Source organism: Heptranchias perlo, chromosome 9 (assembly GCF_035084215.1).
Source record: "Heptranchias perlo isolate sHepPer1 chromosome 9, sHepPer1.hap1, whole genome shotgun sequence".
Classification (NCBI taxonomy): domain Eukaryota; kingdom Metazoa; phylum Chordata; class Chondrichthyes; order Hexanchiformes; family Hexanchidae; genus Heptranchias; species Heptranchias perlo.
The window spans coordinates 6819977-6892065 of record NC_090333.1 but is presented as its reverse complement, the minus strand read 5'-3'; the positions used below and the strand labels follow the sequence as shown (position 1 = coordinate 6892065).

Below are 72089 nucleotides of genomic sequence, written 5' to 3'. Positions count from 1 at the left end.
AAACATGCTCTATAATTGGAAGTTGTTTCTTCACCCTTCACCAGGAGTTTTTATACTATGGAACATTGTATACAGACAACGCCGAGCAAATTGGATCGATGAGCAATTGCAGTTGGCAAAAAGGCAATTTATGGATGGAATCAATTTGGATGTGAACATTGCTGCTGGAAATGCATCTGTCGGCTATTTCTTCATGCCTCAACTGGTTTCCGAAACCATGGGTGTGTTCCACCGTGAAATACCTGGGTCTCAGGTGAAGGAGCCATTTTTTTCATTGAATGGGGATAAGCAATTTACTTTCTACTTAATTATGAAGGAAGATTGATATTTTTCTGGATAAGTGAATTGAAATCATGATTTTTCGCTGCTGTTTATCAGTGCATCATCTTGTTACAAAGCTGCTTTGACAATTGCTGAGGTTAGAAATTTGAGATTGAATCAGTTTAAGCTGGATATGCAGCAAACTTGATGCTGCATCACTTGTAGCCCAGAATTATACAAGTGACTTGAGTTCCAGCTTCCATGCATGGGATGGTTCGAACTGTAATTTTCACATAGGTTCTCAGAAGGTTACAGCACAGTAGGAGGCCATTTGGCCCAGCGTGCCTGTTCTGGCTCTTTGAAAGAGCTAACTAATTAATCCCACTCCCCTGTTCTTTCCCAACGGCCCTGGAATTTTTTCCCCTTCAATTATTTATCCAATTCCGTTTTGAAAGTTACTATTGAATCTGCTTCCACCACCCTTTCTGGTTTTGCATTCCAGATCATAACAACTCTCTGTGTAAAAAAAATTCTCCACATCTCCCCTCTCATTCTTTTGCCAATCTCCTTAAACCTGTGTCCTCTGGCTATCAACCCTCCTGCCACTGGGAGCATTTTCTCCTTATTTACTCCATCAAAACCCTTCTTCAAAGGAAGAAAAACTTGTCTTAATGGAGATCCCTTTGACATCCTTCAGAAATGTCCCACAGTTCATATCCAATGAGTTACTTTGAAATAAAGGGACTATTAAGGAGGCAAAAAAAGAAATCACTCGCTGCATTTTTATTGGGTAAAGTTTGAAGCAGACTTTTACTGCTGAGAAGATTGCACATAACGGACTTTGATAACTCAGATTACAGTGATATAATTCTTGACCTGAGGCTCCCGAATGCCTTCTTGTTCAGGCAGTGACTACATGAGCCATGCAAATCCTGGTTCGTGCTGAGTTATCTGATTTCAGCTGGGATGTTGGAGGGCACAATTTACGCCTAGTGCCACTGGGTCGGGGAAGGTCAAATGAACCATCTGATCATTATCTGGAAACCTCCCACTGGAAGTGTGACCGTGCAGATGGCCACCAATTGGGTTATACCCCCACCCATGTTAAAATAGCCTGCCAGCACTCAATGTCTGGCCTCACATAAAAGAACTTTGGCCAATTTGACTCGGTATTGGAGTGTGGCTGGCCCTTTTGGGACTACAATTTGGTCACAACTTCATGCCTTTTGGAGAGGAGGAGAGAAAATTGATGGAAAATTGGAGGAAGAAGGTGAGTGAGCAGTGGGGAATTGAACCTGATTAATATTTGATAACCGAGGATCCTATTAATTCTAGCTCACAATTTGCCCCAACTTTATCCTGTTCCTTTTTATACAGTCATGAACACTGTCGAACTCCTAACCTGTTAAATTTACAGTTCCCATGGACCATGTGCGAGTGCATATAAATACCATATAACTACTAGTGATATCCAACATAAGGTATGAGATGAAACTAACTTCTTCTTGTTACTCTTTGGCCCTTAGGTCACATTTAACGTGCCTTGGTCTCCAGACTGCATTGATGGCCGATGCTATGACTTTTTGAGAATTGCAAATTCCTGTGACTTTTTATTTGTGATGTCCTATGATATGCAGAGTCAAATGTGGGACAATTGCTTTGCAAAGGCAAATGCTCCCTATTACCAGACTTTATCAGGTATGTACAATAAGACCATCTGGTTCAGGGTCTACCTGCCCGATATCAATGTGAATCTAAGACCCTCATTATTATTTTCCCCATTTAGGTTACTCCGCTTATATCAATCTGGGAATTGATTCCAGAAAGCTCGTGTTGGGAGTTCCATGGTATGGTTATGACTATCCTTGCACACAGTTTTTTGAGGTAAGGTTTTGTCATTATCTGGCTTTCAGTAATCCGAATTATTTAGAATAGACTATTGTAAACCATTACAAAAGAGCCAGAGGTGATCTGGGGAAACATTTTTTTTACGCAGCGAGTTGTTATGATCTGGAATGCACTGCCTGAAAGGGTGGTGGAAGCAGATTTAATATTCACTTTCAAAAGGGAATTGGATAAATACTTGAGGGGAAAAATTTACAGGGCGATGGGGAAAGAGCAGAGGAATGGGACTAATTGGATAGTTCTTGTGACGAGCCAGCACAGGCATGATGGGCCGAATGACCTCCTCCCTTGCTGTACTTACTATGATACTATGATGTTATGATTGTCTTGTTGCTGTGCAAAATATCCCATTGATTCACTGTTCTGGAGAAATTATTTGTTTGCAGTGCTTGCTCTCTGGGCTTACCTTATCTGTGCTATTTAACATTTTATTCCACTGAGGCCTCCCCTTAACTGCATTCTTCTCGGCTGTAAATCTTAAGCTTCTCTAATCTTTTCTCAAAGCTCATCCCTTTAACACAAGGGATCATAAGAACATAGGAACAGGAGGAGGCCATTCAGCCTCTCAAGCTGTTCCACCATTCAATTAGATCATGTCTGATCTGTATCTTCATTCCATCTACACACGTTGGTTCCATAACCCTTAATACCCTTCCCGAACAAAAATCTATCAATTTCAGTTTTGAAGTTTTCAATTGACCGAGCCTCAACAGCTTTTTGGGGGAGAGAATTCCAGATTTCCACGGCCCTTTTTGTGAAGAAGTGCTTCCTGACATCACCCCTGAACAGCCTTGCTCTAATTTTCAGGTTATGTCCCCTTGTTCTGGACTCTCACACCAGAGGAAATACTTTCTCTCTATCTACCCTTTCAACTGCTTTGATCATCTCAAACACATCAATTACATCACTCCGTAATCTTCTATATTCAGTCTTGTTGCTGTCTATTTGAAATTAGAACCTTGTCCTTGTCTATAAATGTACTATTTAATTTTATATATTTCAGTGAGAGACCCTCCTGTCTAAATTGTAAAACTTATGTTTCTCTAATTGTTCCTCTTTACACTTAGAGATCAGTCATGTTGTTACTGCATTTTTGAAGTTCCCAAAGTAACTATATTTTCATCCTTTTGTATTTTCAGACTGGTAGGTGTGTATTGGAAAAGATTCCTTTCCGAGGTGCCCCTTGCAGTAATGCAGCTGGACGTCAGGTCCCATACAAAGAGATCGTACAGCATGTGCACAAATCAATTACTGGCAGATATTGGGATGATGAGCAGAAAGTCCCGTCTTATATCTACATGGTAAGACTGTCAATCAAAACACAATGGAGAGTTGTGCATTGTCCATTCTTTGCAGAATGCAAACCTTGCAGTATTTCATGATTCAATATTCCCTGTGTGCAGGATTCAGCACAGTTCAGAATGTACAGTTTATACAGTAGAAAATGTGTGTCGTTGGAGAATAGCCAAGAAAATGGGAGTTGACAGACAAAGCACCAAACCCAGTTCCGTTTGTTCAGACATTGTGTATGACCAGTTGCAAAAAATGAGATGAGCTGTGGTCTTTTCAAATCGATCACTTTACACAACCCATATTGACCCTCCTGTGAAAATTAGCGATTGTTTCGTTTGTGAAATGTGTGCCCCTGTCTCCCATTTGATGATCAATTGAGCACAAAAGATTGACGGTAGCGTACCCTGTACATAAGAAAACTGCACAGTAGCAAATACCACACACTCTCGACCTACTGTATTCTAATGTCCTTCAGGGAAGGAAACCTGCCGTCCTTACCCGGTCTGGCCTATATGTGACTCCAGACCCACAGCAATGTGGTTGATTCTTAATTGCCCTCTGAAATGGCCTAGCAAACCACTCAGTTGTAAAATCCAGATACGAAAAGTCATAATAAGAATAAAACCGGATGGACCACCCGGCATCGGACCACTAGGCACCGGACACGACAACGGCAAACCAAGCCCAGTCGACCCTGCAAAGTCCTCCTCACTCACATCTGGGGACTTGTGCCAAAATTGGGAGCGCTGTCCCACAGACTAGTCAAGCAACAGCCTGACACAGCCATACGCACATATCTTTCAACCAACTTCCCAGACTCTTCCATCACCATCCCTGGGTATGTCCTGTCTTCATCAATGACCTTCCCTCCATCATAAGGTCAGAAATGGGGATGTTCGCTGATGATTGCACAGTGTTCAGTTCCATTCGCAACCCCTCAAATAATGAAGCAGTCTGATCCCGCACGCAGCAAGACCTGGACAACATCCAGGCTTGGGCTCATAAGTGGCAAGTAACATTCGCGCCAGATAAGTGACAGGCAATGCCCATCTCCAACAAGAGAGGGTCCAACCACCTCCCCTTGACATTCAACGGCATTACCATCACCAAATCCCCCACCATCAACATCCTGGGGGTCACCATTGACTAGAAACTTAACTGGACCAGCCATATAAATACTGTGGCTACGAGAGCAGGTCAGAGGCTGGGTATTCTGTGGCGAGTGACTCACCTCCTGACTCTCCAAAGCCTTTCCACCAACTACAAGTCACAAGTCAGGAGTGTGATGGAAGACTCTCCACTTGCTTGGATGAGTGCAGCTCCAACAACACTCAGGAAGCTCGACACCATCCAAGATAAAGCAGCCGCTTGATTGGTTCCACCACCCTAAACATTCACTCCCTTCACCACCGGCGCACAGTGGCTGCAGTGCGTACTATCCACAGGATGCACTGCAGCCACTCGCCAAGGCTTCTTCGACAGCACCTCCCAGACCCGCGACCTCTACCATCTCGAAGGACAAGAGCAGCAGGCACATGGAAACAACACCACCTGTATGTTCCCTTCCAAGTCACATACCATCCCGACTTGGAAATATATCGCCGTTCCTTCATCGTCACTGGGTCAAAATCCTGGAACTCCCTTCCTAACAACAGTGTGGGAGAACCGTCACCACACGGACTGCAGCAGTTCAAGAAGGCGGCTCACCACCACCTTCTCAAGGGCAATGAGGGATGGGCAATAAATGCCGGCCTCGCCAGCGACGCCCACATCCCATGAACGAATATAAAAAAATACCTAGTCACATGTCGAATTGACGTTGGCCAAGTTTGCTGAGATACTTGATGCACTGCAGTCAAAGGCTGTGATGCTTGAGCTTTCAGCAGTAACATTGAAATCATGTTTTCCACCTTTCGATTGCAATATTTTGTTCCTTTGAGCAATTTGAAAAGATTATTTTGAAATGATAGAATGTTCCACATTGAGTTAAATCAGACCTTGGATAATTCGATTTATTTTTTTAAATCATTTTCTCTGGAGGCCCATGCTAACTCTGACTTGCAAGTCATCTATCTCTTTCTATTTCCCCCAAATCATTTTTTTCCCAATCAAACACCATAATCTTTTGACTTGTTGCATCTGAATTGACATCTGGGCTGTTCATGTGGATTTTTCGAAGTTGCTGTACTGAGGGAGTGCTGCACTGTCGGAGGTGCCGTCCTTCAGATGACACGTTAAACTGAGGTCCCGTCTGTGCTTTCAATGTGTGCCTTATGTTCATATGTTGCACAGCATCCAGATGAGTTAATTGGTTTGGGTGTTAAAAAAGATAGACTTGGAGCTGCTCCTGCTCCGTTCCCGTTACTTGTGTGGACGTGCAGCGGAAAACCGCGTTTGTGCACGGAAATGGAGTTTCTGCCGACGGTCAGGGGACGGAGTGGGAGAAGCCCTGAGGAAATTGCCGGCCGTAGCCGTAAGTCCCTAATTTTTGAGTTTGTTTTGCTCATTTGTCATTGTGCATTTTCTCATCGTACATTTCAGTCCATTCTGTCTTCTGCTGATGAAGATTTTCAGCATAGTGTCTCGAACTGAGCATTGACACAAACCCCTCGCTCCTATCTGTGTAACTCTTTATTTTCTTATGGCAGGTTAATAATACATTTCATGAGGTCTGGTATGACGATCCACAGAGCATTTCAATTAAGTCAGCGATCATGAAGAAATTGAGACTCCGTGGCATAGGCATGTGGAATGGAAATATGCTGAACTACAGTGATGATCATTTCATAGTAAAGCAAACTGAAGACATGTGGAATGCTCTTTGCCCTTTGTGAGGAAAATAGCGACCTTGAACCATCTAATCTTAACAGAATGTAATCATTTAATTTTGCAAGTAAACTCAGCAAAAAGTGAGCAAGCTTCCAACATTAGAAATTAAAGATAACGCAGATCTTGGAAACAGATGTAACATTTTGTCAAGCTAACGAATTTCTATTCAATGAAAAGAAAATGTACGAATACAATTTGTACTCCAAGATCTGGTCACTTCAGGCATCTCAAGTTGTTTACAAAATGCATCAAATCTGTATTGACTTTCATAATGCTTAATGATAGTGCAGGTTAAAACATCTCGCCGCTAATTATTTACAATTCAGGAAACAAGTCAGCTTTCCCGTTGGGTAATAATCCAATTCTGATATGCACACGCGTGTTGTCTGTTTTATGCACATCTTAATTCTTGACAATGATTTTGATGATTTTATTTTGCTTAGTTATCATTTTGAACCTCGATAACTTTAATTTTCATCTTTCCTCCATTAAGGGGGGGTGAACGGACCAGATAATAGTATCCTGTGTACTGCTAGTATTTTTATTTAATTGTAATATTACAAGACAATGTAACTATTTGAATTTTATTCCACCTGAGTGCTTCACAATTGTCTATTCTTGAAAAGCAATTTAAATTTTTACGGGAACACGTATTTCACAAAATAAAATGTGATGTTTCCAAAGTAAGTGTTTTAGTTGTGTTGCTCCAGGAAAGTGGGGATTGTGTAAATATAAAACAATTGTGGTACCGGTTAAAAAAATTCCCCTCAAGTCTAATCTTGGCACATATATTTAGTAGTCCTTAGTTAATCACTTGCCCTCCCCGTTGCCAACATGTGAAACTCAGTGTTGGGGGGAGGGAGGTCTGTGTCTCATTTTATCTTTATTTACTTTGTAATATTACCAGCAAGAATTGTCCTGGTCTTTATTCCTGAAACAGTTTTCTTCTTTCACAATATTGTTTGACGAATATAGTTCAGAATTTGTTAATATGTGACAGTGGAATACCCTAATATAGAATCATAGAAATTTACAGTACAGAAGGAGGCCATTCGGCCCATCATGTCTGTGCCGACCAATAAAGAGCCATCTCGCCTGATCCCACTTTCCAGTTCCTGGTCCATAGCCCTGTAGGTTGTGGCATTTCAAGTGCATATCCAAGTACCCTTTAAATGCAATGAGGGTTTCTGCCTCTACCAGCCTTTCAGGCAGTGAGTTCCAGACCCTCACCACCCTCTGGATGAAAACATTTTTCTTCAACTCCCCTCTACCAATTACTTTCAATCTATGCCACCTGGTCATTGATCCCTCTGCTGAGGGAACGAGGTCCTTCCTATCCACTCTCGCTCGGCCCCTCATGATTTTATACACCTCATTTAAATCTTCCCTCAGCCTCCTCTGTTCCAAAGAAAACAACCCCAGCCTAACTAATTTTTCCTCTTAGCTAAAATTCTCCTGTCCTGGCAACATCCTCATAAATCTCCTCTGTACCCTCTCGAGTGCAATTACATCTTTCCTGTAATGTGATGAACAGAAATGTATGCAATACTCCAGCTGTGGCCTAACTTGTGTTTTATACAGTTCAAGCATAACCACCTTGCTCTTAAATTCTATGCCTCGGCCAATAAAGGAAAGTATCCCATTTGCCTTCTTTGCGAGAACCAGGCTGAATATAGAAAGTTCAGAGGGAAAGTGAGAAAGGAAATAAGAGGGGCAAAGAGAGAATATGAGAATAGATGGGCGGCCAACATAAATGGGAATGCAAAAGTCTTCCATAGGCATGTGAACAGTAAAGGGGTAGTAAGAGGAGGGGTGGGGCCATTAAGGACCATGAAGGAGAACCACTCATGGAGGTAGGTACCTACATGGCTGAGGTACTAAATGAATACTTTGCATCTGCCTTTACCGAGGAAGAAGATGCTGCCAGGGTCTCAGTAATGGAAGACATAGTTGAGATACCAGATGGATTAAAAATTGATGAAGAAGAGGTACCAGAGAGTCTAGTGAAACTTAAAGTAAATAAGTCACCCGGTCTGGATGGGATGCACCCTACGTTGCTGAGGGAAGTAAGGGTGGAAATTGCGGAGGTACTGGCCATAATCTTCCAAACATCGTTAGATACGGTGGTGTTGCCAGAGGACTGGAGAATTGTAAATGTTCACCCTTGTTCAAAAAAGGGTGGAAGGATAAACCCAGCAACTATAGGCCAGTCAGTTTAACCTCGGTGGTGGGGAAACTTTTAGAAACGATAATCTGGGACAGAATTAGCAGTCATTTGGACAAGTGTGGATTGATGAGGGGAAGCCAGCACAGATTTGTTAAAGGCAAATCGTGTTTAACTAACTTGATCGAGTTTTTTGATGAGGTAACAGAGAGGGTAGATGAGGGCAATGCAGTTGATGTGGTGTATATGGACTTTCAAAAGGCGTTTGATAAAGTGCCACATAACAGGCTCGTCATCAAAACTGAAGCCCATGGAATAAAAGGGGCAGTAGCAGCATGGATACAGAATTGGCTAAGTGACAGGAAACAGAGGATAGTGGTGAACGTTTATTTTTCGGATGGGAGGGAGGTATACAGTGGTGTTCCCCAGGGGTTGGTACGAGGACCACTGCTTTTCTTGATTATATTAATGACTTGGACTTGGGTATGGAGGGCACAGTTAAAACATTTGCAGATGATACAAAACTTAGAAACGTAGTGAACAGTGAGGAGGATAGTTATAGACATCAAGAGGATATAGACAGGCTGGTGGAATGGGCGGACACGTGGCAGATGAAATTTAATGCAGAAAAATGCAAGGTGATACATTTTGGTAAGAAGAACGAGGAGCGGCAATATAAACCAAAGGACACAATTGTAAAAGGGGTGCATGAACAGAGAGATCTGGGGGAGTGTGCACACAAATCTTTGAAGGTGGCAGGGCAGGTTGAGAAAATGGTTAAAAACCATATGGAGTCCTGGGCTTTATAAATAGAGGCATGGAGTACAAAAGCAAGGAAGTCATGATGAACCTTTATAAAACCCTGGTTCGGCCACAGCTGGAGTATTGTGTCCAGTTCTGGGCACCGCACTTTTGGAAAGATGTGAAAGCCTTCGAGAGGGAGCAGAAGAGATTTACTGGAATGATTCCAGGGATGAGGGACTTTAGTTACGTGGATAGACTGGAGAAGCTGGGGTTGTTCTCTTTGGAACAAAGAAGGTTGAGAGGAGATTTGATGGAGGTATTCAAAATCATGAAGGGTCTCGACAGAGTAAATAGGGTTGGCAGAAGGGTCAAGAACCAGAGGACATATATTTAAGGTGATTGGAAAAGAACCAAAGGTGACATGAGGAAAAGCTTTTTCACACAGCGAGTGGTTAGGATCGGGAATGCACTGCCCGAGGGGGTGGTGGAGGCAGATTCAATTATGGTCTTCGAAAGGGAATTGGAAAAGTACTTGAAAGGAAAATGTTTGCAGGGCTACGGGGATAAGGCGTGGGAGAGGGACGAACTGGATTGTTCTGATGCAGAGCCGGCACGGACTCAATGGGCTGAATGGCATCTTCCATGCTATAACCTTTCTATGATGCTGTGATTCTCTGATTCTAACCACCTTATCTACCTGACCTACCTTCAGGGATCTGTAGACATACACTCCAAGGCCCCTCTGTTCCTCTACACTTCTCAGTATCCTCCCATTTATTGTGTATTCCCTTGCCTTGTTTGCCCTCCACAAATGCATTACCTCACACTTCTCCGGATTGAATGCCATTTGACACTTTTTTGTCCACCTGACTGGTCCATTGATATCTTCCTGCAGTCTACAGCTTTCTTCCTCACCATCAACCACACGGCCAACGTTTGTGTCATCTGCAAACTTCTCAATCATACCCCCTACATTTCAGTCAAAATCATTGATATATACCAGAAAAAGCAATGGTCCTAGTGCTGAGTCCTACGGAACCCCACTGGAAACAGCCTTCCAGTCATAAAAACACCCGTCGACCATTACCCTTTGCTTCGATGCACTGCAGCAACTCACCAAGGCTTCTTCGACAGCACCTCCCAAACCCGCGATCTCTACTACCTAGAAGGACAAGGGCAGCAGGCACATGGGAACAACACCACCTGCACGTTCCCTTCCAAGTCACACACCATCTCGGCTTGGAAATATATCGCCGTTCCATCATCGTCGCTGGGTCAAAATCCTGGAACTCCCGACCTAACACCACTGTGGGAGAAACTTCACCCCTCGGACTGCAGCGGTTAAAGAAGGTGGCTCACCACCACCTTCTCAAGGGCAATTAGGGATGGGCAATAAATGCTGGCTTTGCCAGCGATGCCCACATCCCATGAACGAATAAAAAAAAAGCCAATTCTGGATCCAACTTGCCACTGTCCCTTGGATCCCATGGGCTTTTACTTTTCTGACCAGTTTGCCATGTGAGATCTTGTCAAAAGCCTTGATAAAATCCATGTAGACGATATCAAACATGCTACCCTCATAGACCCTCCTTGTTACCTCCTCAAAAAATTCGATCAAGTTGGTCTGACACGACCTTCCCTGAACAAATCCATGCTGACTGTCCTCGATTAATCCGTGCCTTTCTAAATGAGGTTAGGCTGACTGGCCTGTAATTACTCGGTCTATCCCTTTCTCCCGTTTTAAACAATGTTACAACGTTAGCAGTCCTCCAATCCTCCAGCACCAGGCCTGGAACCAGACAGGATTGGAAAATGATGGTCAGAGTCTCCGCTATTTCCTCCCTTGCTTCACGTAACAGCCTGGGATACATTTCATGCTGGCCTTGTGATTTATCTACTTTCAAGGATGCTAAACCCCTTAATATTTCCTCTCTCACTATGCTTATCCCGTCCAATATTTCACACTCCTCCTCAACTACAATGTCTGCATCGTCCCCCTCTTTTGTGAAGACAGACGCAAAGCATTCAGGAAGAGCCATGGCAGATGTCTTTGAGCCTCTCTCCTTGCATTTCTTTCAAGTCAATGCCAAAGTAAACAACTGTCCACTTTGACTGTGGAAAGTTTTCTGAACAAACATTTTTTTAAAAGCACAGCATAATAGACAGTCATCACCTGCTGACACATCACTGCAATCTGTGAGTCTGAGTTTTTTCCTCCATACATCACTCAATGTACAGATCTGTCCAGATACTTTTGAGGTTACAATCATAACAATGGTATTGAAATGCAGAGGGGAAAATCATCACTTTTAAAAATATCTCCATTTTCTATCGTGGTTCTGTCATTAATCCCATATTTTTCTATTTACAGATTTCACCGTGCCTGACGTTACGATCTTCAATAAGAATTCTGTGGACCTCAGTCGCTCAGTAGATTCCCAGAGTGATTGTTTGTGCAGGTGTACTGAAGCAGAAAGACACACGGCTACCTTGTCTTGAAGGAGGATGCAGAGTGTACACATTAACTTGATATTCATTTGTGAATTTAGAATAATATGAAAATTCTGAACTACAGTGTTCATAACAAGATGGACTAACTGTCCAGGAAATTCAACATTCTGAAATGTTCTTTCAAATCGGCCAACAAGTTTTTATTTCTTAGCAACAAATTGTTTGTGAATCATTTATGTCGATAGGAATAAACAATTACTGAAAGTATTCTGTCAGCAACTGAATATGACCCCGGATCTTTTTCTAGTTTCTCCCTTGTCTTCCCTCAAGCCCTTTCTGAGCCCATCTTGTCAACGAGACCTACCTCCTGCTCCATTTACCCCTAAACTGCTGACCACCCAATTTTCCTTCATGGCCCCCATGCTAGCTGACATTGGAAATGGTTCCCTCTCCTCAGGTTACTGCCCCCACCCCGCTCCCTATCAAAACCAACATCATCACTCCTCCTTCTCAAAAACTCACCCTCGACCCCTCCGTCCTTGCAAACTACCACCCCATCTCCAACCCCTGTTTGATCTCCAAACTCCTTGAGCGTGTTGTTGCCTCTCAAATCTCAATTCACCTTTCACGCAACTCCATGGTTTAATCCCTTCAATCAGGTTTCCACTCCTGCCACAGCACAGAATCTGCTCTAATCAAAGTCACAAATAACACATAAATGCCGTGGCTACAAGAGCAGGTCAGATGGTGGGTAATTCAATTGAGGGATCTGTGCATTCTACTTTTTAAACTCTAGAAATGACCAGATGGTCCAAAATAGGCTTTTTCTCTCCTGTACATTCCTGTGTTCCTACAAGTAGAGACCCACAAAGGTTGAATCCCTGTGTCCTGCCTCTGTACCATAATTGGTGAGCTTCTTACAGTCTGTTGTGTCAGTGTGAGTAGAGCACTGTTCTTTATTGGTGGTTGTCATGGAACTTTCTGGGAGTCCTGCAGGGAAAGGAGAGGGTGGATCTGATCGGGTAGTCCCTGACCAGATGGTCGATACCATTTGGCAGAACCCCTTGTCACCAGAACTGACCAACATGCACCAAGATGTAGCCTGGATGGTGGTGAGAAGGGGCCTCCGAGTGCGGTCCTTCCAACACGCACGAAATCTCAGTGCCACCGCGAGCTGCCCTCGAGGATGCAGCGGGGACAAGACCGTCGTCAACCTCCTGATGGACTGCCCCTTCGCGCAGAAGGTTTGGAGAGAGATGCGTTGGTATCTGTCCCGATTCATCCCCAACAGCTGGGTAATATAGGACGCTGTGCTCTATGGCCTGTTCCCAGGGACACACACCGAGACAGATATCAACTGCTGCTGGAAAACGAGCAACTCGGTGAAGGAGGCCCTTTGGTTGGCCCGAAATCTGTTGGTCTTCCAGCTGAAGGAGCTGTCCACGACCGAGTGTTTCTGACAGGCACATTCCAAGGTCCAGGAGTAGATGCTGCGGGATGCACTGAAGCAAGTGCAGCCCAAGCAAAGGCTCTATGGGGAAAGGCCACCGAGTAAGGCCATCCCACTTTGTATTGTACAAAATGTATTCGATGCTATGTACTGTGTTTTGAATTGTAATAATGAGATCATAGTGTGTACGATCTGCATTGTATTGGTTCGAACTATATTGATTGAAATTGTGTCTTTTTACGTTGAACTGTGTGTATCTTTAAATATGATGAAATAAAGTGTATTTTGAAATAAAAAAAAAATTATCAAGTTTCTTAAAGTCTGTTGTGTCAGTGTGAGTGGAGCACTGTTCTTTATTGGTTTGATGGTTGATGAGGTCACTAAGGGAGTGAAGCTCTTCTCTGCTGCCGTCATTGGAGTTTTTCACAAACATTTCATTCATTATGCTCGATACAAAATTTCCCCATAAACGATGGATTCAGTATCTGTTGCCATTTTGTAACAATGTGAACCACTTTCAGTTGCATATCAACAAGGTTTTACATAGAATTACACACACAGAATGGACAGCACCAAAACAGGCCATTCAGCCCAAATGATCGATGCCTCCTCCCACCCCTCTTCATCTAACCCTATAAGTACATCCTTCTAGCGCTTTACCCCATGCGTTTATCCAGCTTCCCATTAAATGCATCTATGCTATTTGAACATAAGAACATAAGAAATAGGAGCAGGACTAGGCCATGCAGCCCCTCGATCCTGCTCCGCCATTCAATAAGATCATGGCTGATCTTCGACCTCAACTCCACTTTCCGGCCCGATCCCCATATCCCTTGATTCCCCTCGATTCAAAAATCTATCCATCTCAGCCTTGAATGTACTCAACGACTGAGCATCCACAGTCCTCTGGGGTAGAGAATTCCAAAGATTCACAACCCTCAGAGTGAAGAAATTGCTCCTCATCTCAGTCCGAAATGGCCGACCCCTTATCCCGATATTGTGCCCTCGAGCTCTTGACTCGTCAGCCAGGGGAAGCAGCCTCTTAACATCTAACTTGTCAAGCCCTCTCAGCATCTTATATGTTTCAATGAGATCATCTCTCATTCCTCTAAACTCCAGAGAGTATAGGCCCATTGTACTCAATCTCTCATCATAGGACAACCCTCTCATCCCAGGAATCAATGGAGTGAACTTTCGCTGCACCGTCCCCAGGGGTCAAGTATATCCTTCCTTAGGTAAGGAGTCCAAAACTGCACACAGTATTCCAGGTGTGGTCTCCATAAGCCCCTGTACAATTTGTAGGGGGTGGTGGTGTGTGTCAGCTTCGCCTCTGACTTCTGAGCAGTTCGAATCGCTCCCACTCCCTGCGTTCTCAACCTTGGACTTAGTTGTGACAAAGTGCAGCAGACAACTGGTTTTGGTGCAAGAAACTTTGACCTTTATTCAAGAGAGAAAATACAACACAACAATCTTAACACTCTAATAAAATGGGGAACACTTCGGTACACACGAGGGAAATTACAGTAGAATGATACCTCACCCCTCCAAATCCCACTATACGAGCTAAGTTGGACTCTAAAGGGCCAGAGTTAATGGTTAGTGGCAATATTCGGTTGGTTGTTTCGTAAGGCCCTTGTTGCCGCGAGGTATCTGATGGTCACTGGGGCTGTTGCTCTGGTTTCTTCTTGTGTGTCAGCCTGCTTCTGGAGCTACTGACCTTCCCTGTCGAACTGCTTTCCTGTTGCCCCCTCGCCTTGTTGTTCGCTGAAGCTGCTCTTCCTTCCAGAGACAGCCAGAACAAGACAAGCAGCACACAAGCGCCAGCAAGAACCAGAGAGAGAGAGAGAGGTTTCGATTTTCCACTTCTATATCCCTCTCTTACAACGGCCTTCGTCACTTTGAAAAAAACACTTCATGCCTGTTTAAACAGTTCTGACAAAGTCCTTAAGAATCTTTGATGGCTTTTTGATGCTCCCTCATCATGTTGCAATTGCTTCTCCCAATTGGTCATTGTTAATTCCTATTTTTCGAGCTTGTCACTCAAGGCTTCCTTTTGTATCCAACGTCCTAGGTGTTGATCGGTTTTGCTTTAAAACAAAGATGTGGCCCCATCATGTCTGGAGCAGTAGCCTCTTTCAATGGCAGTGAGTGTTGACCACCTGCTGTAGGTTTTGCATTAAAACAGAGACATGTCTGAAGCAGTCATTCTCCCACATTCCACAGTGTGTGTTGTGGATTCGTCTGGTGACCTCTCACCTATCCTTCCATCTTAGGATTTTAGTCAATGGTCAAAGTTTTCCATACTCAGGGAAAAGGTAAATTCCAAAGTCCTTTTCTTTAGGGTTTTTCTCTGAGTTTTGGGAGATCTGTGAATTTTGAGAATCTTACAATTGTAGCAAGACTTCCTTACTCTTGGACTCCAACCCCCTTGCAAGAAAGGCCAACATACCAATTGCTTTCTGTACCTGCATGTTAACTTCCTGTGTTTTGTGTACCAGGACACCTAATTCCCTCTGAACACCAACATTTTGTCCTGGATGGTGTGGAGTTCTTGAGTGTTGTTGACGCTGCACTCATCCAGGCAAGTGGAGAGTATTCCATCAGACTCCTGACTCGTGCCTGGTCGATGGTGGAAAGGCTTTGGGGAGTCAGGAGGTGAGTCACTTGCCACAGAATACCCAGCCTCTGACTTGCTCTTGAAGCCACAGAAATTATGTTGCTGGTCCAGTTAATTTTCTGGTCAATGCTGACCCCCAGGATGCTGATGGTGGTCGATTTCGCGATGGTAATGCAGTTGAATGCCAAGGGGAGGTGGTTAGACTCTCTCTTGTTGGAGATGGTCATTGCCTGGCACTTATCTGGCACAAATATTACTTGCCACTTATGATCCCAAACCTGGATGTTGTCCAGGACTGCTTCATTATCTGAAGGGTTGCGAATGGAACTGAACACTGTGCAATCAACAGTGAACATCCCCATTTCTGACCTTATGATGGAGGGAAGGTCATTGATGAAGCAGCTGAAGATGGTTGGGCCTCGGACACTGCCCTGAGGAACTCCTGCAGCAATGTCTTGGGGCTGAGATGATTGGCCTCCAACAACCACTATCACCTTCCTTTGTGCAAGGTATGACTCCAGCCACTGGATAGCTTTCCCCCTGATTCCCATTGACTTCAAATTTACTCGGGATCCTTGGTGCCACACTCGGTCAAATGCTGCCTTGATGTCAAGGGCTGTCACTCTCACCTCACCTCTGGAATTCAGCTCTTTTGTCCATGTTTGGACCTAGGCTGTGATGAGGTCTGGAGCTGAGTAGTCCTGGCGGGAACCAAACTGAGCATCGGTGAGCAAGTTTTGGTGAGTAATGTCGTTTGAGAGCATTGTCGACGACACCTTCAATCACTTTGCTAATGATTGAGAGCAGACTGATGGGGCAGTAATTGGCCGGATTGGATTTGTCCTGCTTTTTATGGACAGGACATACCTGAGCAATTTTCCACATTGTTGGTTAGTTGCCAGTGTTGTAGCTGTACTGGAACAGTTTGGCTGGAGGCGTCGTTAGTCCTGGAGCACGAGTCTTCAGCACTACAGTCAGAATGTTGTCGGGGTCCATAAACTTTGATGTATCCAATGCACTCAGCTGTTTCTTGATATCACGTTGAGTGAATCGAAATAGCTGAAGACTGTCTTCTGTGATGGTGGGGATATCAGGAGGAGGCCGAGATGGATCATCTACTCGGCACTTCTGGCTGAAGATGGTTGCAAACGCTTCATGCCTTGTCTTTTGCACTCACGTGCTGGTCTCTGCCATTTTTGAGGATGGGGATGTTTACAGAGCCTCCTCCTCCCGTTAGTTGTTTAATTGTCCACCACCATTCACGACTGGATGTGGCAAGACTGCAGAGCTTTGATCTGATCCGTTGGTTGTTGTGGAATCACTTAGCTCTGTGTATAGCATGTTGCTTCTGCTGTTTAGCATACATGTAGTCCTGTGTTGTAGCTTCACCCGGTTGGCACCTCATTATTAGGTACGCCTGGTGCTGCTCCTGACAAGCTCTTCTGCACTCCTCAATGAACTAGGGTTGATCCCCTGGCTTGTTGGTAATGGTAGAGAGTGGAATATGCCGGGCTCTGAGGTTACAGATTGTGCTGGAATACAATTCTGCTGATATGTGCAGAGCAAGGTCCCACAAACAGCAAGTTGCATGAATGAACAGTTAATGTGTTTCTGCTGATGTTGGTTGAGAGAAAAGTGTTGGCCAGGACACCAAGAGAACTCCCTGATCTTCAATATTGCCAGCAGTCTATTAGATCCACTGTAACATCTCATCCAAAAGACAACCCCTCCAACAATGCAGCACTCTCTCATTACTGCACAAAAGTGTCAGCTTGGATGATGCATGTTTGATAGTCTCAGTCCAACTCAAAGGGCCCAAATCACAAAACTGTGATGAACTAAACTGCAGCACTAAATAGGCAGTCTCATTTGAGAACACAGGATGGTTGGTGTGGGAAACGGAAAAATGTCACACTGGTGCAGTATGGGCTGTTTCTCTTTCTCAGGAACTATATTCTGATCTAGTCTTGCTGGTCTCATGGTAGAAATGCTTGATTTGACACCAGGTACCTTGAATGGAAATTTTTTTAAACTGTAACTCTAAAGTTGCATGTAATAAGAGTTTATTTAGTTTAAGTTGTCCTTTGAAGTGTATTGAGCACCAACATTTGGAATGGAGTATTGGGATGTGAGCTCCTTTTCCTCATGTTGTTCAGTTCCTCTCACCTGCACTATTGTGGAGATGGAAGTTCTGAGAGGTTGTTCCTCTTTAGCATATGCTGCAAGGAAATAATTGCTTGGAGGTAGTTCAGAGAAGGTTCACTCGACTGATTCCTCAGATGAGGGGGTTATCTTTTGAGGAAAGGTTGGATAAGTTGGGCCTGTATACACTGGAGTTTAGAAGAACGAGAGGTTATCTTATTGAAACATACAAGGTCCTGAGGGGACTAGAAGGGGTAGATGATGAGAGGAGGTTTCCCTTTGTGGGAGATACTGGAACTAGGGGCCACCAGTTTAAAAATAATGTGTCTCCCATTTAAGACGGAGGTGAGGAGGAATTTTTTCTCTCAGAGGGTCGTGAGTCTGTGGAACTCCCTTGCCAGGGAGCGGTGGAGGCTGGGTCATTGAATATTTCTAAGGCTGAGGAAGATAGATTCCTGATTAACAAGGGAGTCAAAGGTTATAGTCGGTAGACAGGTAAGTAGGGTTGAGGTCACAATCAGATCAATCATGACCTTACCAAATAGCAGAGCAGGCTCGAGGGGCTGAATGGCCTACTCCAGCTCTCGTATCTTCATATGTTCGTAATTTTCCGCTTGTGGCCGAGTGCCAAACTGGAGGTAATCCAAAACTATAAGATAGTCACAAATAAATCCAATCGGGAATTCAGGAAAAACGTCTTTAGTCAGTGAGTGGTAAGAATGTGGAACATTTTACCACAATGTGTACGGTAGCATAGTGGTTATGTTACTGGACTAGTAATCCGGAGGCCTGGATTAAAATCCAGAATCATTAGTTCAAATCCCGCCACGGCAGCTGGTGAATTTAAATTCAATTAATTAAATTTAATTAATTAAATAAAAATCTGGAATTAAAATACGAGTATCAGTAATAATGGCCATGAAACTACCGGATTGTCCTAAAAACCCATCTGGTTCACTAATGTCCTTTCGGGAAGGAAACCTGCCGTTATCCGGTCTGGCCGACATGTGACTCCAGACCCACAGCAATGTGGTTGATTCTTAATTGCCCTCTGAAATGGCCCAGCAAGCCACTCAGTTGTAAAATCTCGCTACGAAAAGTCATGACAAGAATAAAACCGGACGGACCACTCGGCACCGGACACGACAACGGCAAAAAAACACCAAGCCCAGTCGACCCTGCAAGGTCCTCCTGACTAACATCTGGGGACTTGTGCCAAAATTGGGAGAGCTGTCCCACAGACCAGTCAAGCAACAGCCTGACACAGCCAAACTTACAGAATCATACCTTTCAGCCAACGTCCCAGACTCTTCCATCACCATCCCTGGGGATGTCCTGTCCCACCAGCAGGACAGACCCACCAGAGGTGGCGGTACAGTGACACACAGTCAGGAGGGAGTGGCCCTGGGAGTCCTCAACATTGACTCTGGACCTCATGAAATCTGCTGGCAGCAGAATTGTATTCCAGCACAATCTGTAAACTCATGGCCCGGCATATTCCTCACTCTACCATTACCAACAAGCCAGGGGATCAACCCTGGTTCAATGAGGAGTGTCGAAGAGCATGCCAGGAGCAGCACCAGGCGTACCAAAAAATGAGGTGCCAACCTGGTGAAGCAACCACTCAAGACTACATGCATGCTGAACAGCGGAAGCGACATGCTGCAGACAGAGCTAAGCGATTCCACAACCAACGGATCAGATCAAAGCTCTGCAGTCCTGCCACATCCAGTCGTGAATGGTGGTGGACAATTAAACAACTAACGGGAGGAGGAGGCTCTGCAAACATCCCCTTCCTCAATGATGGTCGAGTCCAGCACATGAGTGCAAAAGACAAGGCTGAAGCGTTTGCAACCATCTTCAGCCAGAAGTGCCGAGTAGATGATCCATCTCGGCCTCCTCCCGATATCCCCACCATCACAGAAGCCAGTCTTCGGCCAATTCGATTCACTCCACGTGATATCAAGAAACGGCTGAGTGCACTGGATCCAGCAAAGGCTATGGGCCCCGACAACATCCCAGCTGTAGTGCTGAAGACTTGTGCTCCAGAACTAGCTGCGCCTCTAGCCAAGCTGTTCCAGTACAGCTACAAAACTGGCATCTACCCGACAATGTGGAAAATTGCCCAGGTATGTCCTGTCCACAAAAAGCAGGACAAATCCAATCCGGCCAATTCCCGCCCCATCAGTCTACTCTCAATCATCAGCAAAGTGATGGAAGGTGTCGTCGACAGTGCCATCAAGCGGCACTTACTCACCAATAACCTGCTCACCGATGCTCAGTTTGGGTTCCGCCAGGACCACTCGGCTCCAGACCTCATTACAGCCTTGGTCCAAACATGGACAAAAGAGCTGAATTCCAGAGGTGAGGTGAGAGTGACTGTCCTTGACATCAAGGCAGCATTTGACCGAGTGTGGCACCAAGGAGCCCGAGGAAAATTGAAGTCAATGGGAATCAGGGGGAAAAATCTCCAGTGGCTGGAGTCATACCTAGCACAAAGGAAGATAGTAGTGGTTGTTGGAGGCCAATCATCTCAGCCCCAGGCCATTGCTGCAGGAGTTCCTCAAGGCAGTTTCCTAGGCCCAACCATCTTCAGCTGCTTCATCAATAACCTTCCCTCCATCATAAGATCAGAAATGGGGATGTTCGCGGATGACTGCACAGTCTTCAGTTCCATTTGCAACCCCTCAAATAATGAAGCAGTCTGATCCCGCATGCAGCAAGACCTGGACAACATCCAGGCTTGGGCTCATAAGTGGCAAGTAACATTCGTGCCAGATAAGTGCCAGGCAATGACCATCTCCAACAAGAGAGAGTCTAACCACCTCCCCTTGACATTCAACGGCATTACCATCACCAAATCTCCCACCATCAACATCCTGGGGGTCACCATTGACCAGAAACTTAACTGGACCAGCCATATAAATACTGTGGCTACGAGAGCAGGTCAGAGGCTGGGTATTCTGCGGTGAGTGACTCACCTCCTGACTCCCCAAAGCCTTTCCACCATCTATAAGGCATAAGTCAGGAGTGTGATGGAATACTCTCCACTTGCTTGGATGAGTGCAGCTCCAACAACACTCAAGAAGCTCGACACCATCCAAGATAAAACAGCCCGCTTGATTGGCACACCATCCACCACCCTAAACATTCACTCTCTTCACCACCGGCACACTGTGGCTGCAGTGTGTACCATCCACAGGATGCACTGCAGCAACTCGGCAAGGCTTCTTCGACAGCACCCCCCAAACCCGCGACCTCTACCACCTAGAAGGACAAGAGCAGCAGGCACATGGGAACAACACCACCTGCACGTTCCCCTCCAAGTCACACACCATCCCGACTTGGAAATATATCGCCTTTCCTTCATCGTCGCTGGGTCAGAATCCTGGAACTCCCTTCTTTACAGCACTGTGGGAGAACCGTCACCACATCGACTGCAGCGGTTCAAGAAGGCGGCTCACCACCACCTTCTCAAGGGCAATTAGGGATGGGCAATAAATGCCGGCATCGCCAGCGATGCCCACATCCCATGAACGAATATAAAAAAAACTGTGTTTTGTAATAATGGGATCATAGTGTGTACGATCTGCACTGTATTGGTTCGAACTGCAATGCTTGAAATTGTGTCTTTTTACATTGAACTGTGTGTATCTTTAAATTTGATAAAATAAAGTCTATTTTGAAATATGAAAAAAAAATTTCAAGTTCCTGACAGTCTGTTGTGTCAGTGTGAGTTGAGCACTGTTCTTTATTGGTTTGATGGTTGATGAGGTCACTAAGGGAGTGAAGAGGAGGGGGACGAGAGGAACTTACTCACGTGGCTCAAGGTCTTGAGCGGCCAATAATTCGAGCTCTTATCTGCTGCCGTCGCTGAAGTTTTTCACAAACATTTCATTCATTGTGCTGGATACAAAATATACCCGTAAACTATGGATTCAGTATCTGATGCCATTTTGTAACAATGTGAACCACTTTCAGATGAATATCAACAAGGTATTACATAGAATTACATACATAGAATGTACTGCACCGAAACAGGCCATTCGGCCCATCTGGTCCATGCCCCCTATTTATGCTCCACAGGTGCCTTCTCCCACCCCTCCTCAACTAACCCTAACATCATTTCCTTCTATTCCTTTCTCCCTCATGTGTTTATCCAGCTTCCCCTTAAATGCATCTGTGGTATTCACCTCAACTACTCCTTGTGATAGCAAGATCCACAGTAGTAGTCGCATAACTCAGATGTCAGGCCAGCAATCTGACTCCCAACGGTACTTAAAGCAAGTAAAGTGAGACCCCCACCGGTCCCCTCTCCCTCAGTCCAGGGGTCCGTCCTGCACCAGCTTAAGTTCGTACCGGCTGCTCTACAATTTCAGCCTGATGCAAAACAGCTTTTTAAAACTCCGGAGAACTTTTCAAACTTTCTGTGGAAAGAACTTGCATTTATATAGCACCTTTCATGCCCTCAGGACATCTCAAGGCACTTTGCAGCCAATGAATAGCTTTTTGAAGTGGAGTCACTGTTGTTATGTAGGCAAAATGCAGCCACCAATTTTGCGCACAGCCGAGGTCCAACAAACAGCAAGTGAGATAAATAGCCAGTTCTAAATGTGTCCTGGTCAACATCGATCCCTCAACCAACAACTAAACATGATCCAGATTATCTGTTCATTTATTTCATTGCTGTTTGCGGGAGCTTACTGTGCACAAATTGGCTTCTGCGTTTCCCATCTTTACAACAGCGACTGCACTACAAAAGTGATTCATTGGCTATGAATAACAACAACAACTTGCATTTATATAGTGCCTTTAATGTAGTAAAAAGTCCCAAAGTACTCACAGGAGCGATTATCAAACAAAATTTGACACTGAGCCACATAAGGAGATATTAGGACAGGTGACGAATAGCTTGGTCAAAGAGGTAGGTTTTAAGGAGCACCTTAAAGGAGGTGAGAGAGTTGGAGAGGCAGACAGGTCTAGGGAGGGAATTCCAGAGCTTAGAGCCTCGTAACTTAACCCTTGAAGTCCGCGTTGAAGGGATTCGCAAAATTTCACATGTTCCCCCCACCCCGAAGATTTATTGGAGTTGTTGGAGAAACCTTGGTGTGACTGTTTTAAAAAATCCAAGGTCTCTCAAAATGGCTGCAGTCAGACACATGGCCGAGGACCGGCAGATTTGAAATTGCATTCTCAACAACTTGGCAGGTTTCGTGTCTCAGACAGGTTTCTTTAAACAATGCAGCTGCATTCTAGCCCTGAGGTAAGCCATCAACATGGCCGGCCAACACATCAAAATTCGAGCAGGAAGTGATCGCAGGACAAAAGGTGAACCATCAAGATACATTCGGAACAATGGTAAAGCAGTTAGCACACAGATCGATACAGGAAACGGCCATAATGTAAATGGGCCAGAGATGGGGTCCTTTGTCTTACGTTTCGTGCTTAAATCAAACAATGAAGCAAGCTGATAAGGTATGAAAAAACCTGTTACCAAGAGGGTATAACTGAAGCTGCCCAGTATATTTCTGGGTAGTGGAGGTAGTAGCTGCTCTCTTCGCCTCTTGGCCCTGTCCTGTCTGTCTGCTAGCAACTAAGAAGGAAGCCATCCAGTAAACCTCACAACCACATGTCGACGGCAACAGCAGGCACAGGGGCCAGGCCTTTTCATCTGTTTTCACCGGTGAGCATTAATTTTCTGGCTGCCACAAGACAACCTAGCATAAGTGTAAGGTTGGGGGTTAAGGGATATTGCTAAACTTGTGATTTTAGAATTTTCCCTCGATGTGTCCGTTTCTTTCAACCCGATAAGTGTAAGACTGTATTACATCCATAGCGATTTCTTTATCTTCTGTATTATACTGTTTACCTTGTAGTTTTAGTTTTCTTATTAATAAACATTGGTTTTCCTTGTACCAATCCACTGGTCTGTTTGTCTGTCTTTGTAACCACTCGATAAGTCCTCAGCTCAGAATCAGGAAGGGGTAAGCGATTCGCAACCGCACTGCGGGCGGGGCAGCTCAGGAAAACATAACTGGCTGACCTATTATAAGCCCGAGAAACAGTAAAAAAAGAAACCCCTTACAGCGTGTCATTCTAGTAAACCTACGCTGCACTCGCTCCAAGGCCAATATGTCCTTCCAAAGGTGCGGAGCCCAGAACTGCTCACAGTACTCCAGGTGCGGTCTAACCAGAGTTTTGTATAGCTGCAGCATAATTTCTGCCCCCTTGTACTCCAGTCCTCTCGATAAAAAGGCCAGCATTCCATTTGCCTTATTGATTATTTTCTGCACCTGTTCATGACACTTTAATGATCGATGTACCTGAACCCCGAAGTCCCTTTGGACATCCACTGTTTTCAATTTTTTACCATTTAGAAAGTACCCTGTTCTATGCTTTTTTGATCCAAAGTGGATGACCTCACATTTGTCTACATTGAATTCCATTTGCCACAGTTTTGCCCATTCACCTAATCTATCAATATCACTTTGTAATTTTATGTTTTCATCTACACTGCTAACAATGCCACCAATCTTTGTGTCATCGGCAAACTTAGATATGAGACTTTCTATGCCTTCATCTAAGTCGTTGATAAATATTGTGAATAATTGAGGCCCCAAGACAGATCACTGCGGGACTCCACTGGTCACATCCTGCCAATGTGAGTACCTTACCATTATCCCTACTCTCTGTCGCCTTTCGCTCAGCCAACTTCTGAACCAAGTCCGTACTTTTCCCTCGATTCCATGGGCTTCTATCTTCGCTAACAGTCTCTGATGTGGGACCTTATCAAATGCTTTCTGTAAGCGCATATAAATAACATCCATTGACATTCCCCTGTCCACTACTTTAGTCACCTCTTCAAAAAATTCAATCAGGTTTGTCAGGCACGACCTACCTTTCACAAATCCATGCTGGCTCTCTCTGATTAACTGAAAATTCTCGAGGTGTTCAGTCACCCTATCCTTAATTATAGACTCCAGCATTTTCCCCACAACAGATGTTAGGCGAACTGGTCTATAATTCCCTGGTTTCCCTCTCTCTCCTTTCTTAAAAATGAGAACCCAAGACAAAAAAATCATAAAAATGAACATTCAGGATTTAAAATGTGCATAAAACAGACAGCACACATGTGCATGTCAGAACTGCATAATTACCCAATGGGAAAGCTGAACTGTTCCCTGAATATTAAGTATTTAGTGGCAAGAAGTTTTAGCCTGCACTATCATTAAGCATTATGATAGTCAATACAGGTTTGGCGCACTTTGTAAGCAACTTAAGATGCCTGAAGCGACCAGATCTTGTGGTACAAATCACATTAGTACATTTGTTTCTCATTGAATTGGAAATCGTTAGCTTGATAAAATTTTAAATCTGTTCCCTCGATCTGCGTTATCTTTAATTTCTAATGTTGGAAGCTAGCTCACTTTTCGCTGAGTTTATTTGCAAAATGAAATGATTACATTATGTTAAGGTTAGATGGTTCAAGGTTGCCATTTTCCTCACAAAGGGCAAAGAGCATTCCACATGTCTTCAGTTTGCTTTACGATGAAATGATCATCACTGTAGTTCAGCATATTTCCATTCCACATGCCTATGCCACGGAGTCTCAATTTCTTCATGATCGCAGACTTAATTGAAATGCTCTGCGGATCGTCATACCAGACCAGATGATAAGTATTATTAACCTGCCATAAGAAAACAAACGAGAGTTACACAGATAGGAGCGAGGGGTTTGGGTCAATGCACAGTTCGAGACACAGTGCTGAAAATCTTCAGCAGCACTATTTAAAATGCTTGCATGAAAAGACAAGCTCAGGTGGGCTGAGGAGAAGAAAGGTGAAGAGGTGGATTGTTCCAAACCTTAGTTGAAACGGATTGTGAAAAGCACTGTAACATTACATGAACTGTAAGTCATCTGTAAAGTGTCTGAGTACATTTACACATCACACCTGATTAGGAATCAAAATAGAAACTAATTTTAGAAAGAATCTGACCACTGAGCCTTCACTATGATAACAGAACATCGAATCTGAATAAATGTCAACTTTTTGAATTCTTTAAATTACTAAAATTGGAAAAATCAATGAAAATGTTGTTCTAAAAATGACAGCGTGGGATAGAGTACAAATGATTAATAGGTTAATGTCATCATTAAAATATCGCGAGACTGTTCACTGATTGAATTAAGCGTTCATCCGTTAACATCCCACAGCTTAATTTCAAGTCAGTGATATAACGATGTTACTGCACTTCAAAGTAACTTATTGTGAGAAGCACTTTGGGACGATTCAGAGAGACAATCGATAAAGCACAATATAAATGCCATTCTTTAACTTTTACTGACACCGGCATTTTATTTCCTACCTGTAGTGTAGAGATTTTCTTTTTAAAATTCCAACGTTTTGTCATTGTGGACTAACTCTCAGTTCAAACAACGAAGCTTTGAAAATGAGCCGAAGTTCCTCCATGGGCTTGACATTTAAATACAGGTGTCCTGACAGGAAAGCATCAAAAAGAGGATCTCCGTCTTAGATTCAAGCCAAATTGCCCAAACTGTCAGCTTAATTTTTGATATGAAATCCAACAGTCTATGTCGGAAACAATGCTTTACACTCAAGCACACATTTCTGATTACAGTGGATTAGCTATGCTGAGGCTGCAGAATCATAGAGTCATAGAATGGTTACAACACGGAAGGAGGCCATACGGCCCGTCAAGTCCGTGCCAGCTCCCTGCAAAACCAATCCAGCTAGTCCCATTCCCCCGCCCTAGCCCCTTAGCTCTGGAAAGATTTTCCTTTCAAGTACTTATCGAATTCCCTTTTGAAAGTTTTTTTTGATTCGTTCATGGGATGTTGGCATCGCTGGCAAGGCCAGCATTTATTGCCCATCCCTAATTGCCCTTGAGAAGGTGGTGATGAGCCGCCTTCTTGAACCGCTGCAGTCCGTGTGGTGAAGGTTCTCCCACAGTGCTGTAGGTAGGGAGTTCCAGGATTTTGACACAGCGACGATGAAGGAACGGCGATATTATATCGAATTCACTTTTGAAAGCCACTATTGAATCTGCTCCACCACATCTTCAGGCAGTGCATTCCAGACCACGACCACTCGCTGTGTAAAAAAGTTTTTTCTCATATCACCTTTGGTTCTTTTGCCAATCACCTTAAATCTATGTCCTCATTCTTGACTCCTCCACCAATGGGAACAGTTTCTCTCTATCTACTCTCTCCAGACCCTTCATGATTTTGAACACCTCTATCAAATCTCCTCTCAACCTTCTCTGCTCGAAGGAGAACAACCCCAGCTTCTCCAGTCTATGCACATAACTGAAGTCCCTCATCCCTCGAATCATTCAGATAAATCTCGTCTGCACCCTCTCTATGGCCTTCACAACCTTCCGAAAGTGCAGTGCCCAGAACTGGCACAATGCTCCAGTTGTGGCCGAACCAGCATTTTATAAGTATTCATCATAACCTCCATGCTTTTGTAATCTATGCCTCTATTTATAAAGCCCAGCATCCTGTATGCTTTCTCAACCTGCCCTGCCACCTTTAACGATTTGTGCTCATCAACCCCCAGATCTCTCCCTTCCTGCATCCCATAGTTTATATTGCCTCACCTTGTTCTTCCGACTGAAATGTGTGACTTCACAATTTTCTGCGTTGAATTTCAGCTGCCACGTGTCCGCCCATTCCACCAGCCTGTCTATGTCCTCTTGAAGTCTATCACTAACCTCCTCACTGTTCATTACACTTCCAAGTTTTGGGCCATCTGCAAATTTTGAAATTGTGCCCCTGCAGCTCCAAGAAAATCCCAGTCCATCTTTTTTAACACTCAAATCAATTAACTCATCTGGATGCTGTGCAACATATGAACATAAGACACACATTTAAAGCGCAGACGGGATCTCAGTTTAGCGTGTCATCTGAAAGATGGCACCTCCGACAGTGCAGCACTCCCTCAGTACAGCAACTTAGAAAAATCCAATGCACAGTCCAGATGTCAATTCAGATGCAACAAGGCAAAAGATTATGGTGTTCGATTGGGGAAAAAATGATTTGGGGGAAAATAGAAAGAGATAGATGACTTGCAAGTCAGAGTTAGCATTGGCCTCCAGAGAAAACAATTTTCAAAAATAAATAGGATAAACCAAGGTCTGATTTAACTCAATGTGGAACATTCTATCATTTCAAAATAATCTTTTCAAATTACTCAAAGTAACAAAATATTGCAATCGAAAGGTGGAAAACACGATTTAAATGTTACTGCTGAAAGCTCAAGCATCACAGCCTTTGACTGCAGTGCATCAAGTATCTCAGCAAGATTTGGCCAATGTCAATTAGACATGTGACTAGGTAGAATACAGTAGGTCGAGAGTGTGTGGTATTTGCTACTGTGCAGTTTTCTTATGTACAGGGCACGCTACCGTCAATCTTTTGTGTTAAATTGATCATCAAATGGGAGACAGGGGCACACATTTCACGAACCAAACAATCGCTAATTTTCACAGGAGGGTCAATATGGGTTGTGTAAAGTGATCTATTTGAAAAGACCACAGCTCGGAATTGATTTGGTGCTTTGTATGTCAACTCCAATTTTCTTGGCTATTCTCCAACTACACACATTTTCTACTGTATAAACTGTACATTCTGAACTTTGCTGAATCCTGTACACAGAGAATATTGAATCGTGAAACACTGCAATGTTTGCATTCTGCAAAGAATGGACAATGCACAACTCTCCGTTGTGTTTTGATTGATAGTCTTACCATGTAGATATAATACGGGGCTTTCTGCTCATCATCCCAATATCTGCCAGTAATTGATTTGTGCACGTGCTGTATGATCTCTTTGTATGGGACCTGACGTCCAGCTGCACCACTGCAAGGGGCACCTCGGGTAGCAATCTTTTCCAATACACACCTACCACCCTGAAAAGTACGAAAGGATGAAAAAAATAATACTTGTGAATAGAGTTACTTTGGTAATTTCAAAAATGCAGTAACAGCATGACTGATCTCGAAGTGCAAAGGCTATGAGGGACAATTAGAGAAACATAAGCTTTACAATCTCGAGAGGGATGAGTTTCAGGTGAACTGACTTCACTCTCATTTCTTGTGCAATGCAAACAATTAATTTCCTCAGAAAAGGGAATCAATGGGATAGTTTGCACAGCAACAAGACAATGGTTTACTAAAGTTAATTCTCAATAATTAGGATATCTGAAAGCCAGATAATGACAACACCTTACCTCAAACAACTGCCTGCAAGTATAGTCATAACCATACCATGGAACTCCCAGCACGAGCTTTCTGGAATCAATACTCAGATTGATATAAGCGGAGTAACCTAAATGGGGAAAATAATAATGAGGGTCCTAGATTCACATTGATATCGGGCAGGTAGACCCTGAACCAGATGGTCTTATTGTACATACCTGATAAAGTCTGGTAATAGGGAGCATTTGGCTTTGAAAAGCAAATGTCCCACATTTGACTCTGCATATCATAGGACATCACAAATAAAAAGTCACAGGAATTTGCAATTCTCAAAAAGTCATAGCATCGGCCATCAATGCAGTCTGGAGACCAAGGCACGTTAAATGTGACCTAAGGGCCAAAGAGTAACAAGAAGAAGTTAGTTTCATCTCATACCTTATGTTGGATATCACTAGTAGTTATATGGTTTTTATATGCACTCGCACATGGTCCATGGGAGCTGTGAATTTAACAGGTTAGGAGTTCGACAGTGTTCATGACTGTATAAAAAGGAACAGGATAAAGTTGGGGCAAATAGTGAGTTAGAATTAATAGGATCCTCGGTTATCAAATATTAATCAGGTTCAATTCCCCACTGCTCACTCACCTTCTTCCTCCAATTTTCTGTCAGTTTTCTCTCCTCCTCTTCAAAAGGCATTAAGTTGTGACAAAACTGCAGTCCCAAAAGGGCCAGCCCCACTCCAATACCGAGTCAAAGTGCCCAAAGTTTGTTTGCACGAGGCCAGACATTGAGTGCTGGCAGGCTATTTGACTGTCGGGCCTAAGGTCAAGAATTAAATCACTGCAATCTGAGTTAACAAGTTCTAAGAACATAGGAACATAAGAAACAGAATCTGGAAGAACGGGATATGACGCTAGTAAGAACGGGATATGACGCTCGACTCATCGATCGACAGTTCCGACGGGCCACAGCGAAAAATCGCATAGACCTCCTCAGGAGACTAACACGGGACGCAACCAACAGAGTACCCTTTGTCGTCCAGTACTTCCCCGGAGCGGAGAAACTACGCCATGTTCTCCGCAGCCTTCAACATCTCATCAATGACGACGAACACCTCGCTATGGCCATCCCCACACCTCCACTACTCTCCTTTAAACAGCCACCCAACCTCAAACAGACCATCGTTCGCAGCAAATTACCTAGCTTTCAAGAGAACAGCGTCCACGACACCACACAACCCTGCCACGGTAACCTCTGCAAGACATGCCAGATCATCGACACAGATACCACCATCACACGAGAGGACACCACCCACCAGGTGCATGGTTCATACTCCTGTGACTTGGCCAATGTTGTCTACCTCATACGTTGCAGGAAAGGATGCCCCAGAGCATGATACATTGGCGAGACCATGCAGAAGCTGCGACAACGGATGAACGGACACCGCGCAACAATCACCAAACAGGAGGGTTCCCTCCCAGTCGGGGAACACTTCAGTAGTCAAGGACATTCAGCCACCGACCTTCGGGTAAGCGTACTCCAAGGCGGCCTTCGAGACACACGACAACGCAAAATCGTCGAGTAGAAATTGATAGTCAAGTTCCGCACCCATGAGGACGGCCTCAACTGGGATCTTGGGTTCATGTCACGCTACACGTTACCCCACCAGCGAACAAATGTTATCTGTTTTTAATATAACGGGTCAGTTGCTGTCTTTTCTATGTTTCTACCTCTCTATCTCAGTTTTTTTTTTGTTTTTTTTTGGTGATTTCTATATTCGGAGACCTTGCAGGTAACACCTGTCTGTCTGCACACTGATTGCCTTGGCAACGGGCAGTTGAAAAAACTGTCTGTGATCGCCAAGCATTGTTCTGTGATTTATAAATGCGATTTCATTTCGAGGATTTCATTTCCAACAACGTTCACCTGAGGAAGGAGGAAGCCTCCGAAAGCTTGTGAATTTAAAATAAAATTGCTGGACTATAACTTGGTGTTGTAAAATTGTTTACAATTGTCAACCCCAGTCCATCACCGGCATCTCCACATCATAAGAAACAGAAGCAGGAGTAGGCCACATTGCACCTTGAGCCTGCTCCGCCATTCAAACAGATCGTGGCTGATCTTTGACCTCAAATCCACTTTCCTGCTCAATCCCCATATCCCTTGATTCCCCCGAGAGTCCAAAAATCGATCTATCTCAGCCTTGAATATACTCAACAACTCAGCATCCACAGCCCTCTGGAATTCCAAAGATTCACAACCCTCTGAATGAAAAAATTCCTGCTCATCTCAGTCTTAAATGGCCGACCCCTTACCCTGCGACAATGCCCCAAGTTCTGGACTCTCCAGCCATGGGAAACAACCTCATAAGTCCCCTCATAATCTTATATGTTTCAATGAGATCATCTCTCACTCTTCTGAACTCCAGAGAGTATAATAGTGATCCAAGATGGCGTACAGTGTGGGGAAATGTGAGGTTATTCACTTTGGTAGGAAGAACAGAAAAACAGAATATTTTTAAATGTTGAGAAACTATTAAATGTTTGTGTTCAGAGAGACTTGGGTGTCCTCGTACAAGAAACACAAAAAGTTAGCACGCAGGTACTGCAAGCAATTAGGAAGTCAAATGGAATGTTTGCCTTTATTGCAAGGGTGTTGGAGTACAAAAGTAAGGAAGTCTTACTACGATTGTGCAGGGCTCTGGTGAGACCTCACTTGGAGTACTGCGTACAGTTTTGGTCTCTTTATCGAAGGAAAGATGCACTTGTCTTAGAGGCGGTGCAGCGAAGGTTTACTGGATTAATTCCTGGGATGAGAGGGTTGTCCTATTGGACATTCAAATTCTTGTTTGACAGATGGGGATAAAAGGTGAGTTCTTTCACACAAACTTTTGGCTGCGAGATCTTTGTGTTTTCACTGAAAATTCTTACTTTCCACTCACAGTTCTCCTGTTCACACATATTGAACAACTATTCGGACCGCCTCAAACTCACACCATCAGGATGGGGAGTGCCATGGCTCCATTCACCACTACATCCGAGGACGAGTAACATCATCAGCCTCACCACTCCTCCCTGCACAAAACAGTCCTACAACTACACATACACCCACTGTTGCTGCTGCTGGTGACCTCCTCTGCCACTTGAGCCAGGCCTTCTTGGTGGCAGAGGCAGGGCACTTCCTCCTGGAGTGAGGCACCATTGAACCTTTGAGCAGCCTTGCCCCTGTGCTGCTCCATTGTGGTTTCAGGATCTTTGCTCCAGCAAAAGCCTTTGGTGCAATGGCCCTTTGAATCGAGCTCCTGCAGCTGACAGCCCGTGATGGAAGTGCGCAGTCCGCCCGCTGCGCAGCTTTCTGACGGCAAATCCGTAATCCACGTTAAGTGGCACCAATTGAATTGAGATCGCGTGGGAAACGGACATCTTTTATTGGTCGGGTTACCCACGCGCCCATTCACACCCCCGACCCCCCCACCACTGCCATCTCCCCTCCACACTAATATCGGAGCCTTTTATCCTCCTGACAGCTTACTTTCCCACCTCGCTTTGTGTCATCAGCAAACTTGGACAATCAGCACAAGGTTGTGAATCTTTGGAAATCTCTAACCCAGAGGGCTGTCATGTGCAAACTTCTCAACAATAAAAGTCTCCTTCAAACATTACCCAATAATAATGCAGTGAGTGATTTCTTTTTTGGCCACTTAATGGTCCCTTTATTTCAAAGTAACTCCTTGGATGTAAACTGTGGGACATTTCTGAAGGATGTTTTAGGGCTCTACATTAATCCAAGTTTTTCTTCCCCTTAAGAAGGGTTTTGACAGTAAATAAGGAGAAAACCTTCCCAGTGGCAGGAGGGTCAGTGACCAGAGGACACAGATTTAAGGTAATTGGCAAAAGAGCCTGAGGTGAGATGAGGATTTTTTTTTTACGCAGTGATTTGTTATGATCTGGAATGCACTGCCTGAAAGGGTGGTGGAAGCAGATTCAATAGTAACTTTCAAAAGGGCATTGGATAAATACTTGAAGGGAAACAATTGCAGGGCTATGGGGAAAGAGCAGGGGAATGGGACTAATTAGATCGCTCTTTCAAAGAGCCGGCACAGGCACGATGGGCCGAATGGCCTCCTTCTGTGCTGTAACATTCTAAGAACCGATGTGAAAATTACAGTTCGAACAATGCTGGTCCGGGAAGCCGGGCCTCAAGTCACTTGTATCATTCTGGGCTACAAGTGGTGCAGCATCAAGTTTGCTGCATATTCAGTTTAAACTGATTCAATCTAAAATTTCTAACCTCAGCAATGGTCAAAGCAGCTTTGGAACAAGATGATGCACTGATAAACAGCAGCTAAAAATCATGATTTCAATTCACTTATCCAGAAAAATATCAATGGTCTTTACAATTAAGTAGAAACTAAATTGCTTATCCCCATTTAATAAATAACGGCTCCTTTACCTGAGACCCAGGTATTAAATTGTTGAACATCTCCGTAGTTTCGGCAACCAGTTGAGATATCCACAATTTGGTGACAGAATTATTTTCAGCAGAAAACTTCAGGTCCAAATTGATTCCATCCATAAATTGTCTTTTTACAGAGTTGACTCTGTGATTGATCCATTTTCTTTGGTGATTTCTGTCCATAATGTCTTTGTATGTTGGAACTCCTGGTGAACAAACAATGTCCATTTATACAGAAATAAAAACAGAAAATGCTGAAAATACTCAGCAATCCGGGCAACATCTGTGGAGAGAGAAACAGAGTTAATGTTTCAGGTCGATGACCTTTCCTCAGAACTGGAAGAAGTTCGAGATTGAACAGTTTTTAAGCAAGTGCAGAGGCAGAGAAAGGGGGGGTGGGGAAGGAAGGGGAGGGGACAAAAGAACAAAAGGGAAGGTCTGTGATGGGTGGAGGGCAAGAGAGATTAAATGACAAAAAGGATGATGGTGCAAGTCAAGGAGGGTGGGAATGGGACAGGTGAAGAAACAAAAGATGGGTCTCGAGGAACGGTAACTGGTAACAGCAGAACCAACACCAGCTCCTGCTGTCCGAAAAAATGGGAGGAGTGGTTATGATCTGAAGTTATTGAAATCACTCTTGAGTCTGAAAGGTTATAAGGTGCCGAGTCGAAAGGTGAGGTGCTGTTCCTCTGTCTGGCTCGCTCTCTGTCTGGCTCGCTCTCTGTCTGGCTGGCTCGCCGGCTCGCTCGCTCTCTGGCTTGCTGGCAGGCTGGCTCGCTCGCTCTCTAACTTGCTGGCTGACTGGCTTGCTCACTCACTCTCTGTCTGGCTGTCTGGCTCACTTGCTTTCTGTCGGTCTGGCTGGCTCGCTCTCTTGTCTGGCTCGCTTGCTCGCTTGCTCTCTGTCTCACCCGCTCACTCGCTCTCTGTCTGGCTGGCTCGCTCGCTCGCTTGCTCCCTGTCTGTCTGGCTCACTCGCTCGCTCTCTGTCTGGCTCGCTCGCTCTCTGTCTGTCTCGCTCGCTCGCTCTCTCGCTGCCTCACTCTGTCTCTCTCTATCTCATTTGCTAAGTTGACGTTGACAGCATCTGGACAAATTCTGTATCAATTCTGTTTTCATGATATATTTCATATGCAGATGCGGAAGGATAAACTAGTTATTTCTTTTATTACTGAATTACATGATCTAATTCAGAAGCTTGATTTGCGTAGAAAATTTTGGATGCTTCGAATTAGAATTTTTTTTTCATTTCATTTTCTCTGTGGTCTTTGCCGCTGCCATTGATTTGAGATTAAAAGGTGATGCTTGACTTTGATTAATTTGACAGACTCATGTATTCAGAGGTTAGAGGTCTAATTAATGGAGGAGTGACATTAGAGGAGAGTTAAAATCACTGGCAGCTGGTCATAAAATTTTGCATTTGTGACTTGGGGCAAGGGAGTGGGACTAATTGGATAGCTCTTTCAAAGAGCCGGCACAGACACGATGGGCTGAAGGGCCTCCTCCTGTGCTGTATCATTCCATGAACTTCACTGGAACAGTGTAAGGGGCCGAGGACAGAGAGGTCAGAGTGGGAGTGGGACAGAGAATTAAAGAGGAAAGCGACCGGAAGGTCAGAGTCACGTTTGCGGACTGAGCAAAGCGGTCACCCAACATGCGTTTGGTCTCCCCAGTGTAGAGGAGACTGCATCGTGAGCAGCAAATACAGTAAACTATACAATCATGGAATCATAAATGGTTATAGCACAGAAGGAGGCCATTCAGTCCATCGAGCCTGTGCCGGCTCATTGAAAGAGCAATCCAGTTAGTCCCATTTCCCTGCTTTTTCCTCGTAGCCCTGCAAATTTTTCCGTTCAAGTATTTATCCAATTCCTTTTTGAAAGCCGTGATTGAATCTGCTTCCACCATCCTTTCAGGCAGAGCATTCCAGATCATAACTACTCGCTGCGTAAAAAAGCTTTTTCTCATGTCGCCTTCGGTTCTTTTCCCAATCATCTTAAATCTGTGTCCTTTGGTTCTTGACCCTTCTGCCAATGGCAACATTTTCTGTTTATTTACTTTATCTAAACTCTTCAGGATTTTGAACGCTTCTATCAAATCTTCTCTCAACCTTCTCTGCTCCAAGGAGAACTCAATTGAAAGAAGTACAAGTAAATCGCTATTTCACCTGGAAGGAGTGTTTGGGGCCCTGGACGGTGGGAAGGGAGGAGGTGAAAGTGCAGGTGTTGCATCTCCTGCGCTCGCACGGGAAGGTGCCGTGGGAAGGGGAGTGGGTTTTGGGGATGATGGAAGAGGGGACCAGGGTGTCGCAGAGGGAATGGTCCCTTCAGAATGCTGAAAGGGGGGGCAGTTGAAGATGTGTTTGGTGGTGGGATCGCGCTGGAGGTGGTGGAAATGGCAGAGGATGATACAGTGAATGTGGAGGCTAGTAGGGGTGCAAGGTAAGGACAAGGGGGACCCTATCATGGTTCTGGGAGGGAGGGGAAAGGGTGAGGGCAGAAGTACGGGAAATGGGATGGACATGGTCGAGGGCCATTAACTACAGTGGAGGGGAATCCTCGGTTGAGGAAAAAGGAAGACTTATCGGAAGCACTGATGTGGAAGGTGGCATCGTCAGAACAGATGCAACAGAGACGGAGAAACCAGGAGAATGAATAGAGTCCTTACAGGAAGTGTGGTCAGAGGTAATCAAGGTAGCTGTTGGAGTCAGTGGGCTTAAAATAGATGTTGGTTGACAGCCTATCCCCAGAAATGGAGATAGAGAAGTCGAGGAAGGGAAAGAGATGGACCATGTGAAGGCGGGAGAAGGTTAGAAATTGGAAGCAAAGTTGATTAAATATTCCAGTTCAGGGCGGGAGCAGGAAACATCACCAATACAGTCATCAATGTACCGGAAAAAGAGGTGAGGGAGGGGTCCTGAGTGGGACTGGAACAAAAGTATTCCACATATCCGACAAAAAGGCAGGCATAGCTCGCCCCCGTATGAATTCCCATAGCAACACCTTTTATTTGGAGGAAGTGAGTGGAGTCAAAGTAGAAGTTGTTCAACATAAGAACAAGTTCAGCCAGGCTGAGGAGGGTGGTGGTGGATGGGGACTGATTGGGTCTCCGTTCAAGGAAGCAGCGGAGGGCCCGCAGGCCGTCGTGGTGAGGGATGGAGGTGTAGAGGGACTGGACGCCCAGGGTGAAAAGGAGATGGATAGGGCCGGGAAACTGGAAACTGTTAAAGTTACGGAGGACATTGGAAGAGGAAGAAATAAATTCCGTGGGGCAAGAACAGGCTGAAACAATTGGTCTACCGGGGCAGTCCAGTTTGTGGATCTTGGGAAGTAGGTAGAAGCGGGTTGTGTAGAGTTCGGGGACTATGAGGTTGGAGGCCATGGGTGGAAGATCTCCAGAGGAGATGAGGTTAGTCATAGTCTGGGAAAGTATGACTTGATGTTCGGCGGTGGGGTCATGGTCCAGGGGGAGATAGGAGGAGGTGTTGGAGAGTTGCCATTCAGCCTCTGCGAGGTAGAGGTCTGTTCACCAAACTACAATAGAGCCGCCCTTGTCAGCAGGTTTAATGATAATGTCAAGGTTGGAACTGAGAGAACGGAGTGCTGCAAGTTCAGATGGAGGTCGATTTACAGAGCATTTACAGAGCATCATTCACAGAACATTGTGTCCAAAGACACTTTACAGGACAGAACTGCCAACATCAAGTAGGAAGGAGTAGAGGAAGATATAGCGAGAATTTACATTCACATCGTGCCTTTCACATCCTCAGGATGTCCTTAAATGCTTCATAGCCAATTAATTATTTTCGAAACGTAATCACTGTTGTTTTGTAAGGAGATGTGGTAGCTAATTTGTGCCCAGCAAGGCCCCACAAATAGAAAATTAGATAAATGGCCAGTTAATCTGTTTTGGTGATGGAGGTTGAGGGATGAATGTTGTCCAGGACACCAGGAGAACTCCCTGTTCTTTGAATTGCGCCAATGGGGTCTTTTACATCCACCTGAACAGGCAGGTGGAGCCTTTGTTTAAGGTCTCATCTGAAACACAGCACTTCTGGCAATGCAGCATTCCCTCAGTACTGCACTTAGGTGTCACGTCCTGGAGTAAACCCAAAACCTTCTGACCCAGGAGGAGAGACACAGTGCTACCACTGAGCCAAGCTGACACTTGAGGGAAGTGACCAAAGGCACAGTCAAACAGGTCGGTTTTGATGAGGCTTTCGAAGATAGGAAGAGAAATAGCAAGACAAAGAAGTTGAAGAAGAAGAATCTGGAGTTCAAGACAGTAACAGCTGAAGGTTCTGCCATTGATGGTGGAAGAGGAGAAATCTCATTAGCCCAGAGTCGGAAGAATGGAGCGTGTGTGCTGGGCTCTGGACACAATTGGGTCGGGCTTTCATTAAACTGCATTCTTCATTCTAAATCCTGGCATCAGTGGCAGACTGCTGCTGTGCCAGGGAATAAAAGTTCCACCTATCTATTTATAGGTTATTAAAAACACTATGTCCTGTCATCTTTCTATTCAAAAATTCTGTGTCAACACTATCTTTTGTTTTTTTATTTTAATTGTGTTCACATCCAGTGACGCCCGTCCTGTCACCTTTGTAATTGGATTTTGCCCATAATGTGGCCTGTGGTGATGCAGTTCCACACTACGGCCACCAAGTGATGGTGTGGAACAGATTTCTCAACCTGCAGCTGAAACTGTTTTTCATGGACCATGTTTTTCCTCAGTAACTGCAATATTTAATTTACAAAATAAGAGTTTCTAAAATAAAATACAAATTCAAAAAATGACATTTCACAATAACATGTTTATATTTATTCACCAAATTTTCTTTCAGTGTCTTTGCTTGAAGTGAAGACATTGAAGACAAGTGAAGTTTTTATTTGAAGGCCTCAGCCTGTCTCCAAAGCCTGGACATATCCTTCTCCCTCATATACTTCTGCAGCTTCCCCTTGAATGCATCCATGCCATTTGCATCAGCCACTCCATGTGGTAGCAAGTTCCACATTCTCACCACTCACTGACGAAAGAAGTTTTTCCTGAATTCCCTATTGGATTTATTTGTGACTATCTTATAGATTTGGATTACCTCTAGTTTTCGACTCGCCCACAAATGGAAAATTACAAACATATGAACATACGAGAGCTGGAGTCGGCCATTCGGCCCCTCGAGCCTGCTCTGCTATTTGGTAAGGTCATGATTGATCTGATTGTGACCTCAACCCTACTTACCTGTCTACCGACTATAACCTTTGACTCCCTTGTTAATCAGGAGTCGATCTAACTCGGCCTTAGAAATATTCAATGACCCTGCCTCCACTGCTCTCTGGCAAGGGAGTTCCACAGATTCAGGACCCTCTGAGAGAAAAAATTCCTCCTCACCTCCGTCTTAAATGGGAGACCCATTATTTTTAAACTGGTGGCCCCTAGTTCTAGTATCTCCCACAAAGGGAAACCTCCTCTCATCATCTACCCCTTCTAGTCCCCTCAGGATCTCATATGTTTCAATAAGATAACCTCTCGTTCTTCTAAATTCCAGTGTATTCAGGCCCAACTTATCCAACCTTCCCTCAAAAGATAACCCCCTCATCTGAGGAATCAGTCGAGTGAACCTTCTCTGAACTACCTCCAAGCAATTATTTCCTTTCTTAAATAAGAAGACCAAAACTGCACACAGTATTCGAGATGTGGTCTCACCAATGCCCTGTACAACTGTAGCAAAACATCTCTACTTTTATATTCCATTCCCCTTGCAATAAATGACAATATTCCATTTGCCTTCCTAATCACTTGCTGTTTCTGCATACTAACTTTTTGTGATTCATGTACTAGGACACTGATTCCTGTGGCACTCGTAACATCTTGCCAATTCATAATTTTAAATACCTCTATCAGATCACGTCCCAGCCTTCTCTTTTCCAGAGAAAAGAGCCCCAGCCTGTTCAGTCTTTCCTGATAGTTACACTCTCTCAGTTCTGATATCATCCTTGTAAATCCTTTTTGCACTTTCTCCAGAGCTTCGGTATCTTTTTGTAATATGGAGACCAGAACTGTGCACAGTCCTCTCAGTGTTTTCCAACCAAGGACCGATACAAGATGAACATAACATCTCTGCTGTGAATTATTTTCCTCTAGAAATGAACCCCAATGATTTGTTTGCGCTTTTTAAGGCTTTCTTAACTAAGCATTTCTGCTTAAATGCTCAAGGCAAGTACAGAAGATCGGAATAGGGCGACGATGAGGGAAGCGGTGGTTCGGGCACCTAACTTGCAGGAACATGTGAGGGGTGAGGGACTGATGCTTCCAAAGATGTCAATAGCAGTTTGGGTCGCATTCCATTAGACCCCCCTCCTCCCCAACAAGACATGTTAGACCCTGCATTCCCCGACCTCCCCAATACTGCCAGATCCCAGCAATCCCTGACCATCTCCTGAGTCCTTGCTGGATCCCACAATCTCCCTCCTCAGAATTCTCCCCCTCCCCTACTCCTCGATCAGAAGACTCCCGCTCAGTGCTCACGAACCCAGCAAGTTTGGGAGGTGAAAAGTAGAATAAAAATACATCACCAGTCAATCTCCCATGGCAATGGACAAAGAGAGTCCAGACTTGTGTAGTATTCAGACGAAACAGGATTAGAGTGTGGGGGATAATTCAACCAGGGTGTTCAGATGTAACTCAGTCCCCATTGTGAAATCATGAAATTTGTCCTAATTTTTAATATAATACTTTGATCAATTGTAATTTTTATTTAAATGGCAATTTGAGTGGAAAGATGCAAAACAGAGGTGCTACAGTGCCACCACTGGTGGGGAGGATGTAATTACAGTGCATCAAGTTTACGGAGACAGTTCCCATTATAAATGTGGACAGAGGAATTTATAAATGGAAAAAGTTGCAACAAAAGTGTGAAAAACTTGAGAACAGAAAGTAAGGTTTTGTTGACAGGAGGTGTGTGTGGATATAAGATTTTTCATATGCTATAGATGGAATGTAGAATCATTTGCGAGAGCTGTACCGGAGCTGGAGGGGAATTTCAGCACTGTAATGTCAAAAATAGCAATTCAAGGCTGTGCACTGAATGTCCTTTTATGTGGTTCTCAATAATACAGCTTGCATTGGAAGACAGAAGGACATTTGTTTTTTCTGTGATAAGATTACTTACCTCTCAGGACAACTCGAACTTGATTCGCATGAGCATAACACAAAAGCTCAGGATCGTAAGGTCCAAAGGCTGCAATAGTCGTGACCTTAGACCAGTCATAATACTTCCAATCCTTTCCTCCAACATCAAAGACAAAGACCTAGTACAAAATAAAGCAGTCAATTGCAGTAATGAAGGGCAGAAAACTGCCATTTAAAAATTTATATTTTCACAATCATTGGCCCAGATTTTGTTGACAAAATAACGGTGAGGCGAATGGGGCTCGTTTTATTTATGTGTAAATGGTACAGCAACTTCAGGCGAGGGGCAGATAAACTCTTTTTACAAGGGACTTTCGTGTTACAGTTTAAAAACTTTTCCATTTTAGGTACCTGGTGTCAAATCAAGCATTTCTACCATGAGACCAGCAAGACTCGATCAGAATATAGTTCCCGAGAAAGAGAAACAGCCCATACTGCACCAGTGTGACATTTTTCCATTTCCCACACCAACCATCCTGTGTTCTCAAATGAGACTGCCTGTTTAGTGCTGCAGTTTAGTTCATCACAGTTTTGTGATTTGGGCCCTTTGATTTGGACTGAGACTATCAAACATGCATCATCTCAGCTGGCACTTTTGTGCAGTAATGAGAGAGTGCTGCATTGTTGGAGGGGTTGTCTTTTGGATGAGATGTTAAAATGGATCTAATAGACCACTGGCAATATTGAAGAGCAGGGAGTTCTCTTGGTGTCCTGGCCAACACTTTTCTCTCAACCAACATCAGCAGAAACACATTAACTGTTCATTCATGCAACTTGCTGTTTGTGGGACCTTGCTCTGCACATATCAGCAGAATTGTATTCCAGCACAATCTGTAACCTCATAGCCCGGCATATTCCACTCTCTACCATTACCAACAAGCCAGGGGATCAACCCTGGTTGATTGAGGAGTGCAGAAGAGCATGCCAGGAGCAGCACCAGGCGTACCTAAAAATGAGTTGCCAACCGGGTGAAGCTGCAACACAGGACTACATGCATGCTAAACAGCGGAAGCAACATGCTATACACAGAGCTAAGTGATTCCACAACAACCAACGGATCAGATCAAAGCTCTGCAGTCTTGCCACATCCAATCGTGAATGGTGGTGGAAAATTAAATAACTAACGGGAGGAGGAGGCTCTGCAAACATCCCCATCCTCAATGATAGGCATCTTACAACACCAGGTTATAGTCCAACAATTTTATTTTAAAATCACAAGCTTTCAGAGATTATCCCCTTCATCAGGTGAATGAGTGAAAGATTCTCAAATCGCATAAGACAAACACGGGACGCAACCAACAGAGTACCCTTCGTCGTCCAGTACTTCCCCGGAGCGGAGAAACTACGCCATGTTCTCTGCAGCCTTCAACATGTTATCGATGACGACGAACACCTCGCTATGGCCATCCCCACACCTCCACGACACACCTTTAAACAGCCACCCAACCTCAAACAGACCATCGTTCGCAGCAATTTACCCAGCTTTCAGGAGAACAGCGTCCACAACACCACACAACCCTGCCACAGCAACCTCTGCAAGACATGCCAGATCATCGACACGGATACCACCATCACACGAGAGGACACCACCCACCAGGTGCATGGTTCATACTCCTGTGACTCGGCCAACGTTGTCTACCTCATACATTGCAGGAAAGGATGCCCCAGAGCATGGTACATTGGCGAGACCATGCAGACACCGCGACAACGGAAGAACGGACACCGCGCAACAATCGCCAGACAGGAGGGTTCCCTCCCAGTCGGGGAACACTTTAGCAGTCAAGGACATTCAGCCACTGATCTTCGGGTCAGCGTTCTCCAAGGTGGCCTTCGAGACACACGACAACGCAAAATCGTCGAGCAGAAGTTGATAGCCAGGTTCCGCACCCATGAGGACGGCCTCAACCGAGATCTTGGGTTCATGTCACGCTACACGTAACCCCACCAGCGAACAAAGAAAAAAAGTTATGTGTTTTAATATTCCCTCTCTCTCTCACTGCCATTTGGGTCTCTTTCTTTCTGTCTGTGCAATTGACACAATGAATATCCAGTGTACTGGGATGTGCTGTTCTCTGTGACTGGCCTGTTTGAACAACAACGACACCTTTTGATTGGTGTGATGCTGTCCCAGCCTAATATAAGATATGCAATTTGAGAATCTTTCACTCATTCACCTGACGAAGGGGATAATCTCCGAAAGCTTGTGATTTTAAAATAAAATTGTTGGACTATAACCTGGTGTTGTAAGATTCCATACATTTGTCCACCCCAGTCCATCACCGGCATCTCCACATCATCCTCAATGATGGCAGAGTCCAGCACGTGAGTGCAAAAGACAAGGCATGAAGCGTTTGCAACCATCTTCAGCCAGAAGTGCCGAGCAGATGATCCATCTCGGCCTCCTCCTGATATCCCCACCATCACAGAAGCCAGTCTTCAGCTAATTCGATTCACTCAACGTGATATCAAGAAACAGCTGAGTGCATTGGATACCTCAAAGGTTATGGGCCCCGACAACATCCTGACTTTAGTGCTGAAGACTCGTGCTCCAGGACTAACGATGCATCCAGCCAAACTGTTCCAGTACAGCTACAACACTGGCAACTATCCAACAATGTGGAAAATTGCTCAGGTATGTCCTGTCCACAAAATGCAGGACAAATCCAATCCAGCCAATTACTGCCCCATCAGTCTGCTCTCAATCATTAGCAAAGTGATGGAAGGTGTCGTCGACATGCTATCAAACGACACTAACTCACCAAAACTTGCTCACCGATGCTCAGTTTGGGTTCCGCCAGGACCACTCGGCTCCAGACATCATTACAGCCTTGGTCCAAACATGGACAAAAGAGCTGAATTCCAGAGGTGAGGTGAGAGTGACAGCCCTTGACATCAAGGCAGCATTTGACCGAGTGTGGCACCAAGGATCCCGAGTAAATTTGAAGTCAATGGGAATCAGGGGGAAAACTATCCAGTGGCTGGAGCCATACCGAGCACAAAGGAAGGTGGAAGTGGTTGTTGGAGGCCAATCATCTCAGCCCCAACACATTGCTGCAGTAGTTCCTCAGGGTAGTGTCCTAGGCCCAACCATCTTCAGCTGCTTCATCAATGACCTTCCCTCCATCATAAGGTCAGAAATGGGGACGTTCACTGATGATTGCACAGTGTTCAGTTCCATTCGCATCCCTTCAGATAATGAAGCAGTCCGTGTCCGCATGCAGCAAGACCTGGACAACATCCAGGTTTGGACTGATAAGTGGCAAGTAACATTCGTGCCAGATAACTGCCAGGCAATGATCATCTCCAACAAGAGAGAGTCTCACCACCTTCCCTTGACATTCAACGGCATAACCACCGCCGAATCCCCCACCTACAAGAGCAAGTCAGAGGCTGGGTATTCTGTGGCGAGTGACTCACCTCCTGAGTCCCCAAAGCCTTTCCACCATCTACCAGGCACGAGTCAGGAGTGTGATGGAATACTCTCCACTTGCCTGGATGAGTGCAGCTCCAACAACAATCAAGAACTCCACACCATCCAGGACAAAGCAGCCCGCTTCATTGGTACCCCATCCACCACACGAAACATTCACTCCCTTCCCCACCGGCGCACAGTGGCTGCAGTGTGTACCATCCACAGGATGTGCTGTAGCAACTCACCAAGGATTCTTCGACAGCACCTCCGAAACCCACGACCTCTACCACCTAGAAGGACAAGGGCAGCAGTCACATGGGAACAACACCACCTGCAAGTTCCCCTCCAAGTCACACACCATCCCAACTTGGAAATATATCGCCATTCCTTCATCATCGCTGGGTCAAAATGATGGAACTCCCGACCGAACAGCACTGTGGGACAACCTTCACCACACGGACGGCAGCGGTTCAAGAAGGCGGCTCACCACCACCTTCTCAAGGGCAATTAGGGATGGGCAATAAATGCTGGCCTTGCCAGCGACGCCCACATCCCATGAACGAATAAAAGAAAATTGCCGCTGAGTTTGCCGACAACACTTCAAAAAGTAATTCATTTCATGTGAAGTTCTTTGGGACATCCTGAGGACATGAGGTGCTCCATAAATTCAAGTTTATTCATTCTTGGAACCAACAGACAGAGGAGACTTTTATCCCACCCATCTGTCAGAAGAATGTTTTGTTGGTGGGAAGGTGGGGGAAGTGGGATAAAAGCAGAATGAACACATCGAGCCTGCAGGTTATATTGGTGGTGCTCTTGTTGCTGCCACACTGCCCACTTCGTAACATTGCTCTGAAGTAAATACTGACCTCATCAATACAGTCAGCAGTTACAGAGTCATTTTGCAACCAATGTATTTTTTAAAGATCTGTTACGTTGTATTCAATTTAATCGTGGCCAAGGTCCCAGTTTTACAATGAGTGAAAAACTCAAATGTCATTTTTATTACATGGGATTCCAGGATTTTTAACTGGTGTTTTGGGGATCAATATTCTGTGAAAACCGCAAACCGGTGACCTCAACCATGGTATTAGACAGACACACTGCAGGAGTTAGATCACACATCATTTCAGACTCTGCACATTGGAGAAATATTTTAAAAAACACATTTTATGGATGCTGCACTTGTTAAAATATCTTTGCACTGCTCAATACTGCGGTTGGTCCTATTTTATACAAACTGTAACTACACCAATATTAACACTTTAACATACGGAATATAATATGATACACTTTGCATTTCAACAATAATCGGACATTCCTCCCCCTACTATCCCCATCCCAATAGCTCCACCTGTCCCTCACCCCGACCCACACCCCTCAGACTGTTCCTGACATTTGGACCATATCAACGACCCCTCTGCAGCCCATCTCTCACCCATGCTCCAGGCTGCAGCTCTCTGTTCCACCGCCGGCCCCCAACCCAGCCCGTGCCCCAATTCCAAGAAAGGCTGTGCCCCTCAACCCAACTCAGCCCAGCCCGTGTCCCCCAACCCAACTCAGCCCAGCCCGTGTCCCCCAACCCAACTCAGCCCAGCCCGTGACCTTTAAATTCACCTCACTCCCCAGGCACCTTTGACTCCAATATTTTAACAAACACCCACCCACCGTGGTAAACAAGCCCATGAGCAGGGGCCCCCACCCCCGGCCCCCGAACACCCACCCCCGGACCCGAACACACTCCCCCGGCCCCCGAACACCCACCCCCGGCCCCCGAACACCCACCTCGAACTCACGCTCCACGGTCACGGGTTCGCACAGAGCCCGATCCGAACAGGGGCAGCCAGTCCCGGAGCCGCAGCAGACCCACAGCACGAGCACGACCAGGGCCTGCGCCAATTCCAAACTCCAGCGCATCCTCTCCGCCTGAGCTCCGACCGATATGAAGATCCACCAGACCCAGCAAGATCATTCATTTATATCCACCCGGATGTGACTGATGATGACACCTCCTGAGTCTCTCTCTCTCTCTCCGTGTGTTGGTGGATGTGGCAACAGTGAAATTTTGAAACAATCTTCATACTCTGAAATGCAACATTTAAAGGGACGTTCTCTTCTCCCCCTTCCTCCAAATCTTGGCCAACAGCAAACAGAGAAACTAATAAAGGAAAAAGAAAGAACTTGCATTTTTTAGCGCCTTTCATGATCTCAGAATGTCTCAAAGTGCTTCATCCCTCTCCATGACCACTGTTTGAGGATGAACCAGACCGTTTGCAAATTGGAGTCCTATTTGACCCTGATATGAGCTTCTGACCACAAATCCTCTCCATCACCAAGACTGCCGACATCCACCTCCATAACATTGTCTTCTCCGACCCTGCCTCAGCTCATCTGCTGCTGAAATCCTCATCCATGCCTTTGATACCTCAAGACTTGACTATTCCAATGCTCCCCCACCGGCCTCTCATCTTCCACCTTCCAAAACCTTGAGCTCATCCAGAACTCTGCTGCCCGTATCCTAACTCACACCAAGTCACATTCACCAATCACACCTGTGCTCGTTGACCTACATTGGCTCCCAGTCCACCGAAACCTCAAATTTAAAATCTATCCCTCAACCAACAACTGAATGTAAACCAGATTATTTGGTCATTTATTTTATTGCTGTTTGCGGGAGCTTACTGTGCGCAAATTGGCTGCCGCGTTTCCTACCTTTACAATCATCCTTGTTTCAAACCCCACCATGGCCTCTCCCCTCCCTATCTCTGTAACTGCCTCCAGCTGTACAACCCTCCGATAACTCTGAGTTCCTCCAATTCTGGACTCTTGCGCATCCCCGATTTTAATCGCTCCACCACTGGCGGCCATGCCTTCAGCTGCCTCGGCCTTAAGCTCTGGAATTCCCTCCATCAGCCTTTTTGCCTCTCTCCCTCTCTCTCCTCCTTGAAGACACTCCAGCGAGTGACTCACCTCCTGACTCCCCAAAGCCTTTCCACCATCTGCAAGACACGAGTCAGGAGTGTGATGGAATAATCTCCACTTGCCTGGATGAGTGTAGCTCCAACAACACTCAAGAAGCTCGACACCATCCAGGACAAAGTAACCCGTTTGATTGCCACCCCATCCACCACCCTAAACATTCACTCCCTTCATCACTGTGGCTGCAGTATGTACCATCTACAGGATGCACAGCAGCAACTCACCAAGGCTTCTTCGACAGCACCTCCCAAACCCCCGAACTCTACCACCTAGAAGGAAAAGGGCATCAGGCACATGGGAACAACACCACCTGCACGTTCCCCTTCAAGTCACACACCATCCCGACTTGGAAATATATCACCGTGACTTCATCGTCGCTGGGTCAAAATCCTGGAACTCCCCACCGAACAGCACTGTGGGAGAACCTTCACCACATGGACTGCAGCGGTTCAAGAAGGCGGCTCACCACCACCTTCTCAAGGGCAATAAGGGATGGGCAATAAATGCTGGCCTTGCCAGTGATGCCCACATCGAATGACCGAATAAAAAAAAACTACCTCTTTGACCGAGCTTTTAGTTACCTGTCCTAATATCTCCTTATGTGGCTCAATGTCAAATTTTGTTTGATAATCGCTCTTGTGAAGCGTCCTGGGACGTTTTACTACATTAAAGGCGCTATATAAATGCAAGTTGTTATTGTTGTTCACAGCCAATGAAGTGCTCTTGAAGCGTAATCACTGTTGTAAAGGTCGGAAAAGCGACAGCCAATTTGCACACGGTCAGCTCGCGCAAACAGCAATAAAATAAATGACCAGATCATCTGATTTTTGTTTCGGTGTTGGTTGAGGGATAGAATTTGACCAGGACACATTTATAACTGGTTATTTATCTCATTTGCTGTTTGTTGGACCTCGGCGGTGAACAAAATAGGTGGTTGCATTTTGCCAACAAATAGACAGTGGGCTCGATTTTACCAGCGGGTTCCGGGTGCGTTCCCGGAGGGGGAGCGTCGAAAATCGCGATATCCAGGTGCGTCACCGGATCGCGCCTCGATCCCGGCCACTTCCGGGTTCCACGCTGACGTGCGGGGCTGCGTGCGCAGGCCCCGCTGGTGGGAATCCCGCAGGCAATTAAAGACAGCGGGATGCCACTTGAGTGTATTTACCTTGCTTGTTGAGGTCATTAAATGACCTGATTCAGCTGTCTTAATCGGAAGTGTGGGATTTTACCTTCAACGCAGACTGTTTCACACACTGGGGGAAACAGTCTCACTTCAACCGGACGTGTTGCAGCCAGCAGCCTGTGGCAGCTGCCAAGGTGCACTCCACAGGGGGGCGGGGGAGACCCCTCACCTACGCAGGAGGCCATTCCGTCACATAGGGCAACGCCTGCCCTCCACCACCCCGCTCCGAGCCAGAGGAAACCCCGACGTGGAACCACAGCCCCAGTGCGAGGAAACACCGACCGACGTGCACAACCCCTCAAACCAACACCTGCCAGATTGATGCCGCTTCGACATCCTCGGAGGACGAACAGCATCACCAGCCCCAGCAGCCTCGCAGTCCACGCCGTCCGCCTTATCGACGTGGAGCCCACCAACACGTTGCTGCGGCACACCCACCTGCACAGCAGGAGGGAGGGCAACCGCAGAGAGAGATGCGTCGCAGGAGGCACTACCCTCCGCACAGGGTCTACAGACCGAGGCTCAGCTTCATGGACCTCTCTGAGCAGCAGTGCATACGGAGGCTCAGAGTCACTCGCCAGGTCGTCGCCGACATCCGCAGCCTCCTTAATGACGAGCTGCTCCCGGATGCACCAAGCAGCATCTTCTTACCCGTTGCCGTCAAAGTCACCACTGCCCTCAACTTCTTCGCCTCCGGATCCTTCCAGGGTGCCAAGGGGGACATCACTGGGGTCTCTCAGTCGTCTGCACACAAGTGCATAAGGCAGGTCACCGATGGGCTGTTCCGCAGGGCCTCGACCTACATCAACTTCGCCATGGATGAGCGCAGCCAGATGGAGAGGGCGGTGGGATTCCATGATGTGGCTGGCTTCCCACGGGTGCAGGGTGTAATCGATTGCACCCACATAGCAATACGGGCACCTCCACATGAGCCAGGGCTGTTCATCAACAGGAAAGTGTATCACTCCATGAACGCCCAGCGCATTTGTGACCACCGCCAGAGATTCCTACACGTGTGCGCCAGATACCCTGGCAGCTGCCACGATGCCTTCGTCCTCAGGGAGTCCACCGTCCCGCCCCTCTTCCACGCACCCAACGCCGGCAACGGCTGGCTCCTCGGCGACAAGGGATATCCCCTGCACACGTGGCTTATGACACCTCTGAGGAACCCCATTACCGAGCCGCATCGTCGATATAATGACAGCCACATTGCTACCAGGTCTACAATTGAGCAGGCCACAGGGCTGCTCAAGATCCGCTTCAGGTGCCTTGATCGTTCCGAGGGAGCGCTCCAATACACGCCACTCAGAGTGGGACGAATTATAGTTGTCTGCTGTGCCCTGCACAACATGGCACTACAGAGAGGGGTGCCGCTGGAGGAGGCCCCATGCACACCCACCACCCACATTGAGGACGACAATGAGGAGGAGGAGGGGGAGGAGGAAGAGGAGGAGTACGAGCGAAAGGAGGAGGAACGACCCATGGCCCGAACACTGGCTCACCTGCGTGCTCGTCAGGCCAGGGAGGCACTCATATGCCAACGGTTCCCCTAACATCACACTGTGTGAGGCGTTCACATGTCATAACGTGCACAGACGAGGGTCCATACAGGCTCCCTCCACAGAAGAGTGGTGCCTGTACACCTGCACCCACTGTATTATGCCCAATGGGTGGGACGGGGTGGTCGTCGTGATGATGAGGCGCACGGAAGGGACATATTGCACAAGCCGTAGAATTATGGACAAGAGGTGGCAGCATTGGTGAGAAAAAGTGACTTTATTTTGTGTTGCCATTCAAAGACTGGAAATAAAAAGATAACAAATAGACAAACACCCTGGTGCAATCCCTGTGTGCTCACGGACCTTTGGGTTCTCGTTTCCTGGTACCCCTACGTGGTGCTACCCCTGTGGCTCCAGCAGAGGTGGTGGCAGGTTGCTCCTGTTCATGCCCTGACCTGGTAGATGCTTTGGGCCGACGCCCCCTGTGTTTCGGTGCCCGTGAGGGCACCTCCACAGCCTTCCAGGCTGCAACCGGGGACATCCCCTGTGTCTCTCAGTCATCTGCGCGGATGAGCCCTGCAAATACATCCACATCCACTCTGCAGTGACACACTGGGTGGCATCAGTGGTGGGTCCTCATAGGGATACCCAGGAGCAGGCATTATTGCACAAACCGGACAGGATTCGCGAAGACATGGCACTAGTGGAGCCAATATAATGTGTGATGTGAGTTGTTATTTAATTCAATAGAAGTACGAACCATGACAGACCCTCAAACACCCTTGTGCATCCCCTTCATGCTCACGGCACGTTTGCCTTACGCTGCCTACTGCACATATGTGATGCATGCCCTGTGGCTGCAGCACAGGTGGTGGCAGGTTGAGTGAGGCTGGCCGTGAGAGAGATGCACGAGAGGGTGAGTATGGGATAGAGCCATGACATTGTATGAGGATTGGGTTGTGTGGTAGTGGCGGGGTGAGTACTCGCGAGGTGAGTAGGTGCAGGTAAGATGAGGATGATGTTTGAGTGGGTATGAAGGGTGATGTGACAGAGTAGTGTTGGCAGTGCCGAAGGAGATGTGGGGTGGGGGCAGTGATGTGGCAGGCGGAGTGCAGGGGAAAGACTACGTGTTCTCACTGTGGCTGACCTACTGAGGTCATTGGTGCGCCACCTGCACTGTATGCAGGTGGGCGATATGTTGGTGGCGCAGCTCACCCCCTCTGCCACCTCGGGCCAGGCCTTCTTGGTGGCAGAGGCAGGCCGCTTCCTCCCGGCCGCTGGGGGGAAGATCTCTGTCCTCCCCCTCCTCCTCACCCCATCTAATGATACCTGGGGTGAGGCGTCATTAAACTGGGAGCAGCCTTCCCCCTGGGCTGCTCCATGCTGTAATTTTTACTTTTTGTGGCAGCATCTGTCAGTGGAGGACTGCCCCTTTAAATAGAGCGCCTCCAGCTGACAGATCGCACTGCGCATGCGCAGCCCACCCGACGCGCAGATCAGCAGCGCGGAACCCGGAGGAGCAGGTAAGTGGATCCAATTAGTGAATTGCCTGCTGCGATAACGGGGAAAACCCACTGATTTCACCGGGCGCGTTTGGTACGTGCCCGCAGGCCGACCCGCAGGGAACCCCCACCCCTGGTAAAATCGGGCCCAGTGACTCCACTTCAAAAATTTATTCATTGTCTGCAAAGTGCCTTGAGATGTCCTGAGGGCATGAAAGGTGCTATATAAATGCAAGTTCTTTCTTGAAGGTATTTCGCTCTATTTTAACTCAGGCACTAACTCCCCTTGAAATAAATGGGTTAATATCACAGTTGACTGATGCTCAGAGGAAATCAAGACAAATGTGAAGCAGTCGTACAATGTTATCAAATTTAATGTACACACAAGATAATTACAGATGAGGGAGGCCACTCGGCCCATCCAGAAATCTCCCAAATCCCCACCCCATTGTTGCATCCAGTTGCTATTTAAATGATTCCTAGGATTTTCGTCCCATCGACCAGATCTGGGAATTTATTCCATCTGTTGATCACTCTTTGAACTCCCTGATATCAGTGCTAAATTTGCCTTTTACTTTACCTTTCATCACTAAGGCTGCAGATATGCTGCAGCGACCAGTCTCTGCCGAGTGCGGTACAGAGTCGCCAGACCAAAGTTATACTGATATCAGCTGTAAAGGAGTACTGTGCATGTCTGGATGGATGCTGGTGCAGAGCTCCACTTTCTCCCAGTTAATTTTTAATGATAGGGAGGGAATGAATGGGAGTGTTTGCTTCCTCCTCAAATTAAAAAGATTCCACAGAAAGTTTAAAAAGATCTCGGATGTTTTAAAATGCTGTTTTGCATCAGGTGGAAATGATAGCAGCCGGTACAAACTCAAGCTGGTGCGGAACAGATTCCTGGACTGAGGGAGAGGGGAACGGAAAGGGTCTCACTTTACTGGTACGAACTTAAGCTGGTGCAGGACGGACTCCTGGATAGAGGGAGAGGGGAACGGAGGGTCATTGCTTTGCTTGATTTTAGTACCGTTGGGAGTCAGATTGCTGCCCTGACATCTGTTACTTCTGTGGAATTTGCTCCCACAAGGAGTAGTTGGGGCAAAGTAAGCTGTGAGGAGAGCACAAAAAGGGATATAGAGAGGTTAAGTGAGTGGGCAAGAAGGTGGCAGATGGATTATAATGTGGAGAAATGTGAGGTTATTCACTTTGATAGGAAGAATAGAAAAACAGAATATTTTTGAAATGGAGAGAAACTGTAAAATGTTGGTGTTCAGAGGGAATTGGGTGTCCTGGTACACAAAACACAGGAAGTTAACATGCAGGTACAACAAGCAATTAGGAAGTCAAATGGTCTGTTGGCCTTTATTGCAAGGGGGTTTGGAGTCCAAGAGTAAGGAAGTCTTGCTACAATTGTAAGATTCTCAAAATTCACAGATCTCCCAAAACTCGGAGAAAAACCCGAAAGAAAAGGTCTTTGGAATTTATCTTTTCCCTGAGTATGGAAAACTTTGACCATTGACTAAAATCCTGAGATGGAAGGATAGGTGAGAGGTCACCAGACGAATCCACAACTAACACTGTGGAATGTGGGAGAATTACTGCTTCAGACATGTCTCTGTTTTAATGCAAAACCTACAGCAGGTGGTCAACACTCACTGCCATTGAAAGAGGCAACTGCTCCAGACTTAGGTGGGGCCACGTCTTTGTTTTAAAGCAAAACCGATCAATTTCTAGGACGTTGGATACAAAAGGAAGCCTTGAGTGACAAGCTCGAAAAATTGGAATTAACAATGACCCATCGGGAGAAGCAATTGCAACATGATGAGGGACCATCAAAAAGCCATCAGAGATTCTTAAGGACTTTGTCAGAACTGTTTAAACAGGCATGAAGTGTTTTTTTTTAAAGTGACGAAGACCATTGTAAGAGAGGGATATAGAAGTGGAAACTCAAAACCTCTCTCTCTCTCTCTCTCTGGTTCTTGCTGGCGCTTGTGTGCTGCTTGTCTTGTTCTGGCTGTGTCTAGAAGGAAGAGCAGCTTCAGCGAACAACAAGGCGAGGGGGCAACAGGAAAGCAGTTCGACAGGGAAGGTCAGTAGCTCCAGAAGCAGGCTGACACACAAGAAGAAACCAGAGCAACAGCCCCAGTGACCATCAGACACCTCGCGGCAACAAGGGCCTTACGAAACAACCAACCGAATATTGCCACCAACCATAAACTCTGGCCCTTTAGTGTCCAACTTAGCTAGTATAGTGGGATTTGGAGGGGTGAGGTATCATTCCACTGTAATTTCCCTCATGTGTACCGAAGTGTTCCCCATTTTAGTAGAGTGTTAAGATTGTTGTGTTGTATTTTCTCTCTTGAATAAAGGTCAATGTTTCTTGCACCAAAACCAGTTGTCTGCTGCACTTTGTCACAACTAAGTCCAAGGTTGAGAACCCAGGGAGTGGGAGCGATTCAAACCACTCAAAAGTCAGAGGCGAAGCTGACACACACCACCACCCCCTACAAATTGTACAGGGGCTTATGGAGACCACACCTGGAATACTGTGTGCAGTTTTGGCCTCCTTACCTGAGGAAGGATATACTTGACCCCTGGGGACGGTGCAGCGAAGGTTCACTAGATTGATTCCTGGGATGAGAGGGTTGTGCTATGATGAGAGATTGAGTACAATGGGCCTATACTCTCTGGAGTTTAGAGGAATGAGAGATGATCTCATTGAAACATATAAGATGCAGAGAGGGCTTGACAAGGTAAATGCTAAGAGGCTGCTTCCCCTGGCTGAAGAGTCAAGAGCTTGAGGGCACAATATCGGGATAAGGGGTCAGCCATTCAGGACTGAGATGAGGCGCAATTTCTTCGCTCCGAGGGTTGTGAATCTTTGGAATTCTCTACCCCAGAGGACTGTGGATGCTCAGTCGTTGAGTACATTCAAGGCTGAGATGGATAGATTTTTGAATCGAGGGGAATCAAGGGATATGGGGATCGGGCCGGAAAGTGGAGTTGAGGTCGAAGATCAGCCATGATCTTATTGAATGGCGGAGCAGGATCGAGGGGCTGCATGGCCTAGTCCTGCTCCTATTTCTTATGTTCTTATGTTCAAATAGCATAGATGCATTTAATGGGAAGCTGGATAAACGCATGGGGGAAAGCGCTAGAAGGATATACTGATAGGGTTAGATGAAGAGGGGTGGGAGGAGGCATCGATCATTTGGGCCGAATGGCCTGTTTCGGTGCTGTCCATTCTATGTGTGTAATTCTATGTAAAACCTTGTTGATATGCAACTGAAAGTAGTTCACGTTGTTACAAAATGGCAACAGATACTGAATCCACAGTTTACGGGGAAATTTTGTATCGAGCATAATGAATGAAATGTTTGTGAAAAACTCCAATGACGGCAGCAGAGAAGAGCTTCACTCCCTTAGTGACCTCATCAACCATCAAACCAATAAAGAACAGTGCTCCACTCACACTGACACAACAGACTTTAAGAAACTTGACAATTTTTTTTCTATTTCAAAATACACTTTATTTCATCATATTTAAAGATACACACAGTTCAACATAAAAAGACACAATTTCAATCAATGTAGTTCGAACCAATACAATGCTGATCGTACACACTATGATCTCATTATTACAATTCAAAACACAGTACATAGCATCGAATCCATTTTGTACAATACAAAGTGGGATGGCCTTACTCGGTGGCCTTTCCCCATAGAGCCTTTGCTTGGGCTGTACTTGCTTCAGTGCATCCCGCAGCATCTACTCCTGGACCTTGGAATGTGCCTGTCAGAAACACTCGGTCGTGGACAGCTCCTTCAGCTGGAAGACCAACAGATTTCGGGCCAACCAAAGGGCCTCCTTCACCGAGTTGATAGTTTTCCAGCAGCAGTTGATATCTGTCTCGGTGTGTGTCCCTGGGAACAGGCCATAGAGCACAGCGTCCTGTATTACCCAGCTGTTGGGGATGAATCGGGACAGATACCAACGCATCTCTCTCCATACCTTCTGCGCGAAGGGGCAGTCCATCAGGAGGTTGACGACGGTCTTGTCCCCGCTGCATCCTCGAGGGCAGCTCGCGGTGGCACGGAGATTTCGTGCGTGTTGGAAAGACCGCACTCGGAGGCCCCTTCTCACCACCATCCAGGCTACATCTTGGTGCATGTTGGTCAGTTCTGGTGACAAGGGGTTCTGCCAAATGGTATCGACCATCTGGTCAGGGACTACCCGATCGGATCCACCCTCTCCTTTCCCTGCAGGACTCCCAGAAAGTTCCATGACAACCACCAATAAAGAACAGTGCTCTTCTCACACTGACACAACAGACTGTATGAAGCTCACCAATTATGGTACAGAGGCAGGACACAGGGATTCAACCTTTGTGGGACTCTACTTGTAGGAACACAGGAATGTACAGGAGAGAAAAAGCCTATTTTGGACCATCTGGTCATTTCTCGAGTTTAAAAAGTAGAATACACAGATCCCTCAATTGAATTACCCACCATCTGACCTGCTCTTGTCGCCACGGCATTTATGTGTTATTTGTGACTTTGATTAGAGCAGATTCTGTGCTGTGGCAGGAGTGGAAACCTGATTGAAGGGATTAAACCATGGAGTTGCGTGAAAGGTGAGTTGAGATTTGAGAGGCAACAACACGCTCAAGGAATTTGGAGATCAAGCAGGGGTTGGAGATGGGGTGGTAGTTTGCAAGGACGGAGGGGTCGAGGGTGAGTTTTTGAGAAGGAGGAGTGATGATGTTGGTTTTGATAGGGAGCGGGGTGGGGGCAGTAAACTGAGGAGAGGGAACCATTTACAATGTCAGCTAGCATGGGGGCCATGAAGTAAAATTGGGTGGTCAGCAGTTTAGGGGTAAATGGAGCAGGAGGTGGGTCTCGTTGACAAGATGGGCTCAGAAAGGGCTTGAGGGAAGACAAGGGAGAAACTAGAAAAAGATCCGGGGTCATATTCAGTTGCTGACAGAATACTTTCAGTAATTGTTTATTCCTATCGACATAAATGATTCACAAACAATTTGTTGCTAAGAAATAAAAACTTATTGGCCTATTTGAAAGAACATTTCAGAATGTTGAATTTCCTGGACAGTTAGTCCATCATGTTATGAACACTGCAGTTCAGAATTTTCACATTATTCTAAATTCACAAATGAATATAAAGTTAATGTATACACTTTGCATCCTCCTTAAAGACAAGGTAGCCGTATGTCTTTATGCTTCAGTACACCTGCACAAACAATCACTCTGGGAATCTACTGAGCGACTGAGGTCCACAGAATTCTTATTGAAGATCGTAACGTCAGGAACGGTGAAATCTGTAAATAGAAAAATATGGGATTAATGACAGAACCACGATAGAAAATGGAGATATTTTTAAAAGTGATGATTTTCCCCTCTGCATTTCAATACCATTGTTATGATTTTCACCTCGAAAGTATCTGGACAGATCTGTACATTGAGTGATGTATGGAGGAAAAAACTCAGACTCACAGATTGCAGTGATGTGTCAGCAGGTGATGACTGTCTATTATGCTGTGCTTTTAAAAAAATGTTTGTTCAGAAAACTTTCCACAGTCAAAGTGGACAGTTGTTTACTTTGGCATGGACTTGAAAGAAATGCAAGGAGAGAGGCTCAAAGACATCTGCCATGGCTCTGACTGAATGCTTTGCGTCTGTCTTCACAAAAGAGGGGGACGATGCAGACATTGTAGTTAAGGAGGAGTGTGAAATATTGGACGGGATAAGCATCGTGAGAGAGGAAATATTAAGGGGTTTAGCATCCTTGAAAGTAGATAAATCACAAGGCCAGCATGAAATGTATCCCAGGCTGTTACGTGAAGCAAGGGAGGAAATAGCGGAGACTCTGACCATCATTTTCCAATCCTGTCTGGTTCCAGGCCTGGTGCTGGAGGATTGGAGGACTGCTAACGTTGTAACATTGTTTAAAATGGGAGAAAGGGATAGACCGAGTAATTACAGACCAGTCAGCCTAACCTCATTTAGAAAGGCACGGATTAATCGAGGACAGTCAGCATGGATTTGTTCAGGGAAGGTCGTGTCAGACCAACTTGATCGAATTTTTTGAGGAGGTAACAAAGAGGGTCTATGAGGGTAGCATGTTTGATATCGTCCACATGGATTTTATCAAGGCTATTGACAAGATCTCACATGGCAAACTGGTCAGAAAAGTAAAAGCCCATGGGATCCAAGGGACAGTGGCAAGTTGGATCCAGAATTGGCTTTTTTTTTATTCGTTCATGGGATGTGGGCATCGCTGGCAAAGCCAGCATTTATTGCCCATCCCTAATTGCCCTTGAGAAGGTGGTGGTGAGCCACCTTCTTTAACCGCTGCAGTCCGAGGGGTGAAGTTTCTCCCACAGTGGTGTTAGGTAGGGAGTTCCAGGATTTTGACCCAGCGACGATGATGGAACGGCGATATATTTCCATGTCGGGATGGTGTGTGACTTGGAAGAGAACGTGCAGGTGGTGTTGTTCCCATGTGCCTGCTGCTCTTGTCCTTCTCGGTAGTAGAGATCGCGGGTTTGGGAGGTGCTGTCGAAGAAGCCTTGGTGAGTTGCAAAGAGTAATGGTCGACGGGTGTTTTTGTGACTGGAAGGCTCTTTCCAGTGGGGTTCCGTAGGACTCAGCACTAGGACCATTGCTTTTTCTGGTATATATCAATGATTTTGACTGAAATGTAGGGGGTATGATTGAGAAGTTTGCAGATGACACAAACGTTGGCCGTGTGGTTGATGGTGAGGAAGAAAGCTGTAGACTGCAGGAAGATATCAATGGACCAGTCAGGTGGACAAAGAAGTGTCAAATGGCATTCAATCCGGAGAAGTGTGAGGTAATGCATTTGTGGAGGGCAAACAAGGCAAGGGAATACACAATAAATGGGAGGATACTGAGAAGTGTAGAGGAACAGAGGGGCCTTGGAGTGCATGTCTACAGATCCCTGAAGGTAGGTCAGGTAGATAAGGTGGTTAGAATCAGAGAATCACAGCATCATAGAAAGGTTATAGCATGGAAGAGGCCATTCAGCCCATTGAGTCCGTGCCGGCTCTACATAAGAACAATCCAGTTCGTCCCACTCCCACGCCTTATCCCCGTAGCCCTGCAAACATTTTCCTTTCAAGTACTTTTCCAATTCCCTTTCGAAGACCATAATTGAATCTGCCTCCACCACCCCCTCGGGCAGTGCATTCCCGATCCTAACCACTCGCTGTGTAAAAAAGCTTTTCCTCATGCCACCTTTGGTTCTTTTCCAATCACCTTAAATATATGTCCTCTGGTTCTTGATCCTTCTGCCAACCCTATCTACTCTGTCGAGACCCTTCATGATTTTGAATACCTCTATCAAATCTCCTCTCAACCTTCTTTGTTCCAAAAAGAACAACCCCAGCTTCTCCAGTCTATCCACGTAACTAAAGTCCCTCATCCCTGGAATCATTCCAGTAAATCTCTTCTGCTCCCCCTCGAAGGCTTTCACATCTTTCCAAAAGTGCGGTGCCCAGAACTGGACACAATACTCCAGCTGTGGCCGAACCAGGGTTTTATAAAGGTTCATCATGACTTCCTTGCTTTTGTACTCCATGCCTCTATTTATAAAGCCCAGGATTCCATATGGTTTTTAACCACTTTCTCAACCTGCCCTGCCACCTTCAAAGATTTGTGTGTATACACCCCCAGATCTCTCTGTTCATGCACCCCTTTTACAATTGTGTCCTTAAGTTTATATTGCCGCTCCTCGTTCTTCTTACCAAAATGTATCACCTTGCATTTTTCTGCATTAAATTTCATCTGCCACGTGTCCGCCCATTCCACCAGCCTGTCTATATCCTCTTGATGTCTATAACTATCCTCCTCACTGATCACTACATTTCCAAGTTTTGTATCATCTGCAAATTTTTTAACTGTGCCCTCTATACCCAAATCCAAGTCATTAATATAATCAAGAAAAGCAGTGGTCCTCATACCAACCCCTGGGGAACGCCACTGTATACCTCCCTCCCATCCGAAAAAATAAACGTTCACCACTATCCTCTGTTTCCTGTCACTTCGCCAATTCTGTATCCATGCTGCTACTGCCCCTTTTATTCCATGGGCTTCAATTTTGATGACGAGCCTATTATGTGGCACTTTATCAAACGCCTTTTGAAAGTCCATATACACCACATCAACTGAATTGCCCTCATCTACCCTCTCTGTTACCTCATCAAAAAACTCGATCAAGTTAGTTAAACACGATTTGCCTTTAACAAATCTGTGCTGGCTTCCCCTCATCAATCTACACTTGTCCAAGTGACTGCTAATTCTGTCCCAGATTATCGTTTCTAAAAGTTTCCCCCCACCGAGGTTAAACTGACTGGCCTATAGTTGCTGGGTTTATCCTTCCACCCTTTTTTGAACAAGGGTGAACATTTACAATTCTCCAGTCCTCTGGCAACACCACCGTATCTAACGATGTTTGGAAGATTATGGCCAGTACCTCCGCAATTTCCACCCTTACTTCCCTCAGCAACGTAGGGTGCATCCCATCCAGACCGGGTGACTTATTTACTTTAAGTTTCACTCGCCTCTCTGGTACCTCTTCTTCATCAATTTTTAATCCATCTGGTATCTCAACTATGTCTTCCATTACTGAGACCCTGGCAGCATCTTCTTCCTCGGTAAAGGCAGATGCAAAGTATTCATTTAGTACCTCAGCCATGCCCTCTACCTCCATGAGTGGTTCTCCTTCATGGTCCTTAATGGCCCCACCCCTCCTCTTACTACCCCTTTACTGTTCACATGCCTATAGAAGACTTTTGCATTCCCATTTATGTTGGCCGCCCATCTATTCTCATATTCTCTCTTTGCCCCTCTTATTTCCTTTCTCACTTTCCCTCTGAACTTTCTATATTCAGCCTGGTTCTCGCAAAGAAGGCAAATGGGATACTTTCCTTTATTGGCCGAGGCATAGAATTTAAGAGCAAGGTGGTTATGCTTGAACTGTATAAAACACTAGTTAGGCCACAGCTGGAGTATTGCATACATTTCTGTTCATCACATTACAGGAAAGATGTAATTGCACTCGAGAGGGTACAGAGGAGATTTATGAGGATGTTGCCAGGACAGGAGAATTTTAGCTAAGAGGAAAAATTAGTTAGGCTGGGGTTGTTTTCTTTGGAACAGAGGAGGCTGAGGGAAGATTTAAATGAGGTGTATAAAATCATGAGGGGCCGAGCGAGAGTGGATAGGAAGGACCTCGTTCCCTCAGCAGAGGGATCAATGACCAGGTGGCATAGATTTAAAGTAATTGGTAGAGGGGAGTTGAAGAAAAATGTTTTCATCCAGAGGGTGGTGAGGGTCTGGAACTCACTGCCTGAAAGGGTGGTAGAGGCAGAAACCCTCATTGCATTTAAAGGGTACTTGGATATGCACTTGAAATGCCACAACCTACAGGGCTATGGACCAGGAACTGGAAAGTGGGATCAGGCGAGATGGCTCTTTATTGGTCGGCACAGACATGATGGGCCGAATGGCCTCCTTCTGTACCGTAAATTTCTATGATTCTATATTAGGGTATTCCACTGTCACATATTAAGAAATTCTGAACTATATTTTGTTGCAGCAACTTTCAAAGTATGCCTGCAGTGAGTTGCACAATAATGAATCAAGGAATATCTTGCGATGATGCCGACTGCAGCATTCCCAGCGACCTGGATATTCCCACCCTCTCCACCTCCCATCACATCAGGGAAGGCCTCCAGCAGATCCTTGGCCGCACTGCCACTGGTAATGCAACCCACCTAGCACTGCTGACCACAGAGGTCACCAGGAGAGGGGTGGTGGTTATCCCTGGGCAGCAGCTGAAGACCTGATGAAGCCTCTTTTGGAGGGTCAGGGCCCCGGTAGTGGGCAACTCTCCCTCTGCCCAGACCCCAAGAATGTACCTTGCTTAGGCCTCAGCAACCTGCCCAACCCTCGTCGACAGAGGGAAATTCGGGAAACCGTGGTGTGATATCCTTTCCTCTTTCTCAGAAGTCGGATTTTCTCAGTATTCTCACATATATATATTGCGCTATTTTCTCAAATAAATACATTTGTAGAAAAGAAATGACTCTATTTGTGCAATTCACCACTCTAAAATGATACGAACATTTATCCTAAAGTAAGTAAAAGAAGAAATTCAGGATCTGAAGTCTTTATTGCTTGTTACCTGATAAGTAATGCAGAATAGGCAAGTTAACGGGTTTGCAGGAATGTGAAGAGGTTACTGAAATGTAAATCTGTCACCAATATCCCTTTAGGAGTGGAAAGGCCACTCATCACTTGGACTTGGAACTTGCTGGTTCAGAGGTCTTTCTACACCATTAACTAAGAGTCTTATTCCATTTTGGGTCGGAATTGCTTCAATGCTTTTGTTTTAAAGCAAACGTACAAATCCTATTGAAACAGCTGGAAATGCTCGAGAGCACAGGATAACGGAAACTAGAAGAAAGAAAAGAAAAAAGAGAACAGAAAAGTAAAAGAGAAAAGATCGAAAAAGAAAAAAGAGGAAAGGAAAGAAAGGAAAGAACTTGCCTTATCATTCTCAAGAAAAAAAGGGAAAAGAAAAAAAGAAAGTTTCCTTTTCTCACCCAGCCCATGATTAACTTGATAAGATGAAGTCATGTTTCCAGCTCTTTCAGCTTTAATGATGCTCACGGGTCCTATTGAGCAGTGTGATCTCCCTGACAGCTCTCTGCATTGTCAATTCAGTGCCTGCTCTAAACTGGTTCCTGTGCCCATTGGTACAATTGCCAGCGGGCTCCAGTCTGCTAACATGGAAAGATTAGATCAGTGGACTGATTCGCCGTCCCCCATTCTGACAACTTTGCTTCCTGTTCGACGAAACGATCACTTTACCTCGAGAAATCAGTTAAAGATATTAAAGATCAAGTATGGTCTTACTTACGTATTATTCAATGACAGCACCAATTTTATTGCCTTCTTTGTCTTATCATTTTCATCTATGAGATGGTTAGACCATAATCTCACGCACAGAGTTCGTCAAACAATATTGTGAATGAAGAAAACTGTGTCAGGAATAAAGACCAGGACAATTCTTGCTGGGTAATATTACAAAGTAAATAAAGATAAAATGGGACACAGACCTCCCTCCCCCCAACACTGAGTTTCACATGTTGGCAACGAGGAGGGCAAGTGATTAACTAAGGACGACTAAATATATGTGCCAAGATTAGACTTGAGGGGAATTTTTTTAACCGGTACCACAACTGTTTTATATTTACACAAACCCCACTTTCCTGGAGCAACACAACTAAAACACTTACTTTGGAAACATCACATTTTATTTTGTGAAATACGTGTTCCCGTAAAAATTTAAATTGCCTTTCAAGAATAGACAATTGTAAAGCACTCAGGTGGAATAAAATTCAAATGGTTACATTGTCTTGTAATATTACAATTAAATAAAAATACTAGCAGTACATTGGATACTATTATCTGGTCCGTTCACCCCCCCTTAATGGAGGAAAGATGAAAATTAAAGTTATCGAGGTTCAAAATGATAACCAATCAAAATAAAATCATCAAAATCATTGTCAAGAATTAAGATGTGCATAAAACAGACAACACGCGTGTGCATATCAGAATTGGATTATTACCCAACGGGAAAGCTGACTTGTTTTCTGAATTGTAAATAATTAGCGGCGAGATGTTTTAACCTGCACTATCATTAAGCATTATGAAAGTCAATACAGATTTGATGCATTTTGTAAACAACTTGAGATGCCTGAAGTGACCAGATCTTGGAGTACAAATTGTACTCGTACATTTTCTTTTCATTGAATAGAAATTCGTTAGCTCGACAAAATGTTAAATCTGTTCCCTAGATCTGCGTTATCTTTAATTTCTAATGTTGGAAGCTAGCTCACTTTTTGCTGAGTATACTTGCAAAATTAAATGATTACATTCTGTTAAGATGAGATGGTTCAACGTCGCCGTTTTCCTCACAAAGGGCAAAGAGCATTCCACATGTCTTCAGTTTGCTTTACTATGAAATGATCATCACTGTAGTTCAGCATATTTCCATTCCACATGCCTATGCCACGGAGTCTCAATTTCTTCATGATCGCTGACTTGATTGAAATGCTCTGTGGATCGTCATACCAGACCTCATGAAATGTATTATTAACCTGCCATAAAAAAATAAAGAGTTACACAGATAGGAGCGAGGGGTTTGGGTCAATGCTCAGTTCGAGACACTATGCTGAAAATCTTCATCAGCAGAAGACAGAATGGACTGAAATGTACGATGAGAAAATGCACAATGACAAATGAGCAAAACAATCTCAAAAATTAGGGACTTACGGCTACGGCCGGCAATTTCCTCAGGGCTTCTCCCACTCCATCCCCTGACCATCGGCAGAAACTCCATTTCCGTGCACAAACGCGGTTTTCCGCTGCACGTCCACACAAGTAACGGGAACGGAGCAGGAGCAGCTCCAAGTCTATCTTTTTTAACACCCAAACCAATTAACTCATCTGGATGCTGTGCAACATATGAACATAAGGCACACATTGAAAGCACAGACGGGACCTCAGTTTAACGTGTCATCTGAAGGACGGCACCTCCGACAGTGCAGCACTCCCTCAGTACAGCAACTTAGAAAAATCCACATGAACAGCCCAGATGTCAATTCGGATGCAACAAGTCAAAAGATTATGGTGTTTGATTGGGAAAAAAATGATTTGGGGGAAATAGAAAGAGATAGATGACTTGCAAGTCAGAGTTAGCATGGGCCTCCAGAGAAAATGATTTAAAAAAATAAATCGAATTATCCAAGGTCTGATTTAACTCAATGTGGAACATTCTATCATTTCAAAATAATCTTTTCAAATTGCTCAAAGTAACAAAATATTGCAATCAAAAGGTGGAAAACATGATTTCAATGTTACTGCTGAAAGCTCAAGCATCACAGCCTTTGACTGCAGTGCATCAAGTATCTCAGCAAACTTGGCCAACGTCAATTAGACATGTGACTAGGTATTTTTTTATATTCGTTCATGGGATGTGGGCGTCGCTGGCGAGGCCGGCATTTATTGCCCATCCCTCATTGCCCTTGAGAAGGTGGTGGTGAGCCGCCTTCTTGAACTGCTGCAGTCCGTGTGGTGACGGTTCTCCCACAGTGTTGTTAGGAAGGGAGTTCCAGGATTTTGACCCAGCGACGATGAAGGAACAGCGATATATTTCCAAGTCGGGATGGTATGTGACTTGGAAGGGAACATACAGGTGGTGTTGTTTCCATGTGCCTGCTGCTCCTGTCCTTCTAGATGGTAGAGGTCGCGGGTTTGGGAGGTGCTGTCAAAGAAGCCTTGGCGAGTGGCTGCAGTGCATCCTGTGGATAGTACGCACTGCAGCCACTGTGCGCCGGTGGTGAAGGGAGTGAATGTTTAGGGTGGTGGAACCAATCAAGCGGCTGCTTTATCTTGGATGGTGTCGAGCTTCCTGAGTGTTGTTGGAGCTGCACTCATCCAAGCAAGTGGAGAGTATTCCATCACACTCCTGACTTGTGCCTTGTAGATGGTGGAAAGGCTTTGGAGAGTCAGGAGGTGAGTCACTCGCCACAGAATACCCAGCCTCTGACCTGCTCTCGTAGCCACAGTATTTATATGGCTGGTCCAGTTAAGTTTCTGGTCAATGGTGACCCCCAGGATGTTGATGGTGGGGGATTTGGTGATGGTAATGCCGTTGAATGTCAAGGGGAGGTGGTTGGACCCTCTCTTGTTGGAGATGGGCATTGCCTGTCACTTATCTGGCGCGAATGTTACTTGCCACTTATGAGCCCAAGCCTGGATGTTGTCCAGGTCTTGCTGCGTGCGGGATCAGACTGCTTCATTATTTGAGGGGTTGCGAATGGAACTGAACACTGTGCAATCATCAGCGAACATCCCCATTTCTGACCTTATGATGGAGGGAAGGTCATTGATGAAGACAGGACATACCCAGGGATGGTGATGGAAGAGTCTGGGAAGTTGGTTGAAAGATATGTGCGTATGGCTGTGTCAGGCTGTTGCTTGACTAGTCTGTGGGACAGCGCTCCCAATTTTGGCACAAGTCCCCAGATGTGAGTGAGGAGGACTTTGCAGGGTCGACTGGGCTTGGTTTGCCGTTGTCGTGTCCGGTGCCTAGTGGTCCGATGCCGGGTGGTCCATCCGGTTTTATTCTCATTATGACTTTTCGTATCTGGATTTTACAACTGAGTGGTTTGCGAGGCCATTTCAGAGGGCAATTAAGAATCAACCACATTGCTGTGGGTCTGGAGTCACATATAGGCCAGACCGGGTAAGGACGGCAGGTTTCCTTTCCTGAAGGACATTAGAACGCAGTAGGTCGAGAGTGTGTGGTATTTGCTACTGTGCAGTTTTCTTATGTACAGGGCACGCTACCGTCAATCTTTTGTGCTAAATTGATCATCAAATGGGAGACAGGGGCACACATTTCACAAACCAAACAATCGCTAATTTTCACAGGAGGGTCAATATGGGTTGTGCAAAGTGATCGATTTGAAAAGACCACAGCTCATCTCATTTTTTGCAACTGGTCATACACAATGTCTTAACAAACGGAACTGGGTTTGGTGCTTTGTCTGTCAACTCCCATTTTCTTGGCTATTCTCCAACTACACACATTTTCTACTGTATAAACTGTACATTCTGAACTGTGCTGAATCCTGTACACAGGGAATATTGAATCATGAAATACTGCAAGGTTTGCATTCTGCAAAGAATGGACAATGCACAACTCTCCATTGTGTTTTGATTGACAGTCTTACCATGTAGATATAAGACGGGACTTTCTGCTCATCATCCCAATATCTGCCAGTAATTGATTTGTGCACATGCTGTACGATCTCTTTGTATGGGACCTGACGTCCAGCTGCATTACTGCAAGGGGCACCTCGGAAAGGAATCTTTTCCAATACACACCTACCAGTCTGAAAATACAAAAGGATGAAAATATAGTTACTTTGGGAACTTCAAAAATGCAGTAACAACATGACTGATCTCTAAGTGTAAAGAGGAACAATTAGAGAAAAATAAGTTTTAAAATTTGGACAGGAGGGTCTCTCACTGAAATATATAAAATTAAATAGTACATTTATAGACAAGGACAAGGTTGTAATTTCAAATAGACAGCAACAAGACTGAATATAGAAAATTACGGAGTGATGTAATTGATGTGTTTAAGATGATCAAAGCAGTTGATAGGGTAGATAGAGAGAAAGTATTTCCTCTGGTGGGAGAGTCCAGAACAAGGGGACATAACCTGAAAATTAGAGCAAGGCTGTTCAGGGGTGATGTCAGGAAGCACTTCTTCACGAAAAGGGCCGTGGAAATCTGGAATTCTCTCCCCCAAAAAGCTGTTGAGGCTCGGTCAATTGAAAACTTCAAAACTGAAATTGATAGATTTTTGTTAGGGAAGGGTATTAAGGGTTATGGAACCAAGGTGTGTAGATGGAATGAAGATACAGATCAGACATGATCTAATTGAATGGCGGAACAGCTTGAGAGGCTGAATGGCCTCCTCCTGTTCCTATGTTCTTATGATCCCTTGTGTTAAAAGGATGAGCTTTGAGAAAAGATTAGAGAAGCTTAAGATTTACAGCCGAGAAGAATGCAGTTAAGGGGAGGCCTCAGTGGAATAAAATGTTAAATAGCACAGATAAGGTAAGCCCAGAGAGCAAGCACTGCAAACAAATAATTTCTCCAGAACAGTGAATCAATGGGATATTTTGCATAGCAACAAGACAATCATAACATCATAGTATCATAGTAAGTACAGCAAGGGAGGAGGTCATTCGGCCCATCATGCCTGTGCTGGCTCGTCACAAGAACTATCCAATTAGTCCCATTCCTCTGCTCTTTCCCCATCGCCCTGTAAATTTTTCCCCTCAAGTATTTATCCAATTCCCTTTTGAAAGTGAATATTAAATCTGCTTCCACCACCCTTTCAGGCAGTGCATTCCAGATCATAACAACTCGCTGCGTAAAAAAAATGTTTCCCCAGATCACCTCTGGCTCTTTTGTAATGGTTTACAATAGTCTATTCTAAATAATTCGGATTACTGAAAGCCAGATAATGACAAAACCTTACCTCAAAAAACTGTGTGCAAGGATAGTCATAACCATACCATGGAACTCCCAACACGAGCTTTCTGGAATCAATTCCCAGATTGATATAAGCAGAGTAACCTAAATGGGGAAAAAAAATAATGAGGGTCTTAGATTCACATTGATATCGGGCAGGTAGACCCTGAACCAGATGGTCTTATTGTACATACCTGATAAAGTCTGGTAATAGGGAGCATTTGCCTTTGCAAAGCAATTGTCCCACATTTGACTCTGCATATCATAGGACATCACAAATAAAAAGTCACAGGAATTTGCAATTCTCAAAAAGTCATAGCATCGGCCATCAATGCAGTCTGGAGACCAAGGCACGTTAAATGTGACCTAAGGGCCAAAGAGTAACAAGAAGAAGTTAGTTTCATCTCATACCTTATGTTGGATATCACTAGTAGTTATATGGTTTTTATATGCACTCGCACATGCTCCATGGGAGCTGTGAATTTAACAGGTTAGGAGTTCGACAGTGTTCATGACTGTATAAAAAGGAACAGGATAAAGTTGGGGCAAATTGTGAGTTAGAATTAATAGGATCCTCGGTTATCAAATATTAATCAGGTTCAATTCCCCACTGCTCACTCACCTTCTTCCTCCAATTTTCTGTCAGTTTTCTCTCCTCCTCTCCAAAAGGCATTAAGTTGTAACCAAATTGTAGTCCCAAAAGGGCCAGCCACACTCCAATACCGAGTCAAATTGGCCAAAGTTCTTTTACGCGAGGCCAGACATTGAGTGCTGGCAGGCAATTTTAACATGGGTGGGGGGACTAACCCAATTGGTGGCCATCTGCACGGTCACACTTCCAGTGGGAGGTTTCCAGATAATGATCAGATGGTTCATTTGACCTTCCCCGACCCAGTGGCACTCGGGGTAAATTGTGCCCTCCAACATCCCAGCTGAAATCAGATAACTCAGCACGAACCAGGATTTGCATGGCTCATGTAGTCACTGCCTGAACAAGAAGGCATTCGGGAGCCGAAGGTCAAGAATTAAATCACTGTAATCTGAGTTAGCAAAGTCCGTTATGTGCAAACTTCTCAGCAGTAAAAGTCTGCTTCAAACTTTACCCAATAAAAATGCAGCGAGTTATTTCCTTTTTTGCCTACTTAATGGTCCCTTTATTTCAAAGTAACTCATTAGATATAAACTGTGGGACATTTCTGAAGGATGTTATCGGGCTTGACATTAAGACAAACATTTCTTCCTTTGAAGAAGTGTTTTGACGGAGTAAATAAGGAGAAAATGTTCCCAGTGGCAGGAGGGTTGATAGCCAGAGGACACAGCTTTCAGGAGATTGGCAAAAGAATGAGAGGGGAGATGAGGAGAATTTTTTTTACACAGAGAGTTGTTATGATCTGGAATATAAAACCAGAAAGGGTGGTGGAAGCAGATTCAACAGTAACTTTCAAAAGGGAATTGGATAAATACTTGAAGGGGAAAAAATTCCAGGGCTATGTTCTTATGTTCTTATGAACAGGGGAGTGGGATTAATTGGATAGCTCTTTCAAAGAGCCAACACAGGCACGCTGGGCCGAACGGCCTCCTACTGTGCTGGAACCTTCTGAGAACCTATGTGAAAATTACAGTTCGAACTATGCCATCCATGGAAGCTGGAACTCAAGTCACTTGTATCATTCTGGGCTACAAGTGATGCAGCATCAAGTTTGCTGTATATCCAGCTTAAACTGATTCAATCTAAAATTTCTAACCTCAGCAATTGTCAAAGCAGCTTTGTAACAAGATGATGCACTGATAAACAGCAGCGAAAAATCATGATTTCAATTCACTTATCCAGAAAAATATCAATCTTCCTTTATGATTAAGTAGAAAGTAAATTGCTTATCCCCATTTAATTAAAAAAATGGCTTCTTTACCTGAGACCCAGGTATTTCACGGTGGAACACATCCATGGTTTCGGAAACCAGTTGAGGGATCTTGAAATAACCTATAGATGGTTTTTTATCAGCAATGTTCACATCCAAATTGATTCCATCCATAAATTGCCTTTTTGCCAACTGCAATTGCTTATCGACCCACTTTTCTCGGCGTTGTTTGTATACAGTGTTCCATAGTGAAAAAACTCCTGGTGAAGGGTGAAGAAACAACTTCCAATTATAGAGCATCATTCGCACAACATTGTGTCCCAAGACACTATGCAGGACAGAATTGCCAACATCAGGTAGGAAGTAGTAGAGGAAGATTTAGCTCGAATTTGTATTTACATAGTGCCTGACACATCCTCAGGATGTCCTTAAATGCTTCATCGCCAATTAATTATTTTTGAAGCATAATCACTGTTGCTTTGTAAGCAGATGTGGTCGCTAATTTGTACCCAGAGAGGCCCCACAAATAGGAAATTAGATAAATGGCCAGTTCATCTGATTTGGTGATGTAGGTTGAGGGATGAATGTTGTCCAGGACACCAGGAGAACTCCCTGTTCTTTGAATTGTGCCAATGGGATCTTTTACATCCAACAGAATAGGCAGGTGGAGCCCTTGTTTAAGGTCTCATCTGAATCACAGCAGCTCTGAAACATTCACCTGAGGAAGGAGGAAGCCTCCGAAAGCTTGTGATTTTCAAATAAAATCGTTGGACTTGGTTCCAATTTTCACTTGGTGTTGTAAAATTGTTTACAACAGCACCTCTGGCAATGCAGCATTCCCTCAGTACTGCACTTATGTGTCAAGTCCTGGAGTAAACCCAAAACCTTCTGACTCAGGAGGAGAGACACAGTGCTAAAGCTGAGCCATGCTGACACGTGAGGGAAGAGACCAAAGGCGCAGTCAAACAGGTCGGTTTTGATGAGGCTTTCGAAGATAGGAAGAGAAATAGCAAGACAAAGAGGTTGAAGAAGAAGAATCTGGAGTTCAAGAGGGTAACAGCTGAAGGTTAAGCCATTGATGGAGGAAGAGGAGAAATCTCAGCGGCCCAGAGTCGGAAGAATGGAGCGTGTGTGCTGGGCTCTGGACACAATTGGGTCGGGCTTTCATTAAACTGCATTCTTCATTCTAAATCCTGGCATCAGTGGCAGACTGCTGCTGTGCCAGGGAATAAAAGTTCCACCTATCTATTTATAGGTTATTAAAAACAGTATGTCCTGTCATCTTTCTGTTCAAAAATTCTTTGTCAACAGTATCTTTTGTTTTTCTATTTTAATTGTGTTCACATCTGGTGACGCCTGTCCTGTCACCTTTGTAATTGGATTTTGCCTATAATGTGGCCTGTGGTTATATAGTTCCACACGACGGCCATCAAGTGATGGTGTGAACAGTTTTTATTTGAAGGCCTCAGCCTGTCTCCAAAGCCTGGACATATCCTTCTCCCTCATATACTTCTGCAGCTTCCCCTTAAATGCATCTATGTCATTTGCATCAGCCACTCCATGTGGTTGCAAGTTCCACATTCTTACCACTCACTGACGAAAGAAGTTTTTCCTGAATTCCCTATTGGATTTATTTGTGACTATCTTATAGTTTTGGATGACCTCTAGTTTTCGACTTGCCCACAAATGGAAAATTATGAACATATGAACATACGAGAGCTGGGGTAGGCCATTCGGCTCCTCGAGCCTGCTCTGCTATTTGGTAAGATCATGATTGATCTGATTGTGACCTCAACCCCACTTACCTGTCTACCGACTATAACCTTTGACTCCCTTGTTAATCAGGAGTCTATCTAACTCAGCCTTAGAAATATTCAATGACCCTGCCTCCACCGCTCCCTGGCAAGGGAGTTCGACAGACTCACGACCCTCTGAGAGAAAAAATTCCTCCACACCTCCGTCTTAAATGGGAGACCCATTATTTTTAAACTGGTGGCCCCTAGTTCTAGTATCTCCCACAAAGGGAAACCTCCTCTCATCATCTACCCTTCTAGTCCCCTCAGGATCTCATATGTTTCAATAAGATAACCTCTCGTTCTTCTAAATTCCAGTGTATGCAGGCCCAACTTATCCAACCTTTCCTCAAAAGATAACCCCCTCATCTGAGGAATCAGTCGAGTGAACCTTCTCTGAACTACCTCCAAGCAATTATTTCCTTTCTTAAATAAGAAGACCAAAACTGCACACAGTATTCGAGATGTGGTCTCACCAATGCCCTGTACAACTGTAGCAAAACATCTCTACTTTTATATTCCATTCCCCTTGCAATAAATGACAATATTCCATTTGCCTTCCTAATCACTTGCTGTACCTGCATACTAACTTTTTGTGATTCATGTACTAGGACACTGATTCCTGTGGCACTCGTTACATCTTGCCAATTCATAATTTTAAAGACCTCTATCAGATCACCACTCAGTCTTCCCTTTTCTAGAGAAAAGAGCCCCAGCCTGTTCAGTCTTTCCTGATAGTTATACTCTCTCAGTTCTGATATCATCCTTGTAAATCCTTTTTGCACTTTCTCCAGTACTTCTGTATCTTTTTGTAGTATGGAGACCAGAACTGTGCACAGTACTCTCAGTGTTTTCTAACCAAGGACCTATACATGATTAACATAACTTCTCTGCTGTGAATTATTTTCCTCCAGAAATGAATCCCAATGATTTGTTTGTGCTTTTTACGGCTTCCTTAACCAAGCATTTCTGCTGAAATGC

At 45.1% G+C, this 72089-nt stretch overlaps 3 protein-coding genes across 3 annotated transcripts in view; 1 reads left to right on the top strand and 2 right to left on the bottom strand.

The window, feature by feature from the left end:
• The window catches only part of LOC137324947 (di-N-acetylchitobiase-like), a 14718-nt gene extending 8425 nt beyond the window's left edge, over nucleotides 1-6293 (top strand). The window contains exons 3-7 of the mRNA XM_067989638.1: nucleotides 45-253; nucleotides 1788-1959; nucleotides 2048-2145; nucleotides 3306-3467; nucleotides 6108-6293. Of these exons, the coding sequence (XP_067845739.1) occupies nucleotides 45-253; nucleotides 1788-1959; nucleotides 2048-2145; nucleotides 3306-3467; nucleotides 6108-6293 (827 nt within the window). The remainder of the gene's footprint in view (nucleotides 1-44; nucleotides 254-1787; nucleotides 1960-2047; nucleotides 2146-3305; nucleotides 3468-6107) is intronic.
• Nucleotides 6294-25358: 19065 nt separating this feature from the next.
• Nucleotides 25359-46049, bottom strand: LOC137325626 (di-N-acetylchitobiase-like). Its single transcript, XM_067990891.1, has 7 exons — nucleotides 45918-46049; nucleotides 40701-40839; nucleotides 33530-33738; nucleotides 29295-29466; nucleotides 29109-29206; nucleotides 28627-28788; nucleotides 25359-25544 (listed from the first exon to the last, which is right to left on the bottom strand). The coding sequence occupies exons 1-7, from the start codon at nucleotides 46047-46049 to the stop codon at nucleotides 25359-25361; spliced, it is 1098 nt and encodes a 365-aa protein (XP_067846992.1).
• Nucleotides 46050-63279: 17230 nt separating this feature from the next.
• LOC137325625 (di-N-acetylchitobiase-like) overlaps nucleotides 63280-72089 on the bottom strand; it is a 14659-nt gene continuing 5849 nt past the window's right edge. The window contains exons 3-7 of the mRNA XM_067990889.1: nucleotides 69367-69575; nucleotides 67651-67822; nucleotides 67464-67561; nucleotides 66142-66303; nucleotides 63280-63501 (exon numbers count right to left, since the gene is read on the bottom strand). Of these exons, the coding sequence (XP_067846990.1) occupies nucleotides 63316-63501; nucleotides 66142-66303; nucleotides 67464-67561; nucleotides 67651-67822; nucleotides 69367-69575 (827 nt within the window). The 3' untranslated portion in view covers nucleotides 63280-63315. The remainder of the gene's footprint in view (nucleotides 63502-66141; nucleotides 66304-67463; nucleotides 67562-67650; nucleotides 67823-69366; nucleotides 69576-72089) is intronic.

Bases quoted from the DNA above. Each gene is read 5' to 3' on its own strand.
- LOC137325626 (XM_067990891.1), bottom strand. From the start codon at position 46,049: ATGCGCTGGAGTTTGGAATTGGCGCAGGCCCTGGTCGTGCTCGTGCTG. The intron at 40,840-45,917 runs GTGGGTGTTCGG...ATTTTGTACTAG, and splicing joins CCGTGGAGCGTGAGTTCGAG to GTCTTTGTCTTTGATGTTGG. The intron at 25,545-28,626 runs GTAAGACTATCA...TTCTTATGGCAG, and splicing joins CCCCGTATTATATCTACATG to GTTAATAATACTTATCATCT.